Source organism: Schistosoma mansoni, chromosome 1 (assembly GCF_000237925.1).
Source record: "Schistosoma mansoni strain Puerto Rico chromosome 1, complete genome".
Taxonomy (NCBI): domain Eukaryota; kingdom Metazoa; phylum Platyhelminthes; class Trematoda; order Strigeidida; family Schistosomatidae; genus Schistosoma; species Schistosoma mansoni.
The window spans coordinates 19,708,770-19,762,450 of NC_031495.1; the positions used below are offsets into that span (position 1 = coordinate 19,708,770).

The window sequence follows — 53,681 nt, forward strand, 5'->3', positions numbered from 1 at the left end:
TCTCTTGAGAGCATTAGGTTTTCACTATTATTAAGTATCAGAAGGAGGTTTTGTGGAGATTTTAGTAATCTTATATAGTTGAATTCATAAGTCAATTAAAGCTAGACCACCATGGAAAACCTGGAAGCACTAGACAACCGTTTCGTCTTATTGTGGGACTCCTAAGTAGTGCGCATCCACGATACCACCCCGTGAGACTCGAACGCAGAACCTATTAGTCTGGCGCCGGAGCACTTAACCTCTACACCACTGAGCCGACCGGCATCCAACCAATCCACGTAATTATTAAATATGTATTTTATTTTACAGATAACTTGAATTAAAATAAAATAAAATGGATATATGTCATCGGTGATATCGTCTTCAGTTAGTTGGTGTTCAAAGCCTATCCCATGCCTTGATACTCTGAGGTGCCATTCACAGTTATCGGTTAGTGTCTGGTTAATGATACGCTGTGTAAAGAAGACAACAAATGATGAGTAAATGTACATGACATAAACAACTTCTCATTATATGGCTGTGTGTAAATATTTAAATTAAGAAACTATTTCAAATTCTTCTACCTTCTATTGTTTTTGTCAAGTCTTCAGGAGTTTTATCAAGCATTTTTATCAGACCTGAGAATAATAAATACTACTCATTATGACTGGCTCACCCTTATCAGTTTTTCTGGAATCGATAACTTAATCGGATATCCGGTGAACGTCGAGAGTATAAAGAATATGTAATCCAGTTGGAAGAGTAGACTGATTGAATCCAGAGTCTTTTGAGATTCACATTTGAATACCCAAATAACGACTCGCAATTGTGTTGCCCTTTATAAGAATGAGATGGTAATCTACGAATGAACGAAGCGGATCGATTCAGCGAAGTAGTAGATGAGGTAGTCAAGTGAATTGAACATTTGTAAATTTACATTAGCCTTGATAGATTGGTGCGAAACAGAAAGACAAACCACATAACTGTACTGCTTTTGTGTACTGGAATGATTTTTACAAAAGATTAGAACTACTGTGCCAACACCAGCACAAGTACAGGTGTGAACAAATGACCTTCATATATCTCAGGGGGACACGATGACAATTAATGATCGATATAGAATCAGATTATTGACACTTTTCAACCTATACTCAATCGTCAAACGAATTTAGGCTTCACGAATTCGTCAATAAATGATGACTCAACTCAATGCTCATTAGTCACTTGCTCCCACATGAATCTTCCGAAACGCTGTTGAAAGTTTACAGCCCATTAAATAGACTAAAGCAAGAGTAGGAAAAAGCCTACCAAGGATGTTCAACACTATTCGTGAACTGTTGAAATCCGACCATGCAGCTGAATAGCGTGACTAAGAAGCTAAATAAAAATAGGATAGCACTGATTGCCTTTCTGTTTATAGTATTTATCCAATTGGGATCAGTAAGTTAAAAACGTTGTTTATTTTGTTCAATATTTTCATGACAATTGATGCAGATATCTGTCCAAGGTCAATGGGTCTTAAATTGTCAAAATGTATTGAGGTAACTTCATAGTTAAAAAGTTACATACCTCTGTATAAACTGTTCCATTCAGATGCATACAGATACAGATGTTTTTGGCAAATTTACGCAGGATCACTCTCGATCCATCACGTGGTTTTAGTAATTTTAGTAAGCTGTCTTTGTTCATTGGTGTTGACCACTCAGCAATTATCGAAATCGTGATCAGTGCTAGTTGGATAGAAGAAAGAAGGACAACAAAGTTTAGCGTTACAAACTTATATACACAAGAAAGAGACGCGAATACAAAACGAATATGATTTCATAAATATTGGAATATGTCAGTTATTTCTTGACAACTATTTCGTTATCAAGAAATTAACAACAGGAACGCCAAAACAAAATGAAAAACACTGATTTCAGCAAACATGCGCAAGGTGTCAAGTTGACATCTTATTTAAATACTTTGAAAGTAAGAACGCTACAGTTAACTAGATTGTGATACTCGATGATAAACATTAAGCTTCTTCAAAGGTATTATTCACAGTGGAATAGACTCAGATTTGGATATGCCATGGACTTAAGGAACTAATGAACGTTCTTAAATTATTATCATATAAGTTAGTAGCTGACCAATAAGTTTAGCCATGATATCCAGGAAACCTGATTCAATTTACTTAAAGTGTGTGTTTCCCATTGTTCGTTAATAGCTCTCATGAGACTGTGTCAAAAGTTACGAGTTCAAATCTTGGTGCCTCGGAATAATCTGAGTTGGTAAGGAGCTAATGTATGAACAACGGCACTGGAGTACAGGTGTGTTTGGCTGAGGAATCCTGAATAGGAATTAGTGCATGTCCTAGATTCCACTATTAGCCACAATCCGAATATACTAGAAAACTGTGTGATTTAGAAGGCGATATCGAAGCATCCACATAGGATGTACACATACCAAAAGAGACTTATAAATTGGAGTCCTGAATAAAGACGAAGTGAAATTACACGACCTTACTAATTAACTATTTTGAAGAGTAAACGAACGCTTTTTGTTTAATGATGCAACTAAGACTTTAGTTTTTAATGCTTATCTAATTAATCTTATTGTTTTATGGTTAACATCTTCAAATTTCATATGGAAATTAATTATCCACTAACATGAGATGAAAATAAATACATCCAGTAGGTGAATCAACACATTTTTCTGGTCAATCAATTAATCAGTTTGGGAAATTCTTATATTCATTAGCGATGAGGCGGTAGCTAGTTGATTATCATGATCAGTTTTTATAATGAAGCGTTGACCTGTGGAGTTGACCATATAGGGAATATGATAGTTACTCATTACTGATGAACTGGCTGAAACTGAAAACGTGAACCGTTGGAATTCAACTGAGTGGTCTTAAATTACTATTCTCACCAGCAGACGTTTAGGTCCTGAATTAGATCTCATATGTGGTCTTAAATAAAGGTTGTTGAGAATACGAAAGTTGTGATGAAACAGTTATTCAACGCACCATTGGTTTTCAACATTTCTTCACTTAGTGTTAGTCCGTGATGAAAACTAATAACAATTCATTTTATGAAGCCTTTGCAAAAATGAAGAATACTCATATGAGTAAATACTTCTAAAAGTATCTACAATTACCAAGGAAGATAATGGCTAACACGTAGGTACACAGCGAAACAAGCAAATTGAAAACAACTAAACAAATCAGATTCCCACTCATAGTTTTTGTTCACTTTTGTCATTCCATTTTCCTGTTTTGACATGTTTTCTTAATTTTTGTCATTCGATAATAAATTCTAGAAAAAAGGACCACCACTTTTATAGCAATAACATTGGTGCATATTTTATTTTAGTTCAATGTGCTGGTTTTACAACTGTACAAGCAATAAATAAATGGGCGTGTTCAATGGGCAATTGAGTTGAGGGTAATGTGGATCTTTGTATTTATCTAATATAGTAACAGCCATAAAATATAACATAATCTTTCTAATAGTTGTGATAAAGATTAAAAAATGGTAATAGTTTCGTTTCCATAAAATAAATGAAACTGATTTAATATATTTGTTGCTATAATTATGAGTGTATGACAAATTTAATGGTAAGATAAATAAGCTTATATTCACTTACAAATAGATTAGGAATTTGTTTTATTTTAGGTTGGTCACTTGTTAGTTATAGATGGAAATAGTTTTATCCGAAAGTACTTTTAGACTAATAAAATAGTGTAACAATTAGGAAATATTGAACATTCTCTGCCTCCCCAATCAATGTACTCATGTACTCAGTACTGGTTAGTCCCAACAAGAAAATTACCGGTGCTGAAAAATCTCTGGTGTGAGACAGGAATCACCCACGCCAATAGATCGAGTTCGTGTAAGATCACGAATTGACTGGAGTTACGAATGTAAATATTGGGTAGTGATTCAGTGGTCTGAAGGTTAAACTGTTGCTGTAATGGTCGAAGATTCTGGACTCGATCTATGTATGTGTTGTAGATTTTCACTCAGGAGGAGTCCCATACTAGAACGAAACAGCTATCCAGTGCCCGTCGACTTTCATACTTCTTTAAAGTCAGTCAGCGAAAATTAGAAAATATTGGTCAGTTAATGCTGCACGCACTGAATAAAGGCGTTCTCATTGAACTCTGAACATTTAAGTCTACTTAAGTAATAATTTAAACTACAAGTCTATTGATTAATTTTGAAATGATGAGGAAAATTTGTAGATTAGTGGCCCAAACAACTTTCACAGAGTCTTTCGGGGGGATAGTTGATGTATTCTTAGAGACCTAGAACAGCATCCTATACTAACTTACTGGTAATTCTCTCAGTTGTACTTGTTTTACATACCTTGGTCTTTCCCTATCTGGAGTAATCAGTGATCCATTGCTACTAGACACGATAGCTGGTTCAGAGAAGGTGTCGTCTATTCCGTTTACAGACATTTGAACCACTTAACAATCTCAGAAGTCAACTTGTTCTAAAATACCATATTAACCGGACAAGGATTTAGAAGTATCCACTATTCTTTCGACCGTTGTTTTTAGTCGTTTAAAGAGTCTTCGACCCATTACCATTACCTTGGTTGCTTCAATCTTTGGAAAAAATATTAACTGACAAAAATCAATGATTGTTCCATGAAAAAGACCCATACTTTTTATATTATATGTATAAACATATGTCTAGTAACAATAATAATAATAATAATAATAATCTGAAACTAATATGAACACATCATAAACACAAATATCACTTCAATGATCATTTTATGAATTTCTTTAATCCTATTTATAGAAGCATGTTAATAAGATGCAAGTGTACTTTTTTTTTTGAGTTAATTTCCATATGATTAGAATATTACATAAACAAAATAAACGTTTGATTAGTATAAATGATATTTTTCCAAAGAAGATTTTTCTTTTCAAATTTCAGTTGAAAGATAAATTGTGTAAATTTCTTCATGTTCAATTATATAACAATATTTTCACAACTATCAATAAATATAAAGCCGGAAGTAGGACTTAGTCAATTGGAAAACCCAATGTATTTACCGAATATATATGAATACTATATATTTTGATTATTGTATAAAAAAGTGATTTCTCCAATCAGCACTTCAATCAATCTATGGTCGAATGGAATAAAATCTGTCTGGGTAGTTAGTATGATAAAAAAGGCTAAATTGATACATATTGTTCATTCATATAATAGTTCGTGAAATAAAGGAGGAATCAAGAATATGATTAAAATTATAGGAAACCATACATAACGGTTAGGGTTGAATCAAGTATCTTCTAGATTAGTGTTCTTATACTTTCTTAGTTTAGCTAAATTATACGGTTATTAATTATCATCCTTGTATAATATGTCTTCTAAAACGAAGCTATTGAAGTTACATTTGGTCTTATCATGAAAATTTCAACTAGGAAATTCATTAGTTATACACTCAAGTTCATATTATATTTCTATGGTCCAGTCGATACCTCTGTCACGATTTCGGACTTGTTTTGAAGCCGTCGTGAGATGGATAATCTAGGTGTAATTCACAGAGACTTTTACACCCATGAACGTAAATCGGCTTGAGGGTCGCTGAATTGTTGTTTCTACTTAGTTTGCTACCATTTTGTAGTGTGCGATCACAACCACATATGAATTCACTTAAATGTAACCAATCTCAAGCTAATTAACCATTAATGCTAATTACGTTTCGAAACACTCACTATGTAAACCGAATTGACATCATAGTGCGTGCAGTTTGACGTTAGTGATTGAACTGAGTGATTGCATCATCACAACCATTGTTGTTTTGTCTAGTTCTAAGTGCTGATTTTCAAACATCTAACGCAAGAGTGAAACTGTTGTTTAACATTTACAACGTAACGTCTGGAATAAGAAAAAAAGTAGTTTCAGACTATGAATTGTTCAGACGATTGCTTCGAAACTGATCCTTACCGTATGGGATGTAAAACAGTAACATTTATCGTGTTCAACTCTCATTTTCCCGAAATCTTTCAGCTAAATGAACAGTATCGTATAGGGGTCTACTACATTGTGTAAGTAGTCCATTTATACTCATGGCTCATCGGAATCTGAATGGAGTATTGAAATTAACATTTGCTGCAGCAGTCAGTAATACAAGCCTGAATTTCCAAACAGACATGTAGATTGTTAGTTTCAAATCGGCCTTATTGGCATATGCCAACAAGTACAAAATTCAAACCAACAGTTCTTTTCTAGACGATTTGAGGAGTCCAGTTGAAGTCAACAATGTCCACTTTTCTTTCAAGTCAGAAGTTTATGAAAGCTGGAATTAACAATGCTCGATTTTAGGACAAGATCTAACCAAGAGATTTATTCTATTCTAGACTACTACTACTACTACCGATCCCACATTGGTCAGAATGCTGTTTGTGTATATAAAAACGATAGTCATTCATTATATTACTTTATGTTACTGTCTAGAAACAATTAAGAATGACATTATCGTCATCCTACTTTCTATTAATAATCTTGTCATTATCACCATCGTCATTATTATCGTCAAAATCAATTCATTGTCAACTAAACTATTCATCTTATCATCTTCATTAATCTTTATTATTTTGTTGGTAAACACAGATAATACTACTTTAATTAAAAGTAACAACTGTCTACTTTGTTGTTTGTTGTACTAGTGTATAGTGGGATGTTATTTTCCGCGAAAAAAAGAAGCTAAACAATTTCAATTAATTCATTATCTCTATTTATTTATGAAAAAAGGCGATGAAATTGCGGTTAAAACTACAACTTAAATGTGTATATACATTAATAATTCATTAATCTGTAAGTGAAATTATAGGAGAGGACATTTCAAAAGTTATTAATCATGATCATTGTAAATAAATATGCAGAGGAAACTATTCTAATTACTTAATAGTAGTATTTTACTACTTATCAACAAACTATAGAAAAAATAGATGAATTCACAACTAACCATGTAATAAATTGAGCATTTGTAATAAAAGTGTAAAGAAAGTGTGGATCATCATCATTAGAGTGCAAGATAGCTGTTCTAGTTACATTTTGAAACGATCAGATTAAAAGATCAGAATATAAATGAACGTATAAGGTCATAGGAGCAATCCTCTTTCATTTGACATATTCAATACAAAGTGATCAAATACATTACTAGTTTTGAGAGGTTTATTAAAACTACAGAACATAGAAAATATATTACTTATTGATTGGTGATTTTCAAAGTCGGAAAGTTCTGTCAAGTCTTTTAAACCAACCTATACATAGAATTCACACACAATTTTGAATAAATTTACATAAATCATATTTTAATGTTTTTATGACTTTCATGATTATTCACCATATTCCATGAAATTCACCACACGGATTACGAGCTTCTCTTATGCATATTGCCGAATCTATCGGAATGCATGTTCACAGACTTAACCCTTTATACTCGAAAGAAGTTTGTACAACCACTCTCTCTACTTTGACCATCGATACATATAAATGTGTTTCAGTTGAACTTTGCTTAACCATATTCATTCAAAAGAAATTTCCAAATCAATCTCTAATTTCTTTACCTTTCGTGTTTTTACATGTTCTTAATATCCATCTCTTAATTCTTACATAGCTACCATGAAATTGACTTTTTATCCAAATATTCTCTTGAACTAACAATTGTTTAACTGAGTTTCTCAGTTTTTGAAAATAATTACTTCGACTATCGTAATCGTCTTTCTTCCAACTACTCAATGAAACACTTCATATTGTTTTATGATTACTGTGATACTATTTAATTATGATGCTATACCACTACTCAACTTTTACTATTATTGTCATTATCATTATTATTTTATTGTTATAAATCACATATGTATATCAGTGAAGAGCAATGATGGAAAACTAGTTGAGAACAACGTCTCTCTATTCGTTTTCCTTTTGCCAAATTTCTAAATGGGAATTTTTAATGTGCTGAAATCTGTAGAGCAAACATGTGGGTTGAAGGTTATTAATGAGTATCTGAAGTGTGATGCGAGACTGAGTGAAGAAAAGATAAATGTTGATTTTATAAAAGAGAGCATGGCAACTAGTCTGTATCCGAAAATATACTAGAAGTGTTTTCGTACCTTTAGAGTTCGACCGAACGGAAAGACCCTTAAACGTCATGCTTTGAATCAAATCGTTTCTCAGAATTCATATATTATTATTGCAATGATGAAATAATGTAAATGAGAGAGTTTCGCTGTTGAAGAATTTCCCGATAACTTAAAAGAACAATTTTCGGACTGCGTGAGGATAGCGGTTTATGCAAGAAAAGAAAGGAAACGTATTGAGCTGAGGAAAGACCTGGACAAACAGATTCCACAAATACCATTTAAATCTAACTGAAGTCAGTATGAATATAATTTTCCCAGTGTTAATTTGAAAAAGACTGAGTTGTAAACTTGTCACCACGCCTGAAGTTTTGTGACATTAAGTAAAGAGCCAATCAAATGGATGTTGAGGTTCAGTTTGAAAATTCTTTTTACCCATACGTCGGAGCTAGTGACTTCATCGGAAGATGATGTCGAAAGGTTTAATTCAGTATTAGTGAACTTTTGGTTTAGATAATTGAATGGTGGACACAAGTCGAGGAGTATTTTGATCACGAAGCACGGAGAACCTTTTCGGAGACTCAAAGCTAATGAAAACTTATAAATCACAAAACCAGACTGAGATTATGAGGTAGATATTACAAGTATACCACACAGTAATGATTATGTCCTTCGACTCTACGGCACCATCCAATTCAGTAGAAGCATGCCTAGACAAATATACTATGTTACTACAGCTCATAGACGAGTTTCATTTCTTAAAACACAGAAACAAGAAGAGGGTAAGTTTAACAGAACTTACTGATTGATGCCTTGCAACGTATTTCTTATTCAATGTGCAGGTTTACAAGGAGATCAAAGGAACTCAAATGCAATCATCTATTTCAGGACTGGTAGCAGAAGGTTTTACGTAAAGACTTCAGACTACAGCCCAATCAACGATCAAGCCAAAAGTTCAGGTACCATAAGTAGATGACATTTTCGTTGTTCGTATTAGTGACAAACTGAAAAAGCACACCAGTTACTCAATGAAATATTGGAAGGCATCAAGTTTACAAAAAAAGCAGAATCAACGAACAAAATCCCTTCATTCGATTTATTAATGAACAGGACAAACACAAGTGCAATATTAAACTAACAACCAGTTATAATCCAACAATGTACAAACACTATGCAAAACAGCCTAAACTCACTGCAACACTGTACATGAAAAACTGAAAAACCCATGTTCTGTCTGTCTGAAGTAAAATATATTGTCCTTCAATTTGCATAAAACAACTCAGGAATCACTACAGCGGTTTTATAACCCTTCATAATCAAAATTATTTACAAGACAATCAAACTAAAAGACATAACGGCTGTAGAAAGAAGATACATTCTCTATCTTAACGCGCCTACTATTGTACATTTAAATGAATTGATATGTACATTTCAGAATGAAACATGGTAAGCATTTCTACACCATTTAATTTGTTAAACAATATGTCGATTACACCAAAACTAATTTCACTGTAAGAAATATACTATTTTAGGTTTCCACTTAATTAAACCACGCATAAAATATCAATCGGAGGAATACACACTTTTTTTCACGTCCATTTAAACCAGCCGTCATTTACGTAAATGCACTCATGAGTATCATATATTATGTGATGAAATTAACAAAACAATTAGTTTATGGTGTAGCAGAAGAGGAGGCGACGCGATACAATAAGTTAATTAAATTCTACAAACACGAACAATTTTGTCATGTTTATAACTCATCTTTAACTGACAAACAGTGGTAAGTGTTACATTTTCAAATTGTTAATTTCCTTAAAACTCATAAATAACTTGAATAACATGAATAACTTTATTTTCCTATCAACAGTAAAAACTCCGCCTGTAGCTCTTCTAGAGTTACTGCCGGTCCCAAGCCCGGGTAAAGGAGGAGAGTTGGGCATGGGGTTAGCGACCCCATCCCGTAGAAAACTAACTCGCTAAAAAACGCTAACTAGAAGGGCTAACGCTAACTAACAATACAAACAGTAGCCAGATTAAAGGCCAACAATTTACTTACAATCAATCTACTTTCCATTTAATCTTCATATATTTAATCATGAACATGAGTTTTCACTATAATGTTATCACTATTACTATTATTAGTGTTATTGTTATTGTTTTTGCCATTTTCATTATTTTTCCCCCGTTTTTTGAATGTTACTATCCATGATTGCTACCTCATCATGACTTTCACATTTAGATGCAGAGTTTAACCTTATAATTTTAGTCTAAGTGCCAATAATGATAATAAAAAAAATAATAATAATTAATATACGAGCCGGTAAAAACATCTTAAATTCCATTTATTTTTGACAAAAAATATTAGAAGTAAAATGTTGTTTTCCACATTTTTGTTTATTTGAGAAAATGGTTGTATCACCCACTACACAGTCGAATCAAACAAAACATGAAAATGAAAAAAGGAAATCCGATAACTTTAGACACCGTGAGATATTGCTAAATATGCTGTTTCGCTAATTGTAAAAAACGTATATTAGAGATCATGTGGATCATGGCCAGTAGTGGGATCCAGGATGTGCATTTTTTTCAACATGGGACTCATCAATTTTATTTACTTACATCCTAGTGTTGATGTTGACATTGCGGCTCGAACCCAGTACATTTCCCCTGTTTGTATACTCTAAAACTACGTGGTACAAAAGGATTAGATCTAGCCAACGCACTCAGTATCCGATGATGTGGAACTATCATGTTTTAAAAATATTTCTCCACTGTACCTACTGTTATACCTATTCTATACGCAATTTCGTTCTTTTGATTAGTCTTACTGAGTGGTTATTGATGTTATACGGCTTGTTCCACAGTTTTCCAACATTGCGGAATATTTTGAGGTGCGATTTGTACCCAGTTATGTAACCTGCCTACAGCAATTCAACATTGATTTAATTCCGTCTACTAATCTACATGCCATTTAATTATATTTTCAAATCACACATAAAAGAAAACAGTCAGCGAAAATGTAATCGATGTTATAATTAATTTGAAACACCTCACCTATAATTGCATTAACTCTGTCTAACACACACAGAATATTTATTATGAAAAATAAGATGACAGTGTTGTGAATTGTCATAAAGAGATGGGAGAATCTTCTCTATAGATCAGTCGAATTACTAATGGAAAAATATGCAAGTCACAAAACGTCCTCACTGACTGTAATATTCCCAATGTAACCTTGTAATTTTGTTTAGTAGAAAGTTGCTTTAAATTCCCTGATCATTCTGAGAACAACTTGAAACATATTGGATGAGTTTATGATCATATTTGTTAAAAATAATACTCACTACCGAATGTAAAAACCACTACACATGTGTTCAGAAGCATGCATTTCTGGGTTTGAAAAATGATAAAACATGTAGATTTTTCAACTACCTGACATGAGAGAAGGCATCTCTCATGTTCACCTTATCATAATCGACAATCCTCATGCTAAATTTCAATGTCCCAGACATTAATTAAATAATATGAAACGAAGAAATAGATTTAGCTCTCTCTCACTCTCTGGTATTCTGGTTAGATAATAAAATCTGGTATGAAGAAAACTGAACAAAAAGAATAAACTGTAATTTCTTCCTCAAATGTTTGTAAAATAAATAGACGAAACATGTGGAAGACGTGCTTCATTTATTACACCAGACGTATGTTTCAATATATGATAAGTGTAAGTGTAAGAACAATTATGTGCGCATAGCATAACTTGGAAGAGTTTTGATTGATTGACTGATTGATTGATAAAGATCACATGATAGAAGACTGAACTAATGAATAAAATCAACCTTGTCTAGTTACATAGTCTGGGTCATATGCCAATGAGAAACTGAACCGATGATAAAGAAATTGTTTTATACTACTGAAACGTTCTTTGGTGGATTGGTATGTTATGATAGATTACGATTTAAGGGATTATCAAATACAATCTACATACAAGACATATGGAGGTTTATCCTCAGAAACCAATTGATTTACATCCCATACACATTCAAGTCTATTTTACGTCAATGTTCAAACAACCAAACATAGTAATAGATATCAATGAAAATTCTTGTTTAGATGACTTCTAACATACCCATATGTTTGAAAGACCTTAGTTTCCATGCCTTTATCAGATGATATAAGAATAAGTACGCTTGAGTATTTCGTCGCAAAAATGAAATCAGTATCAAGTTGTTTCTGGTTTTAAATGACTCCTTGAATGAGATTATTCTATGATGAAAATTAGTGTATCAAGTTAATGTGATCCCTGAAATCATCGGTTTTGGAAACTGTTCACTTTCGATTGGTAACTATCTTGAAATAAAGAATACTGGAATATATAAACCAAACAAAACGACGCAGGGTATTAGGGAACGATGGTAAATCAGTTGATGAGGTGATGAATCTTCATCGACTGAGATGGTTGGGCCATGTGTTACGTATGCCTGAACACCGATTACCACGACGCGCTATGATGACTAGTATTGGGGACGGTTGGAAGAGAGTTAGGGGCGGCCAAACCAAAACATGGCATCAGTGCTTGAAGTCACTAACTTCTAGTCTGAGCCATGTTAGCAGATGCAGACTACCTGGTTGGGGTCCGCGTGACTATCGTAACCAATGGTTGGAGACTCTGTGTGACATGGCTCAGAATCGATCACAATGGCGTAGGTGTATACACTCTTTATCTTCCCTTAAACCTTGAGACTAAAATTGCTTCATATCTCCCTTCCTATACTATATCCTTATATACAACCTATAATTTATATACTACTACCAACACTAAATTAACTACTATTAATCCGGTGTTGATCTTGTTGTGCTAACGAGGTATGGCAACTTGGACCGATGCATATATGTGCCTGGTCCTACGTTGTAGCTGACTGACTGAACAAAACGACTGCTATCTCTACTGAAATATTCCTCTGCAATGTTGTAAATTGTCTTGTTGTCAGACATTAGTCGAATGATTCCACTTCTTTCATCTGAACATCAAAACTTTTATCAAAAAATATCTAAACCATGAGATCAGTATTGAAATAGCGTAATAATGCTTTCAACTGAAAAGACTCCAAACTACAGGTAAACAACCATACAGTGGTACATGATCTTACATAAATCTAGTATACTGAATTATGTTGAATTTTACATTGATAATCTAGTGATGGAATAGCAAGCAACTTTTACACATCTACTCGCACAATAAAATACACCGTTTATAGGTTAAGAGATATCATCAACGGTTACCTGATAATAATTCATCACCTGCAAAACAAATCGACCGAAACTTTATACTAAATAATGAATCGAGTGAATTTGAACACAACCCTACAACTAAGATAAACAGTTAGAAACTAAAATTTCAATTTTACTTCGTTTGAGAAGTTAGGATAGTTCACTAATGAATCAAACAGGCAAGATTTTATAGTTTACGTCATGAACTAACATTAGTTGGACGACCACCTACAACCAGGGAGAACTAGGCAAATGTGTCGTCTGAGCGTTGGACCTCGCTACAAACTTTCTACATAGATAAATTCCTGTTATAATTACTCATTTTCGTAATTTGTCTGGCCAATGAGGACTTTGGATGAAAGAATACCGAATAACTAATCAGGATTTGCACAATTAATTCACATTTTACAAAGTACACAAATGTCATTAACATGGGTGGTTTTATTATTTCTAATCTGTAATTAAAGTTTTAAACAAAATAATACATAATAGTGATTTCAGACAAATTTCATTTATTTTCTAGTCAAAAGTGTAGACTATATTATCAAAAAATAACATTTCGACAATCGGTTTATGCAAGAATAACAATCGTCTGTAAGCACATGTAATTGCAGATACAAAATACATTTTGTAAGCAACAAATACCTTAACAACGACAGAAGCCTTTCTTTGTTTCTTAAGACAAAATCGAGTTGTAGCCATTTTCCTCCTCCAAGATCATGTCATTCAGAATTATTGTATGCACATATACTAAACAAGCATTGATTAGATATTTTTCTAAGCTTATTTCGTATCCAGGGTGTTGTACACCAAAAGTGTATGTATTTACATACATATTGGTGTACGTGTGTACAATTACAATCCAGACATCGCTTTTAATTAACATGAAATTGGACTTGATTTTTTCTCATTTGTAATCTTTCTTTCTGAATTTACCTTAGTATATTGAACGTAGGTAAGTGGAAGATTTGATGGAGTAATTTGTATGTAAGTATAAACAACGAAATTTTGTTTCGTTAATTTTTACATGTTCAATGGTAAGTGAATTTTCCTGGTACTCTAACATTTTAATCATCATAATTGTTTCTGATAGTCACATAAAATGAAATCACATTCTGACTTAATGGTCTGAGGTCTTGATTGGACTAGTTTTTCACTGAAAGTATCATGATTGACAACTTGTTAACATGTATCCAGTTCTCACACTCTTTGATGTTTATTAACGTGTCTTATGGGAAATTTAAAAGCTCTAAAATAGATTTTATTGCCAAGCAACTCCCCTAAATAAATAGCATTGGAGATATCATAATTATCTCCTACAGAACCTGTTTTTTGTTGGTCCAGTTTAACACTGCTTCTTGTACCTGTTAGTTAGTCAAATCAATTATCCCTAACAATTGACTACGTCATCATGCCTTAAACAGTGAAAATGAGTTTGAAGAACTTCATCATTTTTAAACACTTTCTATAACGTCAAACAACAAAACAGTAATTTTAATATGATTGATTCACTCATTACAACTGTATGATTGGTGGTCGTCAGTGGTGGCCCTATATAATACATGAAAATAAACCAGATAATTTAACATTCTATCTTGGTATAGTGTTTCATTAAGGCTAAACAAAATTATCAGTATGTTGACAGAATACTGTTTTTGAAGATAACATTTATCTCCCTCTTGTCATCAATCTTATCTCCCTATTTCTGATTTGCTCCATAAAAGTCACATTGACAATAACAGACGAGATAACTAAATGTTTATAAAGTGAGAAATGTGAACTTATCTAATGAAGTACTAAAGGACATTAAACACAAAACATGGAACACTGAACGAGAAACGTTTTCTATCCGGTGGAAAATTCAAAAACACTGTAACATGGTGTTATGAAATAATTAATCTGTCTTACTATCTATCTTACTATTTCACACTCTCTTTCTGTCACCCTCCCGTGCTATATAATACACATGTGTATTTAGTTTACAGTGATCGGATATATATGTATATAGAAACATATTGACCTCCATGTAACTATCTGTTTCCAGGGTCCTTGATTATTTCCCACATCATCAGGTTGTTGGTTTATTAGCTGAACAAGACCGAAATAGGATAATTTGTTTTATATGAGAAATTGATAGAAAGAAAAACATTGTGTCGGTGCACACACACAACTAGAAACACACCTTGCAGTGTGTTGACACGTAAACACTACATACATGTACACAAGCCAATGTATACAACTATATCCTGACAAATTTTCAGCATATCTGTAAATGTATTTTATTTCTAACTGTAAAATAAATTGGCTTTTGATTGCACCTCGTCTACAATCCACTTGTTGTAGTTCAGATTAGATGTGTGTATGCACACATGTAAGTACACATACATTAAAGTACAATGGAACAATACCGGTTTAATTTAGCTATTATTTTTGTTGTATACATGACACAACTGAATACAAGTGGTGTTAAAAATATCGAGAAAATGAGTGATGCAACCGCAAATACAAAGAAGGAATAGTTGATTGGATGAGTAGACAACATGGGAGAATAACCCACCGGATCTATTTCTTCATTGTACAGTCATCAATATCAGACATGCAGTACACAAAGTATGGTACAAATAAATTAAAACATTTTGATTCATTTTAATTAACTAATCAACTAGATAAAGAACTAGCGCAATAACAATGCCTAGTCATGCAAAATCAACTAATTAAATGAAGGTGAAAGAGATTTTCAGGTTCATTGATAAAATAGTCATTAAATTATATGATATCCGGTATATTATTTTATGAAATTTATACACAAATGTCTGTGACATTTTGCCCACACACACACACTCTCCTTTGTAATTGTATACACTTTACGAAATAGATAGTAATGTACAAACAACTAAACACTATCGAATTACTTTCTTGTCTCAAAAATGATTAATGCATGAATGAATAAGGGTGAACTCATTCGTTACACAATTCTATCAGGGTTAAGTGATTGTGGTAAAATGTTGTAACTTATATTTTCCAATACAGAAATAAAAATAAAACATCCTAGTTGTCTGAAAATTATTCAATTTACAAAAAAATAACATTTGGCTGAAGCAACGGTAGAACATTTCATTGTTTTTTTCTTGAGGAAACAACTTTCTTGTAATGGTTTTTCACTCCTTAACAATGTGCACTCATCACCCTACCAGTTATCGAAACCACTAATTCAGGATGTAATGGTCAACATTTCCTACTTCAGACAATCTACAATTTATAACTACCGTCTACACTTTTAGTGTGATTGTGTGTATTCTAAGTTATTCGTGTACATCATTTATAATACCGTATGTTCATGTGGTCGAGTGAATGGATAACATAATTGGGAACAGATAACACTGATCAATACGAATAAGTATGAATGTTGCCCTCCCGTTTAGTGGCCTGAATATTATATTTTGACTGGTTCAGTAAGATTATTTAGATCATGTAGCGCATGATACTGAATCGAAAATGGATAAACTGCATCAACTAACAGACTAGAATACTGATACTTATTTTAGTGTCTTCCTGTCATTATGCGATAGTCTTTAACAGACCACTCACAATTTATTGAAACTTTCGTATCAAATATGACACATCTATCACCAGGTTGACTACTAATGTCACTTGAAGTACGTTGAAACAAAATCTCTGTTTTACGTTGACATTTTCCTCGTTATATACTAATGACAACCAACAAATCTCTAAGACTCATGAATTATTTAATACCAAACTAAAATGAGAATAATAGACATTAAAACCGTCCCAAGGTAGTCAAACTAGAATAGATTTTTGATTTTGTGCTAGAAATGTGAATCCGCAACTGATGATCAGTCGGATTTCGGAATCAGTCTGACGTACACCATAATGACTAGCGTTTGGTCAGTCAGCTCGTCCCTAGCTAGTGTGATGGAGATTCATGCATAAAATTATCACATGCAATGTAAATATAGGGCTATTGCTTGTTGGCAGCCAAAGATTACTGACAGTCATATTGTTCTACACTGGAACCGCGTATGAGAGCACATAAATAACTTCAGTCTTTGAATCATTGTACCTGATTCCAGTTAGTTTATATGTTGAACAAATCCAAAAGTATACACCATTACCGTTATCATTTCATGTTAGGAATTTTATAAAAATAACCACTAAGGCTTAAGTATTCTTATGTTGGTTTTATTAACCAAATCAATAATGTTTACTATTTTTGTTTTTATTTACTTTTTTCCCATGTTGCATTCACCATTAAACTGGTTGATTTTGCTTCGTCTATATTCTAATTTTATGTAAAGAATGAATTTGACCTTTATTACAAAATATTGGAAATATTTTAATGTGAACGTTGGTCTTACTTCAACTGAATAGTTTCATATTTACTGAAAAAGATATGTCTGATCAACAAGTTGTTAATGAAATCAATACACGAATATTTTCTCTGTGATTATGTGTTACCGATACTAATATCGTATGCTGCAGGTTAGTTGCAGGACTATACTGTTAATGACAACTGACCTTGAAAAGGTGAGAAGAAGGAGAGTGTTAACCTTTTACGTTTCATTACTCAGTCAAACAAGTCTTTCCAACGTGACCAAATTACCTCGAATAAAACTGCGAGGAATGAATTCAAATTTGATTGAGAACTGTTCTGACAACTAATGTAACGATAAAACTAAAATTATCATGCCTCTTATTTGAACGGGATGGTTTGATTGAATGTTCATTGGCCAACGAATCATTTACACTCTACGACTCTTGTAAACTATGGTCAAACTAATGGAGTTTCAAATCGGTCTGTAACACATATGAGAGTAATATGAGTAATAATGAGGTATAAAGTTAAGTGTTTAACATACAATTCCCTTTATTTTTCCTGCAGACACATTTGGAAAGTGAAAGCAAATGTATCAACACGAGATTATACTAAACCATGTGGAAAATGTCGAACCTAAAAATACATACCCTACCTTATCCCACGGATATCCGTCTCCGGCGGTAAGGTCCCAACAAGTACGGAGCTAACACAAAAATTACCCACAAAAAGGTCGTGTGTGACCAGCCTCAAGCAGCTGTCCCTTGGGCACTGCGATCGCGCTCTCAGGTCATTAAGACCACTTCTAATCCCATTTCCTTTTCAGGTACCTCTAGAAGAACACTTCCACGGTGTGCGCAAATTGGAAGTGACAACTGCCCTCATACCTCTAACAGCATCCAAGATCACTGTATTCATAAGTGAGGTACAAAGTTAAGTGCTTAACTTACGATTCCCTTTATTTTTCCTGCAGACACATTTGAAAAGTGAAAGCAAATGTATCAACACGAGATTATACTAAACTACGTGGTTTTGCCAAAGGCCTTTTTATCCTGATTCAAACAAACGTTGGCCGATCCATTGTGGTGGAGGATCTCTCAGACTATGTTTAATAAGACTTTTATGAGCTAAAGCAAGCCACAAACACAAGTACCTCGTGAAAGTGCATATCCTATAGATTACATGTAGGTAGTAATAAACACATCCTTTTGAAGACTTTGTCTATATGCCTCAGTCAGTCAGCTACAACGTGGGACCAGGCACATATATGCATCGGTCCAAGTTGCCATACCTCATTAGCACGACAAGATGAACACTGAATTCTTACACAGTTTGGTATTGAAAATAGTGGTTTATTTTATTTCCCTATAATAAATGCAAGAATACCTGACCAAACGGCCCGGACTAACTCCAATACCCATGATTTCTGATCTATTATACATGTAACACTACCGACCAGTCAAATGGTGATCTTACCAGTCAATTTTCATTCAATCACTCTGAATTATGTAAAAATGTAACTGAATTCCTGATAGATCAAAATTTTATTAAAATAACGTATTTCATAACTGTCATGGGAATGATTATGAATATATTATCCCCTGATACAGTAAGTTTCATATTAATTATCCCGAAGGCTCTATTTGTTTCGTTGAGACAGTGACAATCAGTTGTTGAGATTCATTAAGATGATGCGACCTAAGTCAACGAATTGGTAACTTTGATAAGTTTGTGTTTACTGTCTTGTAGTCTAAAAAAATCACATCACACGATTCTGTCCTTTTTGAGAAAAATTAAAAATATTATGGCTATGCAACAACGAATGGGAGAAAATCACATTTATTTCAGACATATTTCATTTCTGATGTAGTGAGATAATTGCTTTGTTCAAGTGAATAAATGAGCCACCATACGAACAACAATATGAATATTTTAAAACTCATTGTGATGTAATACTCAAGAGCTAAGTCTATTAATCAATTCATCACCAGACGGACTTTTCATCAGTGTAACGTAACATTAGTGTTTGAAAGATACAGTTCGTTAACGTAAATATTCTTGCCGATTTGGCTTTAAACTTGTAAACCAGTGGTTAAATCTGACGTATTTTCTCTTAAGTCAACCAATGAAAACGAGAACAACTGTTAATTGATTTTCTGTTGACGAAATAACTGATACGCTTGTAACCGTAGACAGAATTATGAACACCTTCAATAAGCAGTCTACTGGGGATTACCTGTGGAATGTGTGATTGTTGAAAGGGACATGTTCTTTGTTTATCATGGACCGTACACCTTTCTAGTCAATTATCAGCAAATGTTAAGCTAGGTAATGAGACCAGTCGTACAAGATCGCAAGACCATTGAAGGGTGGTGTGCTTGAAGTAATTGCCCATCATTTGTTTTTTGTTCGAAAAAATAACAAGGTATACTCTTATTTAGGGTAATTTTTGAATAAATTGTTAAACTGACATGAATATACTCTTCAAATTTGAAGTATATTCATTCTAACAGAAAATAGATTACACATGAGGAAACGCCCCAATTCGTAGAGGAAAAATGTAATTTGTGTTACACAGTTCCTTGATAACCTGATACTATGAAAATGAAACCCACCTGTTAGTTTCGACTAATATTATTTGATAATTTGATCTATTGTGATGGAAGAAGGTGAAAAAGAACGGAACTCATCAAGAGAATGATAAACTAATGAAGGTTAATCGACCTTTATTGAACTGTTCAAGTCTCATGTAGTTATTGGGACAAATCATTCAACTGAAGAATGAAATGAAAATACAAGCTAGCGAAATTATATGATAATGATAATTCAGTGTGGTTGCTCAGATGTTAATACATAATAATGATGATTAGCCAGAAATCTTGGTTTTTAACTCGACCGTGAAGTGTGCGTTGTGGATATGAATGGAAGAGTAAGTTTGAAAAAATTCTCCTACATTCTAAGAGTGTTTCAATTATACTTGTAATCTGTCTGAAATGACGTTAGTCACATACATCCAAATAGCTTATTCAAATCACGTTGACACTTATGCATCCATACAGAGTAATCTCTTTACACTCTCTCCATATTAGGGATAAATAACACTTGATAATGACCAGAGTAAATCAAAACCTCTCAAGTACATCAAACATTCTGGGCAACTAAAGCAGGCTAATTTGAAATGTAAATAGTCTGTGCATATTTTATCGAACTCATCGAAAATCGTTCAGAACTGATCAGACTTTCTCATCTGAAGCACAAGAGTCTAAGAACACAACTTGAATAAAGGAGTAAATATAACACATCCATTGTTCATTGGTACTCTTCGTGTCATCAGTGTGTTTTCATCTGGAACTATAATTCTTGTAAACATTTACTGCGATCCATCTTCAACAACTCAGTTACATTCTAACTGGAAAATTTTTCTAGATGTTCTCTAATGAGTCCTAGTTATCAGCAACTCTCCAACTGACGCAATAAGTCTCTTTCGGACAAAACAAATAATTATATATCACTTTTTAATATGAAAATCAATAACAAAGTATGAATTAGACTCCCATACATAATACCACCGTTTTGCTACCACACAACTGTTGATTAGTGTTGTCGTGTAATCTACTCCAGATCAAAATTGGTTGGTTGTAATGTCATCAGTTATAACAATGGACAGCAAGTGCTTGCATGTCAAGAGGAATATCACTATACTTATTATTACAGATATACCTTCCTGGAGAATCAAGACCATGACAAAATTACAGGCTTTCTGCCGACTGTCTGTAATCATTTAACGATTTCACACGAATTAGGCAAAGAACAGTATCAGGCTTACGTTCATTGAGAAAGAAGCTATAGCTATTGACTGTATGGATCCAACTATCTATATGTTTAGAAGTGGAAATAATTACAAGCAAACATGACTAGTTCTTCTATGGATGAATCAGGAGAAAGTCTACGATAGTAAACTACTCAAGTGCTAATTACTTCAAATTCATCGATGCGTTGAGGGAAGTTGAGTTTTTAGCAGGTAATTATACTCCGAATAACATTGAATGTAGTGTAGTATTGCTTCCTAAAGCATACTCGACCAGACCACAGTTATGTGTAACCGGTGTCTATTTTACTGTACCTATGACCAGATAAATGTTTTTCATCAATATCGATATTATATCATTGAAATCACGAACCGATCAATGTTCGACAACCATTGCAAACCTAGAAGCAATGGACGGCTATCTAATCCTAATGGTTTAGAGGTTAGGCGTTTGCGTGCGAGATTGGAGGTGTTGAGTTTGATTTCCACTTGGAAGATCGAGGCTGCTCGGTGCTGAGGAGTCTCACGCTACAACGAATCGGCCGTCGACGGCTTCCACATTTTCAATGGTTGTCTAATTTTTGTCGGCTCGTGATCTCAATGAAAATCCAGTCACTGAAACCCTGTACTGACAGTCGATACTAAACTTTTAATTTGATTTTCATTGGTTTCTGCTACATGTAGAAGATTTACTCATCTTCACTATGTATATCTGGTTTATAATTAGAATAGTCTTATTGATGTTAAATTATCACTCACCATTGAACAAATAAACTAACACTGACTTCCCCATTAGTCGTCAGCTAGTCAACTATTCACAAATGTTATTGATGAATATCACAGCTCAGTTATATGATGATTCTTCACCGACTATTATGTTTCGTAGTGCTCTCTAATGTCATTGTGTATATATCAAGCTACTAGAGTTATTTTGTGTAATTTTATAATGATTTGTGAAGTTATTAAGTTTCCATTTTGCTTTCTTCAGGATTGTTTTTATAAGAGAAAAACAGATATAAGAAGAGTAAAATTTCAGGTTTAGCCTCTCTATTTTAAACATAACTTTCCATATAGCGTGTGTTCCAAACAATAATTGAAATAGCTCTCATAGATGGCATCCATAGTTCCATGTTTGTCACACATCTTACGACACAGTGACCACTGGTAAATGGAGACAAAATAATTCACTTATTAGTTGATTGGTCCAACTTATTTTCGTCAGCCGGAGTCAAGTGTCTTAGATTTTACAAGGTAATACGTCTGAGTGTGAATACTTTATTCTTCACTCTTGAGCATATTGTCCGAATAAGTATTGTTAAACATCTCTAGAAGACAAGTGGTCTCATCAATTTTTATCCTGAGACTAAAGATTTCTAGTAAGTCTGGAAGAAGGTGCTCAATCCATCGGGAGGTGTATCCAGAAAAATGATAGTATTTTCTAATAAATTCTATGTTTGCAGCTGAGAAATATGTCATTTCATTCTATTATCAAGTTCCACACGATTAATTTATACAACTGGTTTATTCAAAATGTCGTAACTTTGCTTGTACTCTCTTCTTTTACAAGAACAGTATCTCTGTAAATTAACATAGGTTTTCCTAGATTAACAAACTATGAACCGAATTCAGGAAAGTCGTACCTGACAGAGTGTACAGCAAATTCAGTCCATCATTTTTTAAAATACCTCTGGTACTAAAAATGGTATGGTCCACATAAAATAGGCTTGTGTGTGTTGTAATACTGCCAAAAGCCTGCTTAGGAGGTGGCTTCCCCAGCCTTTGACCTAAAGATACAATGCGGAACGAGGTGACGCCTCATGGTAATTGGTGACCTAAAGTGGGTTCTTAAGCTATTCCTTCCCCTCAGAATCTAGGGGAGGATGTTCACCTTTGGTTTGGAAGTATGGTTTTCCTTCTCCTCTGGGTGGGTTCTCCATATTCACTGACCTGGTTTAAGTGTAGAGCATTCGCTTTTTCTCCTCTCAGTTTCGTAACCACCACCCGACCGCGTGAATTTAGTGAGTTGGACTCGCCTGTCAGATGTTATGAAAATATGTGCAAGTGAGAGCATTTTGTAAGGGAAAGTGGACTTAAATCACCATTAAACTGGTATTAAAGTTCACCATTAGTAATTCAACTTCTAGGTTTCATATTCGAACTTGCTTTTGTCGCTTGGTTGATAAGCATCACTAGCTCCCACACAAATGCTTTAATTCACCATTGAGTCCATCAACCTCCATTTGGCAAAGGAATCGCATAACTATGAGAAGATATTTTATCACATGTTCCAATATTTAGTAACTAGTTATGGAGTAACATTCGACTGAGTGATATAAGAAAAGTCACTTCTATTAAAACATATATTTAGGTGGCAGCCTTTAACTATGATGAAGCTAACATCCAGTTCGTCTTTGATTTTAGAGATTCACCAGACGGATTCCAAAAATTCAGATAGGAACAGGCGTATATGTATATGGACATTCGGTTTTCCCATGAGGAAAGTTCTAGGAAGAAACATGGAAGTCTGTAGTAGAAAGTACGGTTCATGAGAATCCAAAACACTTATTGGCTTGGATTATGGCTAGCAGTGGGAATTTATGACCCATATTTCGACCTGTCTCTCACTTTTCATATGGATGTACCTGGGTCACAGAGTTGATGTCCACAGTGGATTCAAACCCAGTACCGTTCATTTCAAATGCTAACGCATTACCCATTTAGCTACTGAGTTCACTGTTAACAAAAACTAGTCGTTTCCATGAAACTTGTGATCAAATATTTATATCGAGGCAATCCTGACCTGATACACATATGCCAACTAAGACTGATGAATATCCAGGCAAGAATATCAGCATTAGGATAACTCAAAAACCATTACAAATTATATAAAATTTATCAACGTAGCTCTTTCATCGATTTCGTTTTCCAGACTCGGTATGACCACAACGATATTGGGATTTTATGCGTCTAATTTCTTCTTAGACTACTGAAAATCGATATTACCGCTAGATAATACCAGTGAAATTGTCATCAGAACCGCTATAGATCTATGGTGGAGTTCTGGAAAAATTAATGTCCACATCAACGTATCTTCGAAATCTATACAATCGTAGTACGATGTGATTTGTCTTGACCTAGCAGATTCTACCACACCTGGGTGGATTATTTCCACATATTACTTCTTAACTATTGATTTCTCATGATTTGATATCTAGTTGTTAAAAAATGAATATATGCCATTCATAATATCGAGCAAATAACAGAAGTAATATTCAGACTATGATAACAATATTTGTTTGTGTAGGGCCAATGGACGGTCTAATATCAACCGAGACACAACCGAAAAGAACGATCTGAATTATCTTGATATAACCTGACAACTGCGAGAAATGAAATCACTGTAAAATATTTCAATAATTCATAATTCATCGGTACTCATGTGAGACTGTGATGGAAGTTGTTTGAACAAGTTAAGCATGTTAATTAGCTACTTACTACCAGAAGAACGTTTAACGTCAGATAAAATAAGATGAGGTTTTCGTGATAATTGATGGTCAGTACAGTTAAGGAGTGAACAAGAGATTTTCACTTGATGAAATCTGTCAGTTCTTACATCAATAAAGTAGTTTGCCTTGGAAAATGAAAATTCTTAATCTACATGTAGTTTTCATCATGATATCAGGAAATCAGAGAAAACCAAAAAATCACTAAACAGCTGTTTGAAGCTTAAAACCTATGTGATTTCTTAAGTAAATAAGAAAATGAATACTCATCTATAAAAAGCTACACTACCTAGACCTTGAATCTATCTGCGAAGTCGGAAATTATAACGAGCCAAACCTGTCTACACATCATTCTTTTATCTTCCATTTAGTGTAAACTTGCTACTCAGAGGTTGGAAATTGAGTGTTCTAATCACTAAACTACTTACTTCTCAGTTTCAATCAGTTTTGTGACGAATAAAACTCTCTAGACCACTTTATTTATCTATTTATAGGTTAGAAACATCTTAAAAGGCATAAAATGGGTTGAACAATGAATATTAAAAATAGTGTGTTCAAGTTAAGTGCCTTTATATTTCAATGCAAATTAACGATGGTGATTGAAGATGTAAAATAACCTTAATGGTGTAGATTTGTAAATCAGGTGTGTTTGGTTAACTGATTCAACAATTCTCTAATTTGGTCAAAAACTCCCAATAGACAATCAAGTTTCACCGAGTATATTCGTCAACCGCCATATGAATGAAAATTTAGGTGATCAACCAGACTTTGCACTAGGACTTGAGTAATGGGACCTTCATGAGTCAATTGTAATGAGACTATTTAGGACCTAGTTGAATAAATGATATTTATTGGTTGTAAATACTTGGTATTAGTCGCAATAAGAGCTTCCAACATACAATGACCCATGATATATAACAAGAACGATCGCTATATAATTGCAAACCTTCTTTTCAGCCTCAGAATTCAACAATACTCATTCCGAAATTTATTAATGCGTGATACGTAATAGTCCAACGGATGTAAACAGCATTTGGACTGTACTGTCCAAAAGTGATACCCAAGAATGGAAATCTAAAAGTTTTGCAGTCATTTCACTGATCCTTAGAGTGATAATCACCTAGTTATGGTAGCTTTCCTTTCCACGTATCTCATAAATGTATGTTGAGTTTCGATTACATGAATATCGGTTTTTTCTAAGCTTGCTGTCTTACTCGATGCTAATGCACATCATAAACTGTTGGTGAGTAACAACAAAATAACCACAATTTGATAATATCCATTATTGATGCTCCTAAAGTCCAACTTTTTCCTTCTATTCAGGTCGGAACATCATCTGAATATAAAATAGAAGTAACGTTATAAATGCTTTGTAGATTAAAATAGGATAATCTTCAAATTCTCTCTCTCTATTACTCTCTACCTGAAGTTACCACAGTGTTTATGCCCGCTATATATACAACTACGATAAGCACTAGATGTTCGGAAGAGAAACAGACATCTCTCTGGGGATACAACCAATCCATTGATAGGGATATTAACAACAAATTTTGTATTCTTACGAAAAATTTTCAAGTATACATTTCATCATATCTAAATAGAGAAGTCAACTCATTCAGCTATTATAGGAGTGCCTCTATGGCAATTACTTGTACATTAAATACATTATTTTACCCATCATGTAGATTAGTGAAGTTTGTTTAAAACGTTTCTATATTACACCACCAAACAACTAATCAAATGAGATAATGAAGTGATATTTATATTTTATCGGGAATGAAATTCCATACTATCACACTATGCACTGCACTATTACAGTAAATGTTTGTGTAATTTATGAGTAAACATCTGAGGACCATTTGAAACTAGTCAGGCTACTTATGTGTTACAAAGTTGGGAATAAATTCCCATGGAACACATTATTCGAGCACAAATGCATATCCGAAGTGGTTGAAGATAGTTGTCAGAAAGTCCTGGACCCGGGATTTCCGTTTGTCGGCGCTCGTCACCAAGGTCTATCCACAATCTTGAGATAGCTCACGCCTCATAATCTGACACCATACCACTGAGCTAATAGAGGCTACTGGCCTCCTGTAGAACTGAGAGTGCATCAGTCCCCCCAAGATTGTGGGCACATTCCTCTGATGAGTGCCAACAAGACAGAAACCTGGGTCATGGCTTTCTGTCCACTACCTCCAACCACCTTACACCAAAATGGGGTGCACGCTCTGTCAAGTCAGTACTAAAGGACTAAACAAACATGACATTGATCACTACACAGCGATAACTGCAAGTATATATACATACCTTTACTAAAATACACATGTTTAGCTGAGGGATTTTGATGGATAACTACACAGATAAGTTTGGTAGTTTTCTATCACAGATTAAAATCAAATCAGTAACCTATTGAAAACACTGAAACGTGTTTTCGTCTTAGTTTTCGACCATTTACAAGTATTAATTGGGTTGGAAACTGTAGATAAGATAGGCTAGACCGATGTGACACTAAATGAGAATCTTGTTGAAAAAAACATATTTTAACCAAGCTAGTCATGTGTGAACAGAAAGAATCACTAATCCAATGAATTCATTCCCAAATGACTCACAATCATGTTTCATATTGATGGTCATTCGAATGATCGCACTGTTCTCACATCTCTACCTGTTTTATATTTTTCGAAATAGTACATTGATGAAACAGAATGTTTAGTATAGGAAGCATGTGATAATTTATTCGGTCTACTGACTTTTGAACAACCTTGCTACACTCACTCAATTTTGTTAATGTGAAAAAATAAGGGAAAGGTCAAACCAGTCAATTGAAATGTGATAAAAAGGTTTAGGACAATGGATGATTAATGAAAAGTACCTTTCTTCATTGTTTAATGTTCAGACTCATGTGAATATTGTCAGTGAGTAGTAAACCAATATCATTTTCGTCTGGTCTATTAGTGCTTCATGAATTCTGCTGATCAAGTCGTGATGTAACCCCTAATATAAGTGATGCAACATGCAGATGGAATATATTTGTTTCTGAGTGATTAGTTTTGGTGAACATGATGATCTGGAGACAAGTTACGTGAACATTATATTAGTTACAGTTTAGTGATCATAAGTGTTATCGTCCTAGTCCTAAGGAGGAGTCGATCGTGGTTGTGTCTCTGACTATGATGTTTGTTAATAAAGAACATGATCAAAACCACTGGTTCTCTCAAGGTCCTAGATACGTTTAGTCTATACAACCTTCCAATATTAGGAAGTTATCACTCAGATTGAAATGAAGTAGTCCAACTTCATAAGATGATTATCTTTCCAGTAGAAGTGAACATTATTACCACATGAGTGGTCGTGCTCAAATTTTATTACTTACATCAATTAAGATATACACCTAATTCAATAAAAACGAAGTATTCAGCATGCATAATTCATACTTTGGTGCCGACCTCAGAAATGCAGTTTGATTCGAAAGCGCTTATTAATGTTCATGAAAATATGGGGAGAGTGGACAAGTTTACACTGTCAGAAGTGTCTATCGCAAATGTTTATAAGGTTTAAGTGTGACTACCTTAATACAAAGACAAGTGATTCTGAGTTAGCAGAGTAGAGCAATGAAATGTCGATTGATTAATTTGGCCTCGTTCCCGTCTGTGTCTTCATATGAATATACAACGACCTTGAATTTCTCTTTATCACCACAAGACTTGAGTTGTGGAGTTATTTTAGGACTGTCTTGTAGTAAAATAAGTTATCTGTTCGTTTTCTTAACGATTTTCTGTTTGTGTGTGTGGTGATATGTAAATGATTTGTTTTCATCATTATTGATGCAATTTAAATAAGGATGACGCAATGGTATGTGGTAAAATGCGAGTGGGTAAACATCATCCGTGATAAAATTCTTTTTCCTTTCAACAGAACGTTAGTTAACTGAGTACACATTATTTAAATACCTACTGATTACTGTTCAGTGGTATTATACTTCAATTTGAATGCAGACTTCGTCATGGAGTTGTAAATGTCATGAGTCCAACTTCACATGGGTCACCGGAAACACACTGTCGAAGAGTTTACAACTAGAATGAAACTGTTTTCAATGGCTTACTGTCTAACTTCGCTTGATAAATGTTCTAATAAGTAAGAACCCAATATGAGCTTTGAAGTGTGCTCTTTGTAAGACAAATCGTACTTCATAAATATGACTCACTGAACTTCATGATAATCCAGAGCACAAATTACATAATTTAAAAATGTATGAACAACCGGACTGCAATTCACTGTTGTGTACAAAAACATGTTGATTTTACTCGAATAAGTTCTATCGAATAAACAGGTGTTGAGGATAGACTTGAAATATGTACGTAACATTTAAGCGAAACAAAAGTAACTTGTATGAATTAATTTAACTGTGAACTAGTTAGGAGATTTTTGTTTTACGATAAATACTCTGTTCATTCACCCGGAATATTGTAACGTCTATCGTATAACTTGTATTTTCATTTTCCCTAACTGTATAGACTTGTAATTTATGATTCCTTCATACTTACTTGTAGTCAATTGTAGTACGAAATCCCACAGAATGTAATATACACGTAATACTAGCAGAGCGATAGACAATTTTTACATGAAAAATAACTCTTATGAATGAGAAGAAAGGGAAATTCTCTTGTGATTCATACGTAACTAAAACGAATGAAACTACTCGATCGTTCATATTTATATACGCGTGAAGGTTTAGTGGGGAATTTGTTACCAATCTGTCTGCCAGTATCATTGGTGCTTTACTTGATATATAAGTTAAATATTGTTATTATTTCTTAATTCGGGTGTTTTCATAACTGCTATCAATCCATCACCATGGTATAAATAACAACAACCTTCAAGAAGAGACATCATAGTGATTGGTTATTTTACACCATGTCTATTGTTAGTCACAACAAAACAATCATATTAGAGTTGATGAATGCAGAACAAAATACAACTCGTCTAAAACACACTACCTAGTACATATATCTAATATGCAATGGAAACACTGTACATATGAAACTGATAATTCATCATGAGGATATTATGTAGTCATCACTGAACTGTGAACAAATTTATTATATAACCATACGATATTTCGCAAAATGACTGGACATGTCTAAGCTGTAGAAATCCTTGGTTGAAAACACAGTTACAGGAAGTCTCAAGGAAAGCATCATTTACGTTAAGAAAATGCTCAGATATATATACTATCCGATAGACCTAAATAAACTGGAACCACTGCATAGTTACAACAATACTTAACAATTATTTACATCCTTACAGATTTGTGCAGTTGCATAGTCTGACTAGTTCCCACACAAAATCTGTAACTCAGAGGTGACAACATTATACCCGCTTGACGACTGAGTTACATTGAGGACTGACACCAATTGAAAACGAAACTCTATAGTTTAGTCCAAGACGCATCATTTCAAAGGAGAGTATTGGAAAAGCAGTTTGAAATTGTTCACTGAATAGTTAACAATGATTAACGAGAGACTGTTTAGTACATCGAACTAACGGTCAAGTCGTTACTAGTAACTCAGAAATAGTATGATAACATTGCAATAACTTACCAGATGTATCTTTAAATGATTTAACTAGTTTAATAGTTCCATTGTTATCGATACTTAAAAATCTTGCTTTCATTGGATGATTTTGTGCAAATGGAGTTAAAAACAATGGTGAAGTATCTAAATTAGACATATAAAATGATAAACTACGTCTAGATCTATGTGAACGCATAAACACATTTGTTATTGGTACTTTACGATTCGAATGAGTAGAACTTGATGTTTGGAAAGTTGATAAATCTAAATGCTGTATCATTAAATCATCCACACTTGATGCTTCTGTAGTGTGATTAGATGATATTATTAGTGAGGGTGGAGACAAGGATGAGTTTGGCGATATTCCTGATGATGACATATTAGAAGAGTAAATTGATGAAGAGGTTTCGGCAAAAGTTCCATTTATAGACAATGAAGTAGGTTTACCATTGATACATTGTACATTGGACAAAGCGAATAGTATGTACAAAAATATAGCATAATACTGTATGGTATATTCAAATCGATGTGAACTACTTTCGGAACTGATTGTTCGATATGAATAACTTCGGAAATGTTTCCTAGAATCGCATTCAGCATTTATACATTCATTATGGACAGTGTCAGAAATAGTTGTTTCATAATTCATATTTTTGGAGGAATTCAAGTGATCAGAAACAGTTTTTATCCCTCTATACCATGATAAATATTTATGAAAGTGAGCATGTCTTCTTGATGACAACTGGATTCTATGGTTGTTTTTGAAATACCGGTAATTACGGACATCCTTATTTGTCATAATAGTCCTGTATCGGATTAAACATAGTCTTAGTAGACATTTAATACATATCACGTAAAATCCTAAATAATTTGTCACGAGAATATCGTTGAACCGTACTAATGATCTCAGTAACGAAAATAGTTTGAAAAATATCTTAGATATGGTTGAGGATAAAAATGATGATGATGATGATGATGATGATGTTGGCAATGACAAAGAAGATGACAACAATATTGATTGTGATGATGTGGACGAGTAAAGTGAATACAAAAATGTATGTACTTTAGCTTTAATCCAAATAATATCCAAGTGTAATGAATTAGAATTGCATAAATGCATCGGTTAAATTTAAGAAATAATTAGAAACTCGAATATAGTTTTCATGTGCTTAACAACAACTGGTCAATTTCATGTGACCATGAAAAAGCACGTTGATAATTAATGACAAGCAATTTGTTCAAGTTTTACTGTTAATGCACATGAAACAAGTACCATTGTAAACATCAAATGTAAATGAATTGAATGATGAATAATATTTATCATAATTACGATGATGAATAAGATTTTCGTGTTTGTATCGCCCACTCAGATTAATTTTATTTTGTAGTTGAATAACAAATCGACCAATGAATGATTAGGAAAATTAAAATATATACATACATCACCAAGTGTACATATTTAGTTGTATGTGTATTGTTCAGATGGTGTTTAAGAAACTTGTACAGTTATACGATGGTAACCATGATAAAAATACAAGGTGTGTGGTTGATAATATATATACATTAAGACGTGTGTCACATTAATCTGGCAATCAAAATCCTCTTTTCACAATCCATTTCGAATTTGATGTTGAAGTGTCTTGACTAACACTCAGAGTAGATTTATCATCACCGGTAGTTGCGTAAGTCAAAATTTACCACCCAATCAACTTTCAATGATCACCTAGTGAAAAGGCATGCAAAACAATTAAGTAATTACTTAGGAAATCCCTTGTCAATGATTTCTTTTTTAATGTCGCACAATTTAAAGCATGGTATATTTGATTGCCTCGATATTTTCATCTATATCTCCAGAGAGAGGGGGTTGAAGAATAGGTGGGAGTTATTCAAGAAAGTGTTAGTATTTTTTAGCATGAAATATCCGCCATCATCAAGCCTCATGTTCCGACAGACTGATATCATCTAGTTTATCGCTGGAAGCCAATGGACATTGAGTTGTTGTTGCATTTAAGCCTGAAACTGTCCAGTAAAGCTAATGCATAATCTCGTGGAAGACAGATTGAATAAGACGAAAAAGCGATTAGTGTTTCCTTAATCCAGGTTTAATGTGATTCCCAGTCGATATCAGTTTGTGATGAAGTCCTAGTCTCAAGCTGTGAATAAAATCTTCACTAATCCACTATCTTAATAGTATAAGTTATTTTCCATTGAAAAAATGAAAGGATTTTGGATAGATGAGTTGAAATAACACTGGAAATACAATAAATGAAGTCAGCAAACCAAAGAAAACAAGATGTATCCGAATTCAAGATTCTGTGCTCTTAGTGGTGTAATACTGACTGTCTTCCCGTGTACTACATTATATAATGCGAAGCAAAAATGGTGGATCTGATATAAAATTCAGTGAATAAACTTTTACTCAGGTAATAAATGGTAACTAGTTAGATACGGTATTAATTATGGTCTGATATCAATGAAAAAACTGTTAGATGATATAGAGAAAAGAAGATTGGGAAGAACCGGAAGTTAGTGAACCAATTCTGTGCAATCTTGTGTGTGGATGTTGCACAACTCACAATTACTCAATTGTTTTGATCAATTAAAATCCCACAAGTAATATTATTAGGAGAATTTGTTTATTCTAGCCAGTCCCTCATCGTACATCAGCTTTAGGATTCCAAAACTCGAATTATTTATAGTTTTGTAAACTATTTTTTGCAACCGTACATCGTTTATTTTAGACAGAAGTTGGTTGTTTGTATCCAATATTTAGGTTTTGGTATAACCAACATTGTACACGAAGTCAACAATGTCTGAACATCCACGTTTCTGAAAGCCCTACAAATTAACTAATCATGATTAATTTACTTAAATTTCAACCAAATGATCATGGATTTGAAGTCAATAGTAGGAGAACAATTGGAATTCAGGAGTACTGAATAATTCACTTTTGTATTAGTTGTTTGAATCATCCTATTGATGCTTGGGACTGCAATTGATCAGTCTCTTATTGGTATATGTGCAACCTGTACGGATTGCTTCGATATTGGCTTAATCCACAAGCATTATAAGCAGAGATGCATGGTGGCTAGCAGTGGAATCCAGGACGCGCGTTTCGTCCCACTTGGGACTCGTCGGCTGGATGTGCCTGCATCACAGAGTTGAAGTTCACTCCGAGACTCGAACCCATTATGCTCGCTTCATACATCATCTCGTTATAATGATTGTTTTATCTCGGTTTCAAACTTCGCAATAATGCACATTCTCAACGACAAATGGAATCGCATCTGGATTAGCATGAGCATCCTGAAGATTTAGTGAGGCATTATGAATTAATGAGTTAACGAACTCAGAAACTAGAGAAGATGCTTAACGAGAAGTAGGCGAAGCAGGACGAGGCAGTCCATCAAGACTAATTAGTTTGGATTGTTTATTCTGGTTAGTGTTTTTTAGCGAGATCATTTTCTACGGGATAGGGATGCTGACCCCATGACCAATTCTCCTCTTTTTTACGGGTTCGGGACCGGCAATAACCTTAAAAGGGTTACAGGCGAAGTCAACACTTTTATGGTAAACTATAAATAATTATTTGCTTACTTATTAACCAGTCTAAATTTAGTATTAATAAAATCTACAAACCTTGGAAAACGAAGTGAAACTCCTAGTCTTTCATTGATTACCACAATTATGCACTGTTTCACCTTTCATTAAACAGTACATTTGCTACAATCATTAGAAAATGTATTGTATTAATTCGAACATTACATAACAAGTAATAGTAAATAGCCTTTTAAACATAAATTTCATGGACATGTTATAATATTCTAAGACCTTTGTTTATTGTTGTTTTCGGTGTCGGTGTTTTTATGATTCCAATAAAAGATTATTATATTTTCAACTGGACAATTCCGTTTGATTAAAAGTGTAAATTTGCTTTGGGAGTTTTTTGGCGTTAAATCAAACAAACTGATACATTCGTGACATCAGTAAATGCAAACAAAAGAATTGACACGATTGGAAAATTTCTTACAAAAGTGGTTCATTTTAATGTTTCGTAACTCAGTGTTAGCCTCTTCATCAGAGTGGTTAAACAAATAGTCAGAGTAAATTAACACAAATTCAGTTAGTATAATGGAGCATTTAGAAATATTTGGTTAAATCAAAATCGAAATTAAAAATAAGTCTGATTCTGATAATGTCATGCCATTTCTGTCAAGGTGATTTTGTGCGAGAAATCATTCGGTGTATTTGCATGTATACTGGTAGGTATACAAAATGTGTAGTTAGTCATATGAAGAGACATGTGTTAATTGTGTGAGGAAGGAGTGAACTGACTGAAATGTGATTTTCCGTATGATCGGTTCAAGTTGTGTGAACAGTAATGCCTTCTTTTCTCTAAGAGAGATCCAGAGAGATGTAGCATCACTTGGAAAGTTTCAGCTATTCTTTTTTCTTTACAGTCGAAGAACCCTTTGCGAATTTATGTGAATACTTGTAGTGTCTGTTTGGTAGTTATCGCACATAGTATGTACTGCTACTGCCGATCTTATCTGTAAATTTTCGAGTTCTACAAGATTATTAAGGGGTCTCTTTGTATAGATTAAGTGTTCCTTAGCACGAGTTGATTTTTCACGAGAAGACTCTCGAACATAGAGTGCATCACAATCGAGACCACTTCATATGTAAACTCAATTCTGTATGGGTGTAAGTGAGATCTTTTCCTTATTTCTAACTAAAGCATTTCGAAGAGATTTAGTCAGTTTTTATAATCCTTAATCTTGTGCATTTTCGAGATACATTTCAGTTGTTCTGTCGAACTGTAACGATAGGGAAAAACTATGGGACCAATCAATGATATCTCATTAAAGTTATTATTTGAAGATGGATTGTTTCGTTTTAATATGTTTTTGACAAAGTTCATGAGTAAATCATCAGATCTTAAGGTGTTCATTATGTAATTTCTTCCTGCAGCTTATCTTCATCGGAAGTGATGATCTTGCTAGCTCTTCTGAATAACTTCAGAGCCAGGGAAATTTCTTGCACTGTATGAACGTGCAGAGCTGAAATCGATGTACTGATTTGAATGTGTCCGTTTTCTGTATATATTCAAACTGAGATTTCCATCAAAATTCCCTTTAACTTAAATTAGTTATAAATAGTTGTCTTATAGACCTTTTGACAGTTACGTTGTTAAAATGCACTAACTAATTCATTTTGTTCTTCAAATATAAATGTATGAACAATAAAAATTGATGGCATCATCTTCATATATCTTTTTGAACACAGTCACAGAACCATACTCATATTGTGAAATGATACGAACTCCATACTGGTAAACACCACTTGAAAATGAGAAATTATAATCAATAGTCAGAAAACTTCTGGTATCCTAAATTTAAATATTTAATTAACCCAACTGCATGATGTAACTTGAGTCTTGCTTCGAGAACCTTCGGTTTTCGTCAAAACTTTTGGCATACTAGTGTCCAGATCACTGATCATAATAGATTCGTCATCACTGAAATTAAATTTCTATAGTGATTTAGATCAGCACAGGAATTCGAATAGATCATGATGCAACTTATAATTATTTCTAATCACTATTTATATAGTTAGCTCGACATGAAACGGAATCCATAAGTGACAGATGTCTATAGTTCAAATATAATGAATGTCTTATATTTCTCGAAATCAACAGAAAATGTTTTATACTAGTACATTTGTGTAGTTAGATTTACATAACTATAACCATTTATTCTGTAATAAATGTACTGAAGATTTTCAACATCCTAGATATTGGCGACCATAAAACTGACACTCTGATCGAATCGTTTCACATGACATAAATTAAAAATATAACAGGATAAATTTACAGATGACTGTTCATGCTGAATGACATCAGTTGGAGAATCCTGTACTAATGAGTAACTGATATTGAGATGGATACCAGAAGTCTTATCAAGAAGTTGTGTTTAGTGGAATTCAATTATGTTAAGTGTGATGTAGTTACTGACAAATAGTATTGGATGATTACCACACTTGATTGGAAAATGGTCGGAGGTGAAACCGTGAATCATTCAATAAGAGCTGAGGGGTGTAAATAATAAATATACTTTTGTTATATCCCGATGAGTAGAAAAGTTGTATTTCTCATGTTTTGTGACCTAATGTAAGCCAGTTCTTCAGAGTAAATACGATTTTTCTTCTCATTGGGATATACTAAAAATATATATTTATAATTGACGTTCTACTCGATGCTCAATTTGTTTGAAACTACCAATTCCAACCTTGAAATTGATACCTGCAAACTCATTAGCAATTGTGTGGTCTGAAGAACATATCCCTATCACAAAAACTGAAAGCCCCATTGTTTGATTTCTGTTAGGGTCGTAAATGTCCACTTCTACAGAATCCTACACTACGATGAAATGGCTTTCGTGTGTTTCCACGTTTACAATTATACCATGATTTGTGTTAATCCTTGATGAAGAAGCACTCAAACTATATCAAATCATGGGAGATTAGACAGTTGTTTCTGGCCAGTTTGAGACTCCTCAACAGTGAGTATTTGACATAATTTGTGATTGAAATAGTGTAAATCACATATCTATATGGGTGGATGAAACCAGAAAGTTTGAAAAATTGCAAATGATTGACAGTAAAGTAGATAAATATTTATTTTATTAGTTGGTTATCAATATATTAATGGTGAATAATGTTAAATTTATCATTACTCTGCTTGTCAGTATGAGTACTTTAACAACAGGAATAGACATATTCTGTGATGTTGAATATAGTTCTATGACATTCGACAGCACTTGATGCTCAAAATTTCAAAATCGCCTGTACATGCAATTTCATTGGATTTGTCATGAACTATATATCTTTACATTGCGGAAATCACCAAACTGCATCACGGGGCAAGCGCTAACTCGGAATCATGCTTAAAAACGAAAAAGAGGAAGACCAAAGAATACATTGTGTCGAAAATTCGAAGCGGACATGAAAAGAATGAATGGTAACTGGAAAGAACTGGGAAGGATTACCCAGGACAGAGTTGGATGGAGAATGCTGGTGGGTGGCCCATGCTCCTCCACGAGTCGTAACAGGCCTTCGTCGTCATATTTCTTTATACATGTTATGCCTGTATCTAAAACTATAAAATGATCGTATACAGTATTTTCAAAGTATGTTTCTCAAAATCACAGTTTCTTTCAATTGTACGATTTCCTATGATAGATTTGTTCCCGTTTAAATGTCACCTCCATTAAAGTCATTTCAATAGTTACTTTCTCATCGCTTCAATAACTTTACAACCCATACTACTAAGTTCACTTGGTATTGTTTGTTTGAATCTTCCCATTGATGTTTACGACTGTAATTGATTAGTCTCTTATTGGCATATGTGCATCCTGTGCGGATTTCCTCAACTATGGGATCCGGATACATCCGGCTGACGAGTCCCAAGTAGGACGAAGCGCGCATCCTGAACTCCACTGCCAGACACCAACCATCTTCGCCTATACTACTAAGGTTGTTTACCTTCGGATATGTACAAAGAAAGCATGAGATCGGAATTTGGCGTTGTATGAAGGATTTCCCGCTCACACACTGCAATGTGCAAATAGAGTGACTTTTGTTTTTGGATTTCAGTCTAAATCAAGCAAATGTACACCTATCTATGTTGGAATAAGCCACTATTTTCTTGATGCAAATTTTATCAGAATCAAATTGTTGTCTTTATCTCATCATCAAAACAATATGTCCATAATAGTACAGATTGGAAAGATATTTTGAGGAGTTGCTGGCCTGTATTATTTAAGGGTTTTAATGTTTCTTGGTTGTTAATTGGTTTACAGCTGATATTGATAACCATTGTTGTGTTTGTCAAGTTGATCTAGTTCTTTAGTATTGATTGGATCCTCCCAATCAGGTTGTAATTGAAAGCTGGGTGAAATGGGTTTAATCTCCACAGGGGGTATCATTTCGTTCAAAATTACAAGCACGCCTTACTGACGAATGCCAACTAGCCTAAAACTTGGGTCCAGGGTGTCCTGTGTACTATTTCACCACCCACACCGTATCTTAAAGGTGTGTAGTGAGCAAAATGACATGTAGTCTCTGAGTCTTAATTCATCACTCAACACTTTCAACATAACATTATACGGTTTCTACCTAGTTCCACTATTGAGTTACTGTCTGACCCCCCACCTGAATGAAATTAGAAACCAAACATCCTCGCTGGAATTTCTACAAAACTTAACCCGAAATTAGCCAGTGAAGAGCAATACTTTCAGTATAATTATGGGTAGTTATATGCAAATTTCGTATATTTCGACATCACTTTCCCTCACTAGCTGACATTCTGTGTGTGTAGTAAAGAATAATTTAAGTTGGATTGTCTTTATTTTTCTTCAATGAGATAATACACTTGGCCAATTTTTCCAGGTTTTCACTAGTAACAGATTATTCTTACCATTTCAAATACTGGTTCTTTGGTGATGAAATAGTTTAAGATATTTTTCAATTCAGAATTGTGAAATTATAGTAATTCATAGTGTATGACAAATAGGTAATTATAATGTCCAATGTTTCTTGATTTTCATTGATTGTCTAACCAAGATCAATCTGTGATTTAAAACATGATGAATACTTTTTCAGAGGAGAATTGAATAGATTATGTATCATCGAACGACTGTGTTCATCGGGGACAAATGAAAAACGACTAGATTTTCACTTAGTTCACTCAGAATTTACTAACTGTGTTGAAAACATTCATTTCAGTTTCATCGATAATCACAAATTTGATTTAATTTCAACTGATAATAAGCTTTGAAACAAGATTTTGGACTCTCTTGACGAAGTCCTCGATTCCATGGCAATCCTGATAATACTCACCCACGAAACCACCGGGAATCGAACGTAGGACCTTCAGCTCTTGTGATGAGCGCCTAGTCTTCAGAATACTGATCCAGGATATCATGTTTTGCATGTATCACTTTCATCAGTCGACGATGTCTTCTAATTGGATTTCCGTGATATCTATTTCATAGCTGATCACTGATCAGAACTAGATCTCCAGATTTTACGCTGCTTTGTGGAGATTTGATTCCGCCCGAAAGTAACTTTCACCACGAACACACAGTATTTGAGAAAAATCATTTTTAATTTGTGTACATTCATCGCCTAAATAAAAACCGAATGTCAAATGCCTATAGCAGTTCAACTAACCAGGTAAAAACTATGTAACACACGATGATTTTCCAACTACTCATATTGTTTAGTAATATATTTAGGAAATTGTGAATAATACTTCAATGAATTAAAGATAACAGCCCACGGAATCTTCTTAGCTTGTTGTAAAAAGAAATTAAAAAATGAGTCATAAATTAAAATGGTGTTAAATTTGAACATATACTGAAAACACAAAATATCTAACATATCCATATATCCTACTGAATTCATATTGGTCACTATTATCTCACTAACTGCATTTGAATTTTCCCACTCACACTAATTCATAAAAAGACCAATCTCCATCTATTTTGTTACTCGATTCCAGGCTTTTTGTTTTGTTGTTTTTTCAATATATGTAAACATGTGTAAATAATTTCCGTATTGGTCTTTCTCTTCAGTTTTCTATTTTCCTCTCACTTCTACTTTGTTTCGTTTCCCGACAGGTGTTCTTTTCAGTGTTTCGTCTTTGATTTTGTTCTCCGTGTTTCTGCTCCCCATCTTGTTTGTACATACTGTTATCTGGTTGTGTACATTTCTTTTTTATAACAAGAATCGAGACACTGTTGATGTTCCATTTCTGTTATCTTGTCTCTTTTCATTTTCCTTCTTCTTCTCTCTCTCACTCCATATATTGTAAAGTTCTGTTCACACATGAATAATGACATCTGTTTACAATTAGGTGCTGATTGCATAAGTAGTTACCAATGTCTATTAAGAAAATAAAGTGTATTACGTTAGCATAATTATGTAGATGATAAATCAATTACTTTTTTGAGGTGGCAGGTAGAATACAAACAACACAAATTGAATTTTGTTATATCTAATAGACTACTTATAAGTGTACGGTCCATCCTAAAATACCAACTGTGTTCGTATGGTAGAGGTATAGGAAAATGTTTCCATGTGAGGCCTAATGATACCACCCAGCTATCAAGATCAGAGTGACCGGATGATAATTCGAATTCACAACCCACTTGGTTTAGTGTGAAATCCACTGAATAAGTAAGTTGATTGTTTCTAAATTTCAATACACATGCACTTCAGAACCTATTGAACAGTATTATATCTAACAGTAATCTTGAATGATAATCCAACGAGATGCGGATACTAAATAATATTAAGGATTCCAGCTATTATCATTGAATTTAAGTTATCATACTAACGAAGAGTAGGAAATCTATCCTCAGTATGTTTATCGATGGACGGATACAGAGATAGATATCTTCCAACTTGATAATGTCTCTATTGTTTCATCTTCATTTAACAAATCATCGGACAGCTACTCCAACCAAGTTCGAGAATACAGACTAATATGAATCCCAAACTACAAAAAAATAGTTGCCTACTGCTCCCTAATTTTTCATTTGTTTTCTTATAGATGAAATTTTTACTTTAAATTTGTCTGAAAACTCTAAGATTGTACTGGTCGATGGTAAAACATGACCAACAATAAGTTGGTCAAATGAAAAATTATCAATGTATTTTGAGTATTATTAGAACAATCAGTTTCTATCGATATACATATCAAATACTATGAAATCCTTCATCGCATTAAGATATGAGAACGAGATTGTAGTGTCCACAGAATGGACCATTCGTTGAAATTGGTCTAGGTTTCACGATTGGCCTTCGTCAATGTACGACTGACCTTTTTCTTTGTAGTTCAATGTTCTTTCACTGATCAACCTAAGATGGATGCATTTATTTTTTGTTTTTTAATGATTAACAGATCGACCACTTAATAAGACAACGCATAAAGCTTAGGGAATGAAGCTTAACACACAGTAAACAAAACTTTGTTCAAACTAATCATTCTATAGTCTAAACTGATGAAGTTCACTGTTTACAATGCGGAGATTTGTTACTTATCATCTGTAAAATTAATAAATTAAGGTCACTTGAAAACACGTAGATTGGAGAAAGATTTCGACATGTTCCACCCATTATTTGCACTGAATAATTTCATTGCTTTGAATGAGTGATTGCTTGGAATTACCAAATCATCTCCAATCATATCACAATAAAAATCACATTGTTATGTGTCAGATTGTTAGCCATCGAATCGATTATGTTGATGTCATCATCATAACAAAGAAGATGAAGCAACTTTTCAGCAGTTATCTAATTTTCATACAAAACAGGTCGAGTATATCAAATTGTCACCAAAACACTTTCTATCTCATTTTGATAATTCAGTGAATTAAATGACTAATTCTAATAGACTAAAGTTTAGCTATGTAAGTAGACTTGAGATCGTTTAACGCTTTCACTGAGTATCATGTGAGAATAAGGTACGTTTCAATGAATTCTTCGAACATAAATCGTATTTTTGGCAACATACTGCTTTACTACACCCAAATTCACAATCCATATATTAAGTGTTTGCAAGTTGTCCCCCTATAAATGTGAGGGTCATAACCATTGAGAAATAAGAAACTACAAAGAGACATCCATTTAATCCTACACAATTTTCGAAAGATAATCTCATTTGATATCAATCTATAACTTCTAATCTAATCGTACATCATTCTTTTTTGATGTAGATTAATCTCAATGTTATATTACATTTAATCATGTATTAGTTTTATGTCATTTATAACAAATATGTGTTAAATGTTTATTTTAATTTAGTAGTTAATATTTACTTTACATTGTAAAGCACAACACTTTTCACCTTCATACACTTTGCACATTACATTGAAATAACCTAAGAGTAAATAATTCCAATAGACATGTTCAACTGATTCTATACTTTGACCAGTAATAAAGTGAGATTATAACAATTTTTCAGTTATAAAAATAACAGTGTCCAAATATATGTGTGTATACATTGGTTAACTGATTATAACTATGTTTGTTTAATAATTCATGTTTAGTTCGTTTGTCACTTCGTTTTTTACTATGTTCAGGAAAACAAATATATCATAGGTGACTAGTTCGGCTTTCCTGTTGTGGTGAATTTCATCATACGTCTTGATATGTAATGAGAAACAAAGTTGAAGCAATTGATAACCCTGATGTGTCACCAATGTCGAAGTTAGAAGTGGAATTATTGAAAAAGATTGCGACAAATTGGAAAAAGTACTGAGCTTTTAAATATCCTACATGTTTGCAAATTATTACAATACAAATCGAATTCAGTTGAACTAGAACCCAGGTTCTCTCACCTTAAAACAGTTTGATAGCTTGTCAATATGTGCTTCAAACTAACAGAATCACATGCCAGGAATCGCGATATAGACCAGCATAGATACCACATGGTTAATCGACATAAACTTAGTGCACTTGAACTCTCTCACTTAAACTAAATAGTTGAATCAATGTCCGCCTTAATGAACAAAATGCGGAATACTGATCTTTGAAAGTCCTCATGATCATAAACAGTCAGGCGAACTAAATTTTATGCTTGAAAGGAAAAAGACATCTGGACGTATATGGTTCTAATCAATTCTGCTTCAAAAACAATGAATATATGAGCGAACAATTTTTTTAACACATTCATCATCAGGCTCTACAGTTACAAGTCCATAATTATTGTGATAACTTATAACTGCAGAGCCTGATAATAAAGTGATTAGAAACAATTGTTCGCTCAAATATTCTTTGTTTTTGCAAATTCTACTTCATCAAATGTCAACTGCTTTGATACGAAATATTGTAGGCTTATGTAAGTCAAATAAAAGAAATAAACTTGCATTTGAATAAGTCAACTTTCCTTTCATGTATTCATCATATTGATGTATTTGTCCATTAATCGCTACTTTCGTGTATGGGTTTCATGATCAAATTTATGGAGTAACGTGTTTTTGAAATAGGACTGATTCAGCGGATTACTAACCAACTCTGAACTGATGAATCAAATACCCATTGAATTCAAAGTTGAAGTCACATTGGGAACTTAGATAGTGTATAAAGATCCACTAACTATTGGTGACTACACATATCAGTATGAATTGTATGAAACATGTGTAAATTATATATGCAGTCAATATTATAATTTGTTCTTGTTTATTTTCAGAATTAAGACTTCTTTACAACTAAGAAATAATAATAGTGGTTAGGTTGTAGATACATTTCGAAGAGTCCTAGTGGAAAACCGTTATTTATGGTGTGAACCACATTGAAAGTGAAACAGTTACTGGCTAACAATATTTAATGACGAACAATCCCTCAATCACCGTTCTAATATGGTGTGTACCGAGAAAGTTTCAAGTGGTAGTATTTCACTATAATTTGCGTTTGTATAAGAGTGTACAATATTTTTACAGATAATTCTTGTTGCAACTAAATGTCTATTAAAGTAGACTTGAGAATTGGTGAGTAGTTGCACACCCACATTCATTCTCCCCTTTCATTCTTCAGCTTGGCAAACTTATAATTCTTATCACGATACAGACCAGAACCGTCTTAAGCTATCTGACCAGTAAGCTTATCTTTGAATGACTAGATTAATCATCGAACTTTTTACTTGTATTAGTATTATGTCTACTGGCAACAGATTTGATCACTCTAATAATCATCATCAGTGAGTGGTTAGAAGTGATCAATGATGGTTTGTCTTAAATATGAAGATTTTACTGTAGGTCATAAGAGGATTTGGAATTGAGAAATGCTGATGGAGATTGTTACAATAAAATAAAACCACTGTGCAGTACTTTATTAGTCTATCTGTCTATCCATCTATACATCATTTGGAAAATATCTATTTAGGTTGAGAAACGTTTCGACAATTTCAAAATATCCAAGATTTGGTAAATCATCTGTGTTTTTTGCGCAAATGATTTATTTACAGAAGCTTTTTGTCTAAGTACCATTTCATTCGATTCTTGAATGCTGACAGAAGTAAATGCTATATCAAAAAATTAATAATAATTTGGGATGAATTTAAAAAAAATAGTATCTGCTAATGATATTACCATGATATTTTGTTTTGATAAAAGGTACTTACACTGACATTATCACACTTTAACTGCAACAAGAAAGGTGAATTGATTCCATAATGTTATTTCAAATGATTTATCATTGATTAGTTACTGATGTCCTATTTGTCTAGTTCTTTAGTGCTGCTCTAAATTTATCGATCAAGTTTTGATACACCCACTAGCCGAATCAGTTCAAAATCGAGATCACTAAAGGATTAGATAAATGTGACACTAGTCAATGTTTAGTGATTACCCAATTGTTAATATCTCAGTCCTACAAGAGAACAACTCATTGGTAATGTCTCAGACTTAGGAAGCTGGTTGATGCCGGTTTGAATTCCACAGGGAACATTGGTTTCCTTAGGGTTTCAGACACACCTTGCTGACAGGCATCAACTACCAGGAGACCTGGGTCTAGGGTTTCGGACAAACTAATTGCAATCACCTAATACAATTTTGTTGTGGACGCTATGAAACCAACTTATTGTGGCTTTAATCTAATGTGTAATGTTAGGTGTGAACTTCTGATAGGTCTCATGCAAAGACGAAATAGTTGCCCAATCCTTTCTATTTTTCACAGGTTCTCCAATTGATTTATCTGGTAGTAATAACTGTATCTGATGGTCTAAATATTTGTTTAGTAGTTACTTGTACTGCTAGTCGACTGTTGATGATCATTTTTCATCAAGTCGACGACAACATTCTGGGTTCTCCCTATTTCATGTATTAGAGTTTAATCAATATTCATGTATTGGTATGTTATTAGGTTTATTCTATGAATAATGGGTTACCGTCATTATAATGTAAACAGTAAATAATTCATCACAGTTACTTTTCATCTCTTTGAAATAATCCGGAAATAACATTCTGGTTTTATAAGAGTTGATCACTTTTAAATGAACAGCTGTATACTTTGATTGTTATTACTGTTCGGATTACGTAGTCGATCATCAGAATGTAAACACTAAGTTAAATGGTATGCAATTATATTATGCTACTTATGATGTAAGAATCCAATTATCATTTTACATCGACTGTTTCTGATTGTGACTATTCAAAAACCAAGTACTTGACAGTACAGTCATACATATTTTGGTGAAACAAATAACCAGATCTAAGGTTTAGTTACAAATCGATTCCAGGGAAAAATTCAAATCATTTCTGATTGAAGAAGCATGTTAAAAACAAAAACAAAATTTATCTTTAATAATTTCATTCAAAACAAAATAATTATTTCATCAATAACAACCATATCCATGACGAAACATGATCGAGTTCAGGGGAGACAAATTAGTGTGAAGTACATGAACATTTCGAAATGTATTCTATCTAGTTTTAACAAATATCATTATTTTACAAATTATTCACTGAATAAATGGTGAATTTTACTTTTCAAATAGCAATCAATAAACAACTAAGTTCAGTTTGTTCCATGATCAAGTTGTCAAACTTTCATGTTACATAGTAAACAATTCGCTAAATGGGAAAATCACTGGTGTATGTTTTCTCAGTAGTTAATTTATTCCATGATTTATAAGAGTGACTTTTTTTAGTGATGTTTACATTCACAAGATAATGATAAAAAGAAACTCCTTGACCTACATTACAACTTGGTACATGCAAAAATAGATTATTTAAAGACCATGAAAGAAACGCATTAAATCATTTCAAGAATGCAGTCGTTTCAACGAAGAAAACTTCTTTTTCAATGACATTACTTCGTTGAACTGCACAATCGTATTTATGGGTAGTTTTCAATAATTAGTAGTCTATAATAAAATAGATTGTTTATTTTGGTAATTCAATCAAGTACGAATGTATATTTAGGTCAAATATAAAATTTTTAACTGTAAACAAATAATTGGCTATGGAAATCGAAATAAGGGAAGAAAATTAATGTAGGAATTTACACAGAAGCAATTAACTGGTCAACTTACTATTATTACCATATAATTGAGGTGTTCATTCTTTTTCAAGATTGTTGGTTGGGTTCTGCATTCATTTAGTGAAGGAAATTGGTTAGAATGGATGTAAATTTCCATGTGTCCATATTAATTAATATATAAAAGATACACATATAACATCACTGGTACGTGGGTAAAGATAATCGGAAGAAAGTTCTAAATTGACTCACGTTTGTGTTACTTGTCACTTTTAACCAATGCATTGACTCACGTTTGTGTTACTTGTCACTTTTAACCAATGCATACCTCAGATATTAAAGGAAATGATGTTCTCCATAGGGTTCAACTCAATGTCACCCACCATTAAAGTCTAGGGAATTATCACCGAAGCACTTATGCTGTGACTGATCTTCTATATGACTGAGATATTCACATTGATGTTCACTTGATAGTAGCCAGTATCATGTTATTTAGTCACCGACTATTAATGAGGTTACGAAAGAGACCAATGTAGATGATTCAATGTCACGTTGTTCTGTGTTTGAAGTTGATTGGTAGGAAGCCCTAGACATGGTTATTCGGGCTTCAAACTCTCAAGGAGAACCAGTTTTCTTAAGATTAGAGATATGTTTCATAGACGGGTGGGAACGAGCACAAATATTAGATCCAAGCATAGAATCCTGCAAACCATTTTATCATAAGATAGAGTGCACTGGGGTATCAGACCACTTAGTCTAGTTATTGTATTTCAAATTTTATCGGTAGAATTCAATCAGCATTAGAAACCACACAGTATGACTTTGATTGGTATACGGGGTTTAAATCGTGCTGAGTCACATGAATTCACTGCAAATGAGTTCCCCAAAACTATAGCTAATATCATGGTACTACAAATAGATGGATAAAAATTATTCATAGGCTATAAAATGTGGTTCCGTGTGGAAAGGTACGCTTTCCACAGTATAACGACTAAATCGTATTTATACAATAGTCTCATGCTTTTAACCACTTGTACACTGTTATTAACGATGGTTTTAGCTTTTATATTTCAAATAACCAGTCAGTCAGAGCATAATGATATACTTTTACAAGACCTATGAATCAGGACAAAAATGGTCAGCAAGGCTGTTTTGGCTCTCATAATCATTCGTCAAAAAAGTTAAAAGTAAAACGAGTGTATTATTCGTCTAATTCCAGAACCTCTTGATAACAGGTAACTATAACCATATGAGGTATCAATTTACTACAGACAGTTAGGCAGTTTTCTAATTAACTCTCTTCCGTTTCTATTTCCTTTAATGGTGTTTCAATTTGTAGAAGACCATCAACCTCTGACGTTTTAGACAAACACCAGACTAGGTATAAACTTTATATAGACTTGTCCAATGTTCAACTACTGTATGAGATAAATTTATTATTTCTGAGTTAAAAGCTTAATCATTATTTCATAGTTAAAAGCATGAGACAATTGAAGCTAGACCACCATGGAAAACCTCGAAACACTGGACGGCCGTTTCGTCCTATTATGGGACTCCTCAGCAGTGCGCATCCACGAACAGGCCCTCGCGAGATTCGAACCCAGGACCTACCAGTCTCAAGCCGAAGCCCTTAACCGATAGACCACTGAGCTTGCATCCAACGGTGTTAATGTCTAACTTCAACTGATCCACGAAGTTGAGCAACCATTCACCAATTTTCATCAGTGAGTTCCTATCTCCTTGGTGGTCTAGCTTCAATTGACTCATGCTTTCAACTATGAAACATACCAAATCTCCACAAAACCCCTTCTAATAATTAATCATTATTGAAAGATAAAACCATAATAAACCAGTATATATGTGGTATTTGCAACGTTCAAAGCTTCAACATATCGTTTGGTTAATAACTACTTTCTCACTCTCATTAGTCGATTATTCACTAACTATGTAAATAATCTCTAATTATGGTTTCTCTGTTACACGTTTTCTTCAATGTATATAATTAATCGTTCTAACCAATGATGAATCAAAACATAATTTGATTTAACCGATTTTCTTTGCTCTCTACTAACTATTCATTGTAGGATATTAGGAATTGTCATTAGTTCAACGAAATAATTATCATGTTATTACTTATTGTGTAATCGACCGACCAACATTCATTATGATCTTAGTCGGTATTGCTTTATTTAACAATAAGATTAATGATAATAATTATGATAATATGCATACTTTTTCATTCGGCAAAGTGGAGGAAGTTGGAAAAAACACAACAAAAATGGAATTAAGTAGATTCATATGTGAAAAAGGATTGTTTCAAGAAGAAGATAGAGTTCTTTTTTGATTTAATACTTAGTACAATGTTAAATCATTTTGATTCCAACTTTGTCTACTCTAATTTACGGAGTTGAACATCCTATATAAGTACCATCTGTTGTTAATTATTTTAATATTCCGTTTTGTTTTTCTACATTCAAACAAAAAAATGCGAAGAAAAACTAAAGATGAAACGAAATTGAAACAAGTAACTACTATCATTCCATAAATATTGATCGGATGTTTTGTAGACAACTTAAATCTATATGCCGATTATGTATCAGCTTTTTCGTTCCATTAGATGAGTTTTGTATTTGTTTGAGTGAATTGAATTTGATTAGAGGAGTTCAGTTGTTTTCATGTTTAATATTTACTAAATTGATGAGAATAAGCAGGAAAATTATCATTGAAATATATTTATCCAACATACCTGAGAGGACGTAAATTTAGATTAGTTTTTGAAAAGAGAAATCAAACCGAATAAGTTGATTTATATGCTGGAATCATGTGAATGGAAGTTGCTTTAAAAAATTCTACTAACTCACTTCTGAATGTTCTTAAAGCTCTAGTGAGGATTTGCAGTTGGTAGGAATCCAATATGTTGTGTATGAAATAGTTATCAAAAATGCCATTAGATAACCGCCACTTTGTATCTAGAATTGATTGAAGTTAAAATTTCATCGTTAGAAACTGACTGAGTACTTCTAATTATTGAACTTGTGACGGGAGATCTGGAGATCCTGGATTTGGTCCTTGAAGAGGTAACATATCCCCCATACTACCATGCAACAGCTATGCAGTGTTCGCTAGTTTTCAATGGTGTTTCATATGGGATCAAACTAAAATAAAGACAAGTTGCAGTTCCTACCCTTTACAAAAACCATTCACTTATGTAGTTATTCATTTTCCTTTAGTCGGAAAATAGTTCTTATTGAATTTATTCCAAATGATTAATTGTCTATTCTAAAAGTTGATAATACGTTACAAATAACTGAAGAGTAATAGAATGTTGATTCGAAATAATAGTAATAGATGAACGAAATAACAGAAATCTCAGAACTAAAAATCTAGCTAGATGTTTGCTCGAAATATCAACCTATTCTTAGAAAATTCTGTGATGAGTAGCACTTATTAGTTCTAAAAGCATCTTTTTGTATAGTGTATCACCTGACAAACCTGAAAATTCAGCAATAGGCTTACTTCACTGTCCGGCTGATGAGTCCCATTTGCAGTAAAATATGTGTCGTGGACTTCACCAATAGTTGCATCCCATCCATTCTGTACTAACTTAATGCTGTGGTTCATTTGTCTGAAGCATAGAAGCTCTAAATAGTACATTCTATATTTTTGCGGTTTGATCTATAACTGACAAATGCAAAATAAAATAAAATTCATGTAAGGAATTAAGGAATCACTACTTATAACTCTGCCTTGCACTTTTGCAAAAATACGCTCTTAATCAAATATTATTCAACCGTTGGTTTTATTCGACGTAACCAGCATTAATGAGATTCAAGAGGTGTTCGCTTGCATAACATATGTATTAGGAAGCTAAAACGAATACTAGTTAATTCATAACAAAAGTGTCGCAAGTGAACTACCCTTACATGTAACATATCTGAGTGAAATCAATGAATATGCTATAAAAAACTGATGAAACTAACGATTTCGTCCCTATGTTTTTGACTAATTTCCCTAGATACGTAATCTGTCATTTTTTCTTCTTGTTGAATTATGTTCCCCAGATATTTTGCATAGTCCAAGTAAACAGTCCTTCAAACGATCCACCTATTACACAATATAAAAAGTGTGTATACGTGCTATTGAATTGACAGATAGTTTTCGATGCAAAAAGGTTTCATCACGATATCCTAAACTGTATAAGATCCTGTACATTTCTCGACCATCCTTGCATACAGAGATCGTTTTTTCAGGTTATATACAGGTGGTGATATTGTTCAGAAGAACTGTGAAAGCTTTACGATCAAACTATCCAGTTTAGAAAGCAAACATCCACCAAAATCATCCATCTGAGCTACAAACCTTCTCCACTATCTCGATAATTTTTCTTGTGGATTTTCATCCAGAAGTGTACGATAGAAAGTTCGACAGACATTTTCCTTGGCTAATTAATCAAATTGCAAACTTGAAATGTTGAATATTGATAGAAATAATTGTACTAATAACAAAAACATTATTTTGATGAAATAATCTTTGGTCAACATGCATTTTGATGTAATATACATTAATCTATGAAAAAATATACATAACAATTTACACGATTACAACTTAAGTAAACATGACATGTTAATTTTGTTGATTTATTTCGGATTGTATAGAAATATGGACTTTTATTAACTATTAATAAGTAAGTAGATTATACCTTTGACCACGAAATGGAAGTTAAGACCGCATTCATAGGAAAGCTAATTTTGATGGTGAAATCTACTTGTTTTGATTCCAGGATAATAATTAATGAGAAAAATACAGTAGAGATTAAATAACAAACAAGCGAAGAGGGCAACGATAAGTGAGATTTATGATTTTCCCAAACATGGTGAAGTTTGGCACGTACAAGTGATTATTTGAATAGCATTCATAATAATATTATTTTCAAGTTGACCTCAATAGATCATATGAAAACACCATAGCAATAAATAAACCATAATTAAAATTTCCTAGACAGAACAGCATGGAGTTGTTAGTAAAGTAGACGGTGAACTAGTATCAAATATTGACCAATATATTCGAATAATTTCGAGGAATATCGACAACTAGCGTGTAAACAACAGTTGATCATCATTTTCTTAATTTTTAAGCAGTATATGCCAATTTCAAAGCGAGACAACACTTCCGATACTCCACATTTCATGGAAACTTGATTTTAAATTTACTGAGTGTGGAAGAGAATTCTCCAAATTACAATTTTTAAGTAAACGGAGTATACCTATTGAGACATAAGATAAGAAATATTGGTTAAGTGAAGAGTTCTCTTTTAATCGAATTCATTTTCAAAGCTGTACAATCGCAAATATTTGCTTATTTTTTTCAAAATGATAGTAATGACAATAATATTGATGAAAATTTTTTATCAGCCATGGTAGCTTACTTACGCCTGTTACCTCTCGTGGAGGAGCATAGGCCGCACACCAGCATTCTGCATCCAACCCTGTCCTGCCCAATCCTTCCTAGTTCTTTCTAGTCCCCATTCATCCTTTTCACATCTGCTTCTATTTCCCGGCGTAATGTGTTCTTTGGTCTTTCTCTTTTCAGCTTCCCTTCAGGATTCCAAGCTAGTACTTGAATCGTGATGCAGTTTGGTGATTTCCTCAATAATGTTGTTTGGAGCTTGAATAATCACTGTCAACGTAGATAAATTATTATTATGTTGAAAAAAATAAGAACGTAATTACCAACGTAAATATTTGAAAATGAGTTCGTCAAAATGAGGAATCTCTTTTGAACCAATCATTTCTACTTAAAATCATAATACATCTCTACTACATCCTAAAACCAAGGACTACAAATTCATTCGTAGGACTTAACACTTCATTAGTTGCTTCTGGTTCTGAGAATATAAAATTAGTTTTTAAATTGTGAGCAACAAAGATGTAGTGTAAAAGTTGAATTGTGTTGAGCCGTGGAACCCAGGATTTGTGGTTCCTTCGGTTAGGGACTAGTAAGCTTCATGTCCTGGATTGCAGTGCCTATCACTTCAAGCGTCAACTTATCACTCACTAAGCTACTGATTACGAAAAGCCAATGACTAGTTTGATGGGTATGATGGTGTCGGTAGGTATTTGAAATGAATAGTCTCTGTTGGTATATGTGCACCGTTAGCCGATTGACTCGCTATTGAATACGAAAAATGTGAGTGCTAAATTCCACTGTTAGTCACAGTCCATCTTAACTCAAACTTGTGAGTAAATTGAAAGATTGAGGCAATCTATTCAGAATGCACATATCTCAACAGAGTTTGGTCAATTGTATCAACACTTACTCATAACAATGAAGGTTGGTTAACAGGCTATAAAAAATTGCATAATCATACAAGGTTTTCATTGTTTAGAATTTTAATTACAGATTAATCTAGTTGATGAATCCAATACTGGACAATTCCATGTTGTAGATTTCATTTCCTTAAAAATCAGAGTAGTATATTAAAGGAGTTGATTTTCTTAACTACATCACAGTATGCATACAAAGATCTTGTTAACTAAGCAAAGTTAATCATTTCATTACAGTCAATGGATGACCAGACAAAGCATAATCGCGATAAAAATATTCACTGAGAAAAATCTACAATATAATCCCTAGAAAATCACAAGCCACATTCCATTTAGGTTGATTGACATAACATTGAGCAAACTGTATGAATAATACCGACATAAAGCATGTTCGTGAAACAACAGTTAACAATGGAGAATGATCATCGTCGAAATTTGATAACCAGTATATACCTCATGGTTTAAGCAGATAATTACTTAGATGTGTAAGTGATTTCTAATAAACCGTTAGTAGTCGATCAAAGAAAAACACTACACATGTATCATTTTTCCATCCCCAACAATCTCAACTTTTATTGTTTAAAATTAAACTCGATTATTTTGCATTTCGCAACTTATACTACTTACAAGTAATGTCAAATAGGTACCAAAATTGACATATCAGGATTTAATATCAGAAGGGTTTTGTGGATATTATAGTAATCTTAATAGTTCAGATCATGAGTCAATTGAAGCTAGATCACCATAGAAAACCTGGA

General features: G+C 33.4%; 2 protein-coding genes across 2 annotated transcripts; one reads left to right on the plus strand and one right to left on the minus strand.

Moving 5' to 3' along the window:
• Window positions 1-6,382: 6,382 nt before the first annotated feature.
• Window positions 6,383-6,655, plus strand: Smp_200740 (uncharacterized protein; the record flags this gene model as incomplete). Its single annotated transcript, XM_018793575.1, has 1 exon — window positions 6,383-6,655. The coding sequence occupies one exon, from the start codon at window positions 6,383-6,385 to the stop codon at window positions 6,653-6,655; it is 273 nt and encodes a 90-aa protein (XP_018648074.1).
• Window positions 6,656-29,780: 23,125 nt separating this feature from the next.
• On the minus strand, window positions 29,781-31,208 carry Smp_140780 (hypothetical protein; the record flags this gene model as incomplete). The annotated part of the gene is made up of 2 exons (XM_018793577.1): window positions 29,781-29,860; window positions 30,587-31,208. The coding sequence occupies 2 exons, from the start codon at window positions 31,206-31,208 to the stop codon at window positions 29,781-29,783; spliced, it is 702 nt and encodes a 233-aa protein (XP_018648075.1).
• Between the last annotated feature and the right edge of the window lie 22,473 nt (window positions 31,209-53,681).